Genomic DNA, 72,089 nt, shown 5'->3' on the forward strand with positions numbered 1-72,089 from the left:
CATACATATATATATATATATATATATATAGTTTTTCCTCATGTGTTGTTCTTTTATTTAAAAAACAAAAAGTTTTTTAATATTTTAAGCACATAAATGTAGGGTATTATCACAAGTGCTTTTATGTTTTGTGGTTCATTCACTTGATTTGTGAAATGAAAAGTCAAATTGATCTGAACAGGCAACAAACATGATAAAGAAATGAAATTTACTTCTAAGGTCATAATATAAATGTCTAAAATTCTGCAGTTGGGTGCAAGCAGAAATTGCTTTTAACCTTCATTTTATATGTTTGGCCATTTCCTTTGCTGATTTTTATTTTTCAGTTAAACTTTTGCCCTTCTTGTTGCCTGTAGCTTCAAGATCAATGAAATTTAGAAAGAATGCATGTAGATTTTGAGCACAACAAGTGGTATTTAACTTGTACTTTTTCTGTTTAATGGAATCAATTTTGCTACTTTTGGAGCTAGCCATGCTTTTACAAGGGGAAAATCCACCTTTGCCTGGGAAGGGAAAGTGTCCAATTTCATAACCATATTTCATATAGACTAATTATTAAGTTAATTAAATTATGATGTTGTCAAAGCAAGCCTGGATTTTTCACCATGTTGTCAGTGATAAAGGAAAGAACTCTGGGAAATGGTAAATTCTGTCACATTTTTCTATGATTACTCACTGTTTATTTTCATCCAAAACAGAACAAACTTCCTCCTTTCTCAAACTGGTGTAAATTAGTAAAAAATCTACTTAGTGGAGATAATTGACTTAGAATCACTGAATGCCATAGCTTTCTGGCTAAAATGTTGTCTTTTCATATTTCTAAATTAATAGTCCTAGAAAGCACAAGGAAATATGGCTAATAAATATAAAATTAAAATTAAGATTGTTTTCATTTGAAATGTTTCTACTTGGTGATTGACATTTTGACTTTTCAACAATTTCTTTTTTTTGTAAAATTATCCTATAAGTTCTAAAAAAATGTGTGTTCTACTGACCCAAAATGCCAGCACAGTAATGAGCTGTCTGGCTGCTCTTCACATATTCCCACTTGATTTTCCTTTAGCTGTTAAATTAACTAATAGTTTTCTTGTACTATGGGTTTCTAGCTTTGAGTGTGTGTTGATTAAAGATCAGCATACATAGTAGTTGATCACCTGCTTTGTAATTACATCTCTCGGGTTTCCAAGTTGAATGAACAGAGCCTGCTTCTAAATATTGCAAGGGCTTTTTATTCTTCCTCATTGGTATACAGCTCTCAAGGACTAATTGACATTCAGAGACAGATGTGGTTTGTTTCTAGCAACAAAGAGTGGAGGAGTGGTTTTGGCAAGAATCAAACTCTATGGACAGGCAAATAGGCAAATTAAGCTCAACAACATAGTAAATAAAGGGATTTACATCTACAAGAGCAGTGTTGTGGCATGTCTTACACTGCTTGCAGAGCTGTCTGATGAAAGCTACCAGTTTTGATGATAAAGTCTTTTTTTTCTACTAGCTGCATAATTTTGTGAATTTGCAAGTTCTCTTCTACACTGAATCTCCTTTTGTCCCCACTAATCAATGCATCAGCATGCTTTTCTTTACTATATTTAGTCATGACTACTTAAAAAACATAAACTTTTAAGACTTTTATATTTCTAAAATTTTAATTCTTATTTATGTGATTCCCAAGTGGATTCTGCATATATTAGAAACAGAAGAGACTGGAATATTTGTGAACAATGTTGTTTATCCCAGTCTAATTTGTGCACTGTATACCAGCTGGCACTCACTAGACAAAGTTTTAAAGTGAAGAACAGTCATAACTTGCAATGTTAATATACTATTCTTCATTCTGCTTAACATCAACAACACAGGATTTTCTTCCTCTCAGTGCAGGCTTTAACTCTGGGCATTTTATTGCTTAAAGAGAATTCCTAAGTTCATGTGATTCATCACCAATTATTTGTAAGAATGCAAATAATGCAACTAATATCTAAAGTTGTGAGGTTGCAGACAGTTCATCCAATAGTGAATAGACCTATCCATCTAACTTCTAATTCCATTGTTATTTCTGAAGAAAAATAAAGCAAAAACCACTCTAATCGCCACTGGAGGCACAAAATCCATATAGAAGGCCTAAATCAGACAGGACACTTTCCTTAATAAGCTGAAACTCAGCAGTCAACTCCAGGATCACTTTAAAACAGGAATCAGGAAAGTGTCAGACTCGCAGCATTGAGGGCTTCCAAAATGCCCATGACAATTTGCCAGATTTTGCTGATATTCTGCTAACTGAAATCTGATAACTGCTAACTGAAATCAGCACACCTGGCAGCCAGAGAGCATTCTATTTTTAAATTAGCAAAGACTGAAACTAAAAAATACATATTCAAAATTTTAAGGGGAAAAAAGGATATTTAGGGGTAAAATTCATAATAAAACTGAAGAGTTTCAATTCACTCAGAAGTATAACACTGATTTTGTCATGGTGGAGTGAAGGCCAGCTGCTCTGCAAAGGAGGGCAAGCTTGTCTGAATGCTGCTGTGGCCAACTCTGTTCTACAATTACAGGGACCTCAAGTTATAATTTAAAAAATGCTGGGATTTAATTTGATGCATTTTGTCCTAAATACGAAATCAACACATGAGTGATCATCTAATAGTAATCTTTTTCAGAAGGTAGATATAAATATTTCTATTCTTTCTACTGTAACCCTAAAAGATAAATATACCTGAAAGTTACTCAGTATATCCACATTATGATTTAAAAAATCTAAACAAGACAAGGCACGAAAGACATGAAGCCCACGTAGACATCTCTACAAGATATGCAGAGTGATTTTCTTCTTTAAATGTTGCCTCTCATCTATTGTATGAATTGCTTATGTTCAAAACTAAACATCCTTTCTTCTTCTAGCACTTATATATAACCTAACAACATGAAGGTGAACACCACACAAACTTTGAGCCACTTCCTGAAAATTGCATATAACGCTAAAAATTCCATAAAATGATTCCATAAAATTTCTTTATTTTTCAGTCTTTTTCTTATCACTTGTTATGTACCAAGTATATTACAATGAAACAAATACATCAAATACCATCAATTTCTGTTTAGCAACAACTAGTGAGGCACTGCATAGGCTTCAGGTGTATCTCCACCAACTCTGCAATTCAATTTTGTGATTTTACTGCTCTAGGTTACTTATGGAGAATCAAGAAGACAAATATAGTCTAAAAGTAACTGGAAATATGATTTCCCCCCCCCCCACACCATAATTAATCGTGTCTCCTATGCCGTTGAGGCATCTCCTTTATCAACTAATGGGAAAGAATGAAAATATGCCCTAATGACAGTGGCTGTTTCTTGAAAGTTTTAAAAATGTACTGTTCAAGTATTTTCAGAGTTATTCAGCTTGTAGTGTTCTCGTGTGGCTGTCAGACGAGAGCTTCAAATATATGACAGTATGACAAAAAACATCTCCATTAGGTGCAAAAATAAGACCAAAATGAATTGACTAGGAAAGTGTTGAATGAGTCTCTAGCTATCAGCTCATGATAATAGCTTCCAAGGTGTAAAATTAAAAAAAAAAAGCCAACACATAATTTTATTCTTCATATTATAAATCCACTGATTTAAAAATGTGTTAGATTATATTGTATGATACTGTGATCTTGTTTGGGGCACTTAAAATCTGAGGAACTCAATGATTTATATGGAATTCTACCAAATATGCATGGACCAGACACTGCCTCACTGATGTGAATGAACATTACTTTTTATATTACAAATAAAATCCTATAGGTACTAATAGTTTCTCTATTTACTGGCAAATTTGAGTGCATTACTAGATTTTATCAGAATATCAAAAGAAGAGCTATACTTAGAAAGTTCTGAAATTAAATTCTTTAATATCTGACATATGTAAGGCATACTTTCAAATGCCAGAGGTGAGAAAACATATTAAATCTTTTCCTTTCAAGAAGTGAGTCTTAGTCTAGTAAAGTCAGAAATATACATAAAGCCTAACTTCAAGACAATAACTGGATTTGCACAAAAAAACTAAAGAAAATAACCTGTGGAGAAAGATTAGCTACCTTATCTAGAATTAAAATTACCTGGGGAAAAAAAAATGAAACAATACTGCTCTGTAACTACTAAATGAAAAAAAAATCAAAGAATAATATATTTTTTATAATATCAAGATAATATCACACCAATTTTTAGTTTTATTCTGATTATTTAATAAACACTGAAAAATATTTCAATAAACTTCTTGAGTTATTTAGAGCACCAAAAAACTTGCTATATCTAGACTGAGTTACAATATAAGCAATATAAGTTATCTGAAATAATGCTTATTTTGGATGCAGAATGAAAATTTCCAGTATTATATATTACTAGAGAAAATCATTGTATCAGAATCCTTGAAAAATGTTTCACTGGTCAACATGCGTTATTACCAAGAATCTGCACTTCATTAATAGTTAAAATTTTCCAAGTTATGTGCCATCATATCCCTGAGTGCAGAGGGATTACTGTTAATGTGGACTTACTGAATTCAACTGTATTGTACAACTGAAATTAGTTTTATTACAATAAGGTAGGCTGATTTTCTATATTGTAGATGCTATTTCCATACTCTTTAAAGTTAATTAATTGTGTTCTTCTTTTCAGTTTACATTTCATCTGGATGTCATCTGAAATTTTTTTAATAATTTCTAGTATGTTTTATATACTATATATATTACATATTTAATTCTATATGCTCATTTATTGGATTGTACAACTTCATTTATAGCTCTGTATAGAATCTTAATTTAAAGCATACATTTAAATTATCGTGATTGGTGAGGAAATCTCAAAACACATTAGAAGTAACTTTGTGCATAAAAAGACTTTGGTTTTGAGAACTTCCATGGCCATGGCACATCAGCCATTTCTTGCCAGTTTGCTATGCCAGCCTAAGCCCCAACACAGGTGATACCAGAGGCAGCTCAATTTTTAGAACAGACAAGTAATGCACCGTCAGTCATTATTACTGATTCAAAAATGGTATATGATGACTATCAATAATGAGAATTCAGTTAAGATGATTTAATGATTCAGGATATTCTTTCCAGAATATTCTCTCTCATATACTGCCATATTCTGCTATTGTTTGAGAAGTGATCTATTCAAGAGAGAGAGCTCACTTTTGTGATATCATAGGAAAGGAACCAGAAAACTTTAATTAAAATTTAAAACCCTGTGGGTGTTGTGGGAAAATCTCATCCAACAATATGCCAACAGGCAGGACAGAGTGCAGTCTTCAGGTGGTCATTGGTGCTGGAGACAACAAAGGCTTAGTTCCTTCTCTCTAATTAACCAAATTTCCATTTTTAATTGATTACCTGGTAACTATTCAAACAAACAAGGAAACAAACAACAAGCAAATTTAAAAAAAAAAGTGTCTTACATACCCTGCTATAATTGACTGATAGTTTCATTTATCAGTTTAAACTGGGGGAACACACGTTCGTGTCTGGCTTTCCAGCAGTATTGAAAAGGTGGACGTTTTGGATGAGATTTGATGTTTATTATATGCTTTTCTGTGTGACTGGAAAGGGAGGAACTTGGCTGCTTCAAAAATCCGTTCCATTTAAGCTTATTTTACCTCTTCAAATATTTAAAGAATAACTCAATCCTCAGATGTAATGATGCTTTGATGATATAAGTAAAGTATCCATGCTGGATAAACACTAAGAATGTTCACTGTACTAATGAAATCATCAAGCTTCAGTAGTTTTCTGCTATATATAAGATGAAAACCTCCTCCTTGAGAAGTAACCTATGCAGAGTGTCCAATTATCTTTTGGCAAAGGGGTATTACCTTTCAAAATTTCATTTCACTGGCAATGCTACATAACCTGCTGCCTGACAGTTTTTGTGAGCTCTATTGTGGGAGCTATTCTGATCTAGATCAGGTCCTAAATTTTAACAAATAGAAATCTATCATTTTTCCACTGTATTAAATTGTCAATGTAAAGAATATTTTGGTAGCAAGTTATCACAGAGTTTCAAAGTACTTTCTCTGCAATTCCTGATTAAATTTGAAGTGACTCACAAGTAATGTTTCTCAGCTACATAGAAAAAAATAGCTACAGATTTTCTTATTGTATGAAATATAGTACACTTGTGGGTTTGCAGATGGCAAATGAACATTTCTAAATAAATTTAATATGTCATACCAAGCAAGTTTGAAAACTGACCAAATAAAGTTAGGGTACTGTATTGATATTTTCATCTACAAGACACTAAATACATGCTCTTGTACCACACTGCTGAGCATAAGAAATTTGAATTTAAATCAGTTGTAAGAGCTGAGCACTTTGAAAAAAACAGACTTAAAATACCTTTTCCATTAAGTAGGCACAAATATATTGCAGTGCAATTAAATATGTATGAATCTAACTTTAAACAAATTTACTTTTAAATTTTTGGCTGACATTTTCTAACACAAATACTTGATTTGCATATTTAACATTCTTTTGATTAAGGTAAAAACCAGGAGATAACATTTAAACTAAATTGTTTCTCAAATATTACTATTTCTAATGGACTGACACATTATACTAGCTGGCAGTTATTTTTTAAAGCTTAGTGCAAACATCAACAAACTAATGTCTTGCAATTGATGCACAGAAAGCAAATCCTTTGGGTCTTATATTCTTATGCAAATCATAGGATGAAACTGATGATTCACTAAAAGAAAGGACAAAAAAAATCTCAAAAAGATGGGGTATGTATATTTGGGTTTGTGAAAACCATTCCTCTGACTTACTATTGAATTCCTGACTGAAGATGGTAACATATAATATTTGGCTCAATGGTAGATGCTGATTAATTAAATTGTATTTACTGAGGACAACAAGTAATTTCTGAAAAACTTCACTTAAATGCATATACACTGTCTCCAGAGTATCCTGTTATGTACCTCCTCTACATAAGCTGATACATATAATTTTTCCTAGATATCTATTCTTTATGCCTATTTACATGAGGGTTAGTTTTTCATTAAAAACAGCCATATCCATCTTTTTGAAATCTGGTCAGATGTTCAAGGTAGCCCTCTTTTCCAGGCCTTGCCAGTCAAGAGGTGAAGTTCAGCTAAGGACATGAGCTCAGTTGGATATGACAGATCCATGAGGGTAGCAGAGGATACTGACAACACAAGGGCTAAGGGCATAGCATGAAGAGCAAGGCAGAAGTGACAGTGACAGGACAAAGTCACAGCACTTCATGGGGGCTGTGCAATTAAGCTGGAGAGGAAGTGCTGCCTAGGATTGCACTACTCATGACAAAGCAGAGACTGAGAAAAGTAATTTCCATTTTCTTTCTCACACTATAATTTTAACCCCACCTTGCAGATACTTGCTTGCAGTGATCCAAGACAAGCTTCAACGATCTCTGGTGCCCTGTGACACAGATAAAAAGGCAAGATTTCTAGCTGTCTGGCAGTTCTCTGTTGGATTCCTCTTATCTTTCTTATCAATGTCTTCCATCACAATGTCTTTCAGACTATGAGACATTGCATGGAAGCTCAGAGTCAATGGGATTCCCGGACGCCAGACCTACTCAGAATTTGTCAGGATTTACACCTTCCTAGCATAACCTCTGCTCTGCTGTTGATTGAAACATTTTCTCTGGAAGAGAAAGGTTAGATCCCTTGAAATATGGAGGTAATGAAAGTGGATTTTCGGGATGTTTTTACCGGGGTCCACAGAGAAGAAGCATATACAGGGAGCTCAGGAATAGAACAGTAAATTGAGAATTGTGATGTGAGGGCCTGATTCTCTGAAGTGAGGTAAGTAGGACCCACAGTGGGCTGGACTGAGAGAAGCTCTGCTGTAGGGTGACCGGGAACCAGTGATTTGGGAATACTGCAAACTCTGTATTGGAAACTTAGCTCACCTCTCTACTTAGAGAGGTTCAAATAAGATACCTTTCAGGGGAAGATTAGGATCTAAGTTAGGGAGAAGTTATTTTCCAGAACTCAGTCTGTACAATTTCATGGGGCCAAAGAAGCTACATCCATCAGTACTGAGAGAGCAGGAAGTTTCATATCAAGTGTGCTTCTGTCTTCATTGTAAGGTCAGGGAGATGTGGACAGAGTCCCTAATGTTCGGAAGACACAAATGTTCTAATGTCAAAAATCCAGGGGGCTACACACAATTCAGCCTCACTTTTGACTAAGAGAAAATCATGAAACGCTCTGGCAGCATGTTTCTGAGCACAAGGAAGACAATAAGGTATCTGGGAACAGTCAATATGGATTTGCCTAGGGTAAATGATGACTGACAATGTAGCTGCTTTCTATGATGTTATCTGGGACTGATGGCCCTAGTGGTGCTGAAAAGGGTTCCATGGCCAAGCATGGGCAGCAAGAGCTAGCAGTGCCCTCAAAGCCCCAACATATTCTTTCCTTCACACAGCTCTATCACCAAAGTGAAGTGCATTTTTGTTCCTGTAATTTATTTTCCTTTTGGCTTCATTGTAGCATTCCAATTTCTACTGCACACTCATTTCATATTTTATCTTGTTTCTAATACATGTGCCTAAACTTATAAAACTCTGTGTGTCAGCGTCTGTGAATAATGAATCAAAATCAAAAGTCACTCACCAATTAAATTTTAGTCCAAGAGGTAGTAGAAGCTATGAAGTTCCATTTTGCTTCACTGCTACTAAGGAAGAAGAAACATCTGTATCATCTAGATCTTTTCACTGAGAAGACTTGAACCTTTGAAGGACAGAGATCTTTATAAATATTAATTCTCATTTATGTTCACACCACTGCTAACTAAATATGATTGACCTTAAATGGAACAGGTCTTTACTTTTGGTTTGGATCATGTTTTAACTGCCCCTCTGTACATATTTATTCCAGTTAATAATCTGTTCTTCAGCTGAAGATGATGTGATGCTGACAAAAATGCAGTATTGTATTTTATGTGAAGGCAAAGAATACAACACAGAACTTAAACATTATTTAAAAAGTAATTGTATCCTTTTGGTCAAAAGAAAAAAATCAGTCTGGAAAAGGGTATGTGTTGCGTGCATGAAAATACATTTTGCCAGCTGGAACATTGAAAATGTTTACAGTATGTTCACGATGTGATTTATTGGAGTTTACAGCTCTGGGATGGGTACATTCTCTAAGGATACTAGATTGCCTGGAGCCTACACATTTCTCCATGTTCTTAAATCACTTTCAAACTACTTTTAAAGTGTATTAGCTATACTTGCTTAGCCTTCTTGTTCTATGACAGCCAGAACCATAAGTGCAATCTGTGGAATCTATGTGAACAGATGGATATTAAAAAAAAAAAAAGGAAAAAAAAAACTAAAAAGAAAGCAATCTTGCCTATGTGAATGCACCTCACATAAATGACCAATGACTTGTAGATATGATTTCCTTAAACAACATGGGTGGGGAGCAATTAAAAGGAGCAAATAAAACCACCATTTTACAGCGTTTACATCATTTGCAGCATTTAAATTCTATAGCATTTTGTGACAGTATTAAGGTCATGGCTACCCAAGAGGGTTTAAAAGGCATGCCCTTGAAAATAAAGTTATTATTTGGGTGAAATAGTGCACTAGTGCAAACAGACAATTCTGAAAATAAGCTTTTGAAAAGTTTTTCTGATAAATGAAATATTGTAGTACTCTAGTACACCTTCTTCCTAGATATATTTGTATATTGCAGCTAAGCTTTTCTTTAAAAGTTAGAAACTCTTTTCTGCCTACCCTTCGATGAAGTTTCTTCACTTAGAGACTAATTTTCATGGCACTTTTACGTATCACCTTTTTTCAACACTCTCTTAAACTAAGGATACTAGAAACACACTATGCCCCAAAATGCATTCCAAAGATGCATGTGGGGGGGTCATCAGTAGGTCAATAGATCCCTACTTAAAAAGCTAACTTCTCCATTTTTTTTTAATACCACATTATCACACAAAGTATTTACTATGTCATATTCAGGTTTGTTTGTTATGAGCTCTACATTCTCTATAGAATCATTGTCACTCCACACCCAGGCATTGTAATATTACTCTGTATTTTATTCCCAGGATGCATTACAATAAGGTTTCTTACAAAATGAAACCCATCAGAAACAGGCCATTTGCACAGACCCCAAGACTGTTCACAAGGTGACTGTTCAAATTAGATAGAAATTATCCTTGTCACAAGGGCCAAATGTCACACGAGATAAGGTAAGGAAAAAAATGCATGGTCCCTCAGATGATTCCAAATAGAATAAAAAAGTATCATATAATTGCGGTTTACTTGTTCTAGCATATACCAAGCTTGTTCTAGTCCATCCTGCTGTACCAGTTTCTAACAATTCACAGTTTACATGTAACATTTTACCCTGCAGATGGTCTACAGAGCCATAAACTCATTAAGCTGCATCAATGAGTTTTCCAAATCCTTCTAGGAAAACAAATCCTCCATATAAGAAGCGGTCATTCATTGAGTAGGGATGACTTGCATTCCATCTTTCTAGATTTATAATTGTAATATTGCTGTACAGAGTAAATGCTATCTAAGTGCATCACTTATCAAATAATCCAGACAGGTTTTTTCTGAGTGTGTTTTCTGCATTACGTCTCATTCCACTAACTTTTATGGCACATATAAATCTTCCCAGTGATGCTTTTCATGTTTATTTCCAGATCATGGATTAAAAATATTGAATCTCACTAGTTTGAATCCTATGGAAAATGTTTGAAATACAGTCATTTGATTATTGCATACTTCAGCTAACATTTGTAGAGATTTGAGAATTGCCCAGTTCTTAATTAATTTAGTAATGACCAATGAGTTCTCTAGTCATTAGCATTCAAAAAAGATATCCTACTTCCACTGTAAGGAAATGTCAAATTCTTCTTTTTGTTATAAGGGAAGCGTGACCCATTCTTACACAAATTTCTATAAACTTTACTATAATATTTATCATAGAAACATAGAAAGGTGTGTTTTGGAAGGGACCTTAAAGATCATCTGGTTCCAATCCCCCTGCTGTGAACAAGGACACCTTTTGCTAGACCAAGTTGTTTAAAACCTCATCCAACCTGGCCTCGAGCAGAGGGATGGGACATCTTCACCTTCTCTGGACAACCTGTTCCACAGTCTCACCACCCTCCCAGTAAAGAATTTTTCATAACATCTAATCTAAATCTACCCTTTTCTAGTTGGAAGCAATTGCCCCTGTCCTCTCACTACATACTCCTGCAAAATATCCATCTACAACTTTCTTGTAGGCCTCCTTCAGGTACTGGAAGTTTGCTAGAAGGTCCTCCTAGAGCCTTCCTTTCCACAGGCAAAACAGCCCCAAATGTCTCAACCCATCTTCACAGCAGAAGTTCTCCAGTTTCCTGATCATCCTTGTCACTCCCCTTCAGACTTGCTCCAGCAGGTCCATGCCCTTGTGCTGCGGGCCACAGAGTTGAATGCAGCACAGCAGGTGGGGTTTTGTGAGTGCAGAGTAGAGGGGCAGAATCATCTCCCTTGACCAGCTGGCCACAGATCCTTTGTTGCAACCCAGGACAGAGCTGGCTTTCTGGGCTGCAAGCCCACACTGATGGGTCATGTCCAGTTTTTCATTCACCACAAACTCCACGTCCACCTCGTCTGGGCTGTTCTCAATCTCTGGCCAGCCTGTATTTGTGCTTGGGATTGCCCTGACCCAAATGCAGGACGTTAGTTACAGCAATCCCAGATACTTTACATGTGTTCGCAATTTGTAGTAGTCTACACTTAGTAATGCATAACAATACTGAAACAACAAGTAGAAAAAACAATTTTAGTTCTCCACATTATTCATTATTATGTTATGTTTGCTCATTTTTAAATTTTTATACTCTACTTATTATTATTTATTCACTGCTTATTATTCTACCACTTTGCCATAAAATCGTAGTGTTTAGCTATGCAAGTAATCTATGTCTAGGCCATCATGGTATCTGAGTTCTTAAAGATCACCAGTGCCTTTGTTTCCTTCCCTCCTTCCCAGTTGTCTGAGGAGCTGAAGCTATATCACAGTAGCTTGAAAAACCATTATAAATAAGGATTTAGAGAATTAAGTCTTTCATTAATTCTCATTATTTATATTTTCTCTAGAACAATCGGCAACTGTGATCAAAGTACCTATGTACTAGGGCATTACATTTAAGTGTGGTGAGCCAACAAACCTTGGAAACTGAAAGATACAGCATATTTCTAACGGGTTTTTTTAAGTTTCATTTTTACTTCCTGTGTCCAGTTTTATTTCTTAGAACTGTGTCATAATTATGACATACATCTATACATATATTTTTATTTAAGGTAAAAAGATCATGCCAAAAATGTTGTGATAACAAATTCAGTATTTAACATCCATGCAGTGCTAAGAAATCTGAATATTCAATTCTTCGTTTTAGAAAAAAAATCTTACGAAAGAAACATGCATTTTATATGACTACAATATATTAATTCTTATTTTTTTAATTCTTAAGGCAAGTGATTGTAGCATGAATAACATTTCAGATTCTAGTAATTCCTATACATATTTACATATTCATCTGTCAGCTACAGTAAGTCAAATAGGCTGACATTTTTCTCAAGGAGAGATTTGATGTGAAATTCAACTTCTGACCCTACAGGATACCACAACTGACTAAATCTTCATATACTTCCTGCATTCTGTTTTGCGTTCTCCAGAAGCAATCACCTTTTCTCAGAAGGCAGTACAGCCATGGACTGGAATTATAGAGTAGGATAATAAAGTTACCTTAGGAAACACGGATAATAGAGTAAGAGTAACAGCTGTTTACACATTTGGTTTGAATTTTTATATTTCAGTGCCAGGTGGTACATTTAGGCATAAAAATCAGATGGAGCATAAGGATTTTTGACCACTTGATATGCGTTATCACTGAAACTCAAGGTACTTTCATTGAAGAGCACGAATCTGGATTGAATTTTAGGAAAGAAGTAGCTAATAATTGATACAGTTGAAGCACACATAGCCATTTTGCTAACTTGATTTTTCAAATGTACGTAGAATCATTGAATAATAAAATCATTAAGGCTGGAAAAGACCTTTAAGACCATCAAGTCCAACAATCAATCTTGTACCACCACCGTGTTCCCCACTAAACTCTGTCCCTATGTCCCATATCCAGCCCCAGGGATGGTGACCCAACCACTTCCCTGGGAAGCCTGCAGAAAGAATTTTTTTAAATCAATCTAAATCTCCACTTGTACAACTCAAGGCCATTTTTTCTTATCACTTGTTTCCCAGAAGTAGAAACTGACATTAACCTTATTAAAATCGTCTTTCAGGTAGTTCTGGAGAGGTGAACCTCCTTTTCTGCAGCTAAACAGCCCCTGATCCCTGAGCTGCCTCTTATCAGCCTTGCGCTCCAGACTCTTCACCAGGTTTGTTGCCCCTCTCTAGACACCCTCCACCACTCTCATGTCTTTCTCAGAGTGAGATTCCCCCAACTGGACACAGGATTTGAGGTGTGGCCTAATAACAGGTCCTTTAGTTACAGGAGAAAGAGTAAAGGTTTTAAACTAAAATAGGATTGATTTATACCATATAAAAGGAAACCTTTTTTTTTACAGCGAGGGTTGTGCAACATTTTAACAGGTTGTCCAGAGATGCTGTAGATGCCTCATCCCCGGAAATGCTCAAGGTAAGGTTGGGTGGGGCTTTAACTAACTTGATCAACTGGAAGACATTTTGTCAAATCATAGAGGTTGGAACTGGATCTTTGAAAGGTCGTTTGAAAGTTCCTTCAACACAAATTATACTGTGACTCTATATTCTATGATATATGTTGTTTTGATAGATAACACTTTGTTATTTAATAATTTTAGCTCTCTTTATAGCTATTTTATTTTTGAACTAAGAGAAGAAGAAAATCGTGTTATTTGAACAAAGAAATATGCCTATTAAATACTATTCCAGGATGGCTTTATAAAATTCTTACATTTTAATCTTTCTGACAGCCTCTTAAAAATAATCTGGTTATTGGTAGGGTATAATCATATCAGTCTTCCATCAATTTTCACTTACACTGCTGCAGAGCACCAGAATTAAATGGATTATATGTGATCATTAAGAACTGCTAAATTTAATGTCATATTGGGGGGTAAATTACCTTAGTCATATTCTAAACCCTGAGATCCTTAGAAATTGTGCAACTATCAAACTATTCAAAGTCTTCAAAGCATTGGTGATAGCTCAGTGTTTTCACCTGTAAATATTACTGGCTCATTTTAATTTGGTTTGTTTCTCAAAACTGCCTGTGAAAATATCCAGACTCTTGCTCTTTTAAATTATTTTAATGCCATTTTACTAATCCCACTTATCTTTTCTTCCTTCCTTTCTTTCTTTCTTTTTTCCCCCCACTTTTCCTAACTGCTTCTAGAGTATTTTGAACTTGATTCAATGAGAAAATTGAAAATACACGTCACAGGGGAAGATGTTGCAGTCCTTTTCTTCAGTATTTTCAGATAAAACATCCTAATCTCTGTTAGTAAAAATGGTATTCTCATTGAAAAAGATTTGTCATCTGATTTCAGCAAGAAATCCTATTTCTGTATGAAAGAAATGACATTTTCTATTCCTGTTTTACAACAAAAGTGGATCTTCGGCTAGGAAAAACATCTCCGCTTCTCTTGATTTTACACTTTTGTTAGAATAAAATGATCAACATTATTATGGTCATGCTTCATGATTTCACAAGCATAAATTATTCTGAACATAAGCTTTGTCTTTTTACAGACATTTTGTTACAGAAGTATAATTAATTAAAATCTTTTTGTGAGTTTTGTTGTAAGTTCCACTAGGTTTGTAAAATCATTTAACCTACATATGGAAATTCAATGAGTAGAAAGAGTGGAAAAATGTAAAATCAGAAATCTAAAAACAGGCTTACATTTAAATTCAAATAAGATATTGAGAGTAAATAACAGTAATTTTTGGAGAGAATCCTGCCTTAGCATTCTAAAAGCCTCTCTATGTCACCTGCATTTTCTTCATAGACTTGCATTCTTGCAAGAAGGGGGTTCAGAATCACAATTTAGCCCAATGAATTGGATGGTAACATCATATCTCAGTTCTTTGCTGATAGAAACCATTTTCCTTTTACATTTGGCTTTATAATTTTTCCCAATTTACTAATATAGAAGTATTTTATTAGTTTAAGTTGGAGAGAGCCTTATATTAATAGAATATATAATATTTGAAACACACTTGTTGATGCATTATTCTAATATCCTCATGCTAGAAAAATTGAACTGTGGATTTGTTCTTTACTAGTTGGGTCTTAATGTTAGAGGGCTTTCGGGCTGTTTTCCAATAATCTTATATGCATACACTAAAAAATGCCTTTGATGAAGTGTAATGAATTCTCTACTGGATATTAAATAAGTTCAGTGACATTAATTATTGATTTTGGAGCATATAATTCAATGTAATATACTTAGAGTTAGTCAGCTAATTGATATTAGCTGGAAATGCTGAAATAAATGATGAAATACTGTATAGACTTATAAAAAAAGGATGTGGATTTAATGCTTTTGAATGCTTTTGAAGGGAAGAATTATTTGCTAATTACAAGCTAAACAAGATGTAAAATAATGTTTCTGAAGTATTCCTTCACTGTACTATATATTTCATTACTTTTAATATAAATGTAACATGTATTTTGGTTAAAAACCAAATTGAGACTGTCTTGTCCCTTAATGATTTTTAATAGGGGCGGAAAAATGAAAAGGACATAGAGGTACTGAAAGAGTGCACAGTAATTGGACAAACTTAGGATGACTGTCTGGTAGAGGAAGCTTGTATATGCCTCTCACACAATTTTTGGTCAGAAGCCTAAAGTTTTTTAGTCTAACATCCCGAATGAGATCACAGTCAGTGCTATTTGTAGGATCTTATTCCAAAGCTGCAGAGAAAGAGAAGACACCATATTTTGGGGCAAGGGGGAAGAAAAAATATTCAGAAATGGAAGTACTGCTGATTAAATGGATTCTACATGTCACCACTCATAAACCACACTTAGTTTTTAGAACAAGTCAAGGGCAGGCTTGATGAGAAAAAATCTACAGACTCACAGTGATGTCATGTGACTTCAATTTGAGTTATATCACTTTATGAACCCTTGTAGTGATTTCTTTTAATAATTCCACTATTGATTATAATCCATAAAATGCACTGTGGTTACTTAGAGTGGCAATTTGTTTAATATATATATTTATTTTACAATTTATAGCCTTTATGCATTAGTCCCAGAGAGAATTTCTAGTTTGAACCAATCTGTTTCCCACCAGCACTCTTAACCCTTAAAACTGGACATGGGTGTCGCAAAATCCTTAACATGTCCCCAGAGGGACAGAGATCTGGAACAGGTCTTCAGCAAGTTCAGCACCAGTATGAAAGGTGTAGCTGTAGCCTAAAACTAGGCTCTTTTAGAACACCATTCTCTCTGGACAAGCCCTACTGCTGAAAATTTACCTCGTATTCTTACATATTCAACTGGGATAAAAGGGATTTCTCAACCTTGACAATGCTTTTCTTTGATTTTGCAAATTGTTAAATGTCTTCTCAGGTTGAAAACTTCCTGTAATAGCTAAAATATATACAAGGCAATAGAAATGTAGAAAGGAAAAATTTTTAGCAATGCATAAGACAGCAGTTCTCCAGAGGAGTTTAATAAACACATCTCCCCTGATTGCTAGGACACTTTTACAATACTGAATTAGAAAGAGCAGCAGCACTTTGAAAAAAGTACCCAGCTACTCTTTGTGAAATTTCCAGTGTACACAATGCCATTTGAAATCACTTTTTCTCCAACTTTTTGCCTACAGATTGGCTAGTAATCACCATTTCTTTCTGCAAAGTCTCTGAACTTCAGAAATCATCAACAATCTGTTAGCAAGGCAATTAGTGTAAGACCAAAATCAGTGGGTGACAAACAGCTGTTGCTTGTAGGTGGAATTATCCTACCGATTTCATTAGAGCAAAATCTTCTGCAAAGTTTTGGTGTGTCTCCACATGGGATTGCACTGTCATTTCAGGAAAGCTGACTTGGAACATTAGAGGCCAAGGCTGTGACCCATAGTAACATCCCCTCATGAGCAGACCATCAGTGAACTATTAATGATATAACTGTCTACACCAATGCTAAAAATGCACATTGGAGATGGAATTTTAGCTTTGTGCTTGATTTTTTGTCTTTTGCTGAAGGCTTGCTGAGGTTCAGAAATATTCATACTTTCAAATTTTCTGCATGATTTGAGCTTCTTTCTGTTCATAGACAAAAACTCTAAGGGTCTGACACTCATGCAGTTACTTCAAAATTGTTTAATGATGCTGAGTGGAACTACTGGCAATAAGGACAGCTAGTTTATTTACTCATAACAGAATTATTCTCATGCTTTGAAATTGGGTATATTGCACTTTTCTGTGATAGCTTACTGTTTACTTTAGCAAATGTCTGGTTTGTTTCTGCTATTTTGAAAATGCACTAAAATGTTTTCTGAAATTAGAAAACTCATTAGAACCTTGGCAGGTAAAAAAGCGAAGTGTTACTTCAGTTCTATGCTAATAGCATAACGCAAACTATTGCAATAGGTAAAAATTTGGTCAGTTTAAGACACTTGTATTTGGCAGATTTTGAAATGTTCTAATTATCTTGCCCATATGTTTAAATGTTTCTTGGCTTTAGGCCAGAACAAAATACATTGCAGCTGAAATACTGCTAAGTAGAATGGACTGAATATTCTTCATAGAAAACTTGAGCCAATGACAGTGAAAATTTAAATTCCATCTCTGCCAACTGATAGCCCATCAAAACTACTTAGGGATAGAATCTGTCTATGTCTGTGCAGAATTGCAGAATATACAGAAACAAACAAACAAACAAATAAAAAGGACTGAGTTTTCCTTACCTCTTAAGAAATCAGACTAGCTTTCTAAGACTAGAAAGCTAGCTGTTCCTGAGATGAGGCATACTTTTGTGTAACTAATTGTACATAAATTTCTCCATTTCTCCAGCTGTAGGTAAACCAAAAAAGGAAAACACAGGCAAACACCAATTTGATTCTTGTTATAAAGGAAATACACTGTATTTTAAGTATGCAGAAGCATAACGAGATATAAATTAACATATGAATATTCAGGAATATTTTAAAAGCAGAATGTTGTTTACCAAACACATAAAAAAATGAATTACTACTCAGTTATGAAATCTAATGTTCTATATTTCTAAGAAACTTTTTTGCCATTATTTCTTTCATATTTGTGCTTTGTTATTACAATGTAAATCAGTTTTATTGAAATGCAAAAAGGTTTTGTTAGGAAACAACATTAAGTTTAAGTCAAAAGCAATGTTGTTTCTTTTGTTTGAAATGGTACTAACTAGACCTCATGAGGATTGGGATTTTTTAGATTGTGTTACTTTTGCACTTTTTCCTCCAGCAATGCCCATTACTGCAAGAATGAGATTTTTAATTCAACAAACACTGTAAAAAATGAACAGTATAGTGCTACTTTGACCTTTTCAGTGTTCTTTTTTTAATGGCTGCTCATGTAGCCTGCTACCGTGGGTATTACAACCTCTGAGGATAAAAGAAAAGATGGCCAACAAATCAAAACATGTTACATCTAAAAAGATAGAGTGTACATGAAGGTTTTATGGCGCATTCATCTTCTAAATTTTCATTTTAAAGAAAATGGAAAACCGAACAAACTCTCACTAAAAAGGCTGTTCAGATTTTCTTGACTTCTTGCAAATAATTCCAAAATTAAGATATATGTTCTTGCTAGGAATGTATTCATTATAATGAAAATACTAACACCATGCATTTGAAGAAGAAATGGGTACAGAGAATATGCAAAAAAATTGCACATTGGAGATTACAAAACTTAAAATGGTAAAGTGAATCTCAAAAGCTTGAGGTTATGATTGAAATTCAAGCTTTTAAGAATGGCCTTTCTTTTGGCTTGAAACACAATTAAATTATATGGCATTTCTGACATTATTATGTTACTATAATGTAAGGAGGAATATTTAATTACTATGCATTGCATTTTTAAGGTCCTTGTTTTTTTGACTTTTTTAAAATTAATTGATTAGTAATAAAAAAAGTGTGATTTTTGAGACTGGGTGTTATTTCCTCTTAAAGCAGACATTCAAAGTAAATAACATTAACTATATTTTGAAAGTGCATGCTTTTAGTCATCAACTGAAAAAATACTTCATATTGTTGGCTTATATATAGATTTCAATATCTCTGGCATTAAACATGGGCCTGAAACCCTTGGTGAGACAAATCCTAATTTTTTATTTAAAGTTTAAAAAATTAAAGCACAGTTCATCAAGCCTAGCTGCATTTTCATTCATACACCTTGCTATAAGAAAAGCTAGGTTTGTTTTCCCCATATCTTTCCCTTGAGGTGTATTTTAGAAACTCACTGCTCTAATGGATATGACACATTCTTCTCATGTCCTGCTTATATGTTTTCTTGACCAAACTTTTTCAATAAATTCTTTTATCAGTACCATCTTTTGTCAAATTAAATATCAACACCTGAAAAGCCTAGTTCAGGTCAGCAGCCTTTGCTCTCTTTGCTTCTAACAATTGAACATACTCTGAAGAGTCTTTACATTGTACTTCAGGTGCAATTCAAAAACGCCTCTCAATAATGTTGTCTTACAGCATTAAATATAATGTTTTTTTGTCAATGTATATTCTTCTTAGTGTTCTTTTATCTAAACTTTTCTAGTGTAGATAAAAGAACTACTGCTAGCTCGTTTCAAAAAAGTCTGAAATTAAATTCACCATATTTCACACAAGTTTCTCTCAATATCTTTCCTGATTTTGTAACATCCTAGGCAGCTGGCACTTCTAATTGATCACACCATCCATGAATGAGTGAAGAAATCATCCTGAGTGGAGCACTCACAAATGTACCTGAGAAGAAAATCTAAACAAAATAATGTTATTGTCACTAATATAAAAGTATTTCCTATTTAATGAAGATTCCATGATTAGAGGCCTTTGATCATCATAATATTGCAAGGAGTCTGAACTTTAATTCTGTCAGCTATGATGCATCTTTGTCATGGGTAAAGACTCCAATAAGATACCAGGTGGTTGTAGGCTTTTACATATATCTAGCAAAATTTTAAATGTCAAGTGTAGAGGTTCATATTCTATGAAGTTTACCACTGGAAGTTGTAAACATTCTCTTTTTGAGCGCTTAGAAATTAACTGAAAGTTTTAGACTTTCAGAAAAAAAAATCTGAGCCTGTCTACTTCTCTTGATGTAGAGGTGTAATTTAGTCCTAATTTCCATTTTGAAACAACATTGGAGTCATGTAAACTTTACACATCGAAGGCTCTTAATGTCATTTGCAATATTTACTTTGTACTAAGACCATGTTTCCTCATGGGAATTTAAACTTCTGTTTGTTAAATGCATTGAGCTTCCTTTAGAACTACCACCAAAATAATCCAAGTATTTCTGGCAGCATTACTTGAGTCCTGTGATAATTTGGAAAGCAACATTTAAATTTAAGATATCAAGAAACCATAAAAAGATCAAAACTTCAGTTGAAATCAGGGGTAGCTTTGGAGAAATGTAATCTTCATGGAAAATATTTCAAGTGTTATACATATGAGATGCATATAGATGTATTATAGTATCTATCAAAGAGCTACAAATACGGTGCAGTTAGCAAAGAACATTCCTTTAGAAAGCCACCTCATTTGTAAGGGATAAAAAAAGAGTTTATTATGAAAGAATGCCATGAAGTATTTGAAATAAAAAAAAAATTTAAACTAAAATAAAATGGCATCTCATGAAGTATGGTACAGTACAACATAATGCAATACGGCTCTCAGATACTGGGATTCCAGTTTTCAGTTAAATATGAAGATTACTTTCAATTTTTACAATATTATGAAATTTCAAATAATTTTAGCATGCTTTAGTCTTCTGAAGAACAATAATTGCTTAGTAGTAGCCTCAAACAGACATAAAATTGTCTAATAATAAAAGATGGAAAAGATAAAATGAAAAAAGAGTAATAAAAAAATCAGCAGGAAAATAGCAATTACATTTGACTTTCACTTTAAAGTAAGCATACAGGAAAAAAAATTAGTATAGCAAAATACAACATTAAAAAGGTATTCTAAAACTATGTTATGCATGAGCTGTTTAGTCTACATGAAGACTGCACTGCTACACTTTTAATGGAATGTAAGGTCAGTTAACTTTTTTATTCATTAGCAAGTAGAATTTCAGCTTTCTTGTTTCTCTCCTTTGTCTTAATCTGAATGTAACAAGATCAACGCTCTCTTAAAAACTCAGTGCAGGTTGTGAAAAGAAAGGCAAAAAAGCCATCTGCCCAAGTCCCTGTTCTCCTTCTGAAATTCATTGGCAATTACTTATATCAGAGGTTCTTTGAGTCAGGCTTCAGACTAGGGTTTGATTTTTGAAATTTACCCCACTACAATACCTTATGTCAAAGTCACTCACAGATGGTGCCGTAATGCTTTTATATTCTCATAGTGTAAACTTTGAGGCAAAATTGGCCTTAAAGAAAAGCCATGGACTTACATTTGAAACTTCCTAGGACTAAAATTCAATGCCAGCTCCATTTAGTTCTTTAAATCACGTCCATAATTAGGGTCAAAGTCATGTCAACATGTATTTTCAGGGACCACCAGTTATTTCCCCCACTGTGAGCCAGTGGTTACAATATAGATTTCTGTATTTTATTGAGAATTACTCCATTAGAGGTGGTGATATATCTGCTGACTTTATGTTTAAATGGAAGAACTGAAGGCTATTACAATTATTAAAGTGCAGTGGAAGAAATAAAGGCAGTTTGACTGTAACAGAAGTTATTCATCTGTGTATTTCATCACCATTTACAAAATATATCCTTAGAATGTAAAGTGACTCCGGGGCGGGTTATAGGCAGTATGGGCAGCCTTCACAAATTACATTCTAAACTAACTAAATAGGAGGGACATTGTCCTTTTACATTGTCCTCTTATTCTCTGTATTTGTCTTTGTTCTTTACGTTTATTCTTTAGATACCTAGACTTAAAGTAATGGTTTAGATTACTCAGGACCACAGAACAGGGACAGCACATGGCCAGTGTTCTACTAAGCTAGAGAAATAAACCCCACCTATTAAGTTTGATTAAACATTGAAGGTTAATGCCTACTTTAAAAAAATTTACATAAGTATTTTAGCTAATAAGTAATTAAAAAAATATTTTTCAGACAAAATGATTTTTGGACTACTGAATGACGCCCAAACTTTCAGCATTTGAAATCATAGTTAATGTTGTGCCTACTAACTAAAATCTCAGTGAGTGTGTTATAGGTTGCAGTGTTGTTAGCTAACATATGTTAAAATGACAGCATGAGTTTGCCTGTGATCACTGTAATTGAGATTACTCTGAATGTTTTATTTCCTAGGCTTGATATTAGCCTGTTTTGTCTTGCAATTACAATTCAAGAATGAGAAGCTTAAGTATGACAATAAAAAAGGGATTTATTATATTTTATTATATTTTTATGCAGTTCTGAAAGGAAGTAGTGGAAACTTGATGTATTTCTTGATGTATGATATGTAAAGATGCTAATTAATTTAGAATAAGGAAATAATTGAATGCATGTTATTATCTTTTTTCTGGAATTGCGTGGCAAAAAAAATTATACACAACTTTTTATTCTGCAGCAGGTAAGTGGCTGTGTTTGGGGTTTTTTTTCCGGCATACTCAAGGGGAAAATACATAAGTAGAATTTCAGGATCTCTTTATGATTTCTTTAATATTATTTCTTCGATATTAACTTTCAATTACCTTGCCATATGTTCATGTATGCTTACAACAGTAAACAATAATAATCAAATAATAAAAATAATCTTTATGGTTTTCCACTGTTAGATACACTTGGTAACTACTTAATTTTTAACTTGATTGTGGTCTCATAATAAGTGGCATTAAGTTATGATGCCACATCCGAATAAGCCATGAAAGCATGGCATGTTTGATGACACCTGTCTCCTTTTCTGCATAAAAGGTACACTATCAAGTAGATTGCAATACTATTTTTAACACCTAATTTAGAAATTATGCTTTTTATCATTGGTAGACCATAAACCTTGTGATAAACCCAGATGAAGTAACTTTCAGTACAGCATTCCTTTTAATATGCAGAAGTGAGAGCTTGAAAATGATACATTAAATCAAATTTAGACCTTAACTTACTCAGAAACCTTTCCCTTCCTTCTCCATGCCACTTCCCAATGCTCTTCATTAGCACACTTGATTGTAAGGGACAGAAAATATTTTTTTTTTAATATTACTTTTTTTACTGACTGTTAAACAAAGATGGAAGTATAACAGAGAGACTATTAGTACTTACTGTCCTGGGTGAGTGACTCACTGTCATGGATGCTCTTTATCAACCTAGTAAAAAAAAATCTTGAGATTTTTGAATTCCATGTTTTTAAGTGTCTCTGTTACCCCGAAATGGCAGAAAGGTTGACATTGGAAGGGACCTCTGGAAACTATCAGGCCCAATCTCTAATAAGTCAAAACATTTCTGGCTGTAATACTTCAGCAATAATATACATATGAATCCAGGTTTAGGTTTAGCATCAAGTGTTGTGTTTTTCTACATGAATTAAGATTATTTTATCTGTAAATCTATGACATCACATATCTTAGACTTACTTCCACATAACAATAGTTTTAATTCTTCAAACTTCCTACTCCTTTGGAAAAAAGATCTTATGCTTTTTATTAATTTGAACTACTAATTTATTAATCCATAATTAAAATGAATAAATTATCAGTAGAAACTAATGAAAAATTATGCATTATCTCCAGGATTTTAAAAATAGCTCTGCGACTTTAAATATTCTATATCTCTGTGTAATACTATGGAATGGTTTTAAAGCCCTGTCTGGTTCTGTTAAACTGTGTGCATAATTTTTAAAAGAAATTACTCACATTAGTAAATATATTTCCAATAAAAGACTCTTCATGTCAAAGCTCAAAGGAGAAAGTATCTGATTCTCCAGAATAATCATAATCTAGGTATTTACTATATTAGTGTTTGGTGGATAACTCTGAAAGAACTTTTCTAAAATTCATTCCCCATTTCTTTTGTTGCAGAATGAAGATAGCTGCTAACAAAGTTGTGAGGAGAATTTACTTATTGTTGTTATGCTTTATTATTATTTCTTATTATTACTTTATTATTACATTACTTATTATTATTATTTCTATTATTATTTTCATCATTAGGGTGGTTTATCCCAAAATAGCATATAATCAATAGAAGAAATATCTCCTTTTATGTAACAGAAGGAGAAGTCAGTTACCTTTTTTGATATGATCTATAGTTCAACTAAGCGGCTGAGTGGATCATAAATTTTGATCATGTGCATTGTAAAAATTAACACAGACTTGAGTAAAAATAGCTGAGGCTCCCACCTTGTTTTAAAAGCTAAGGTTGAAAGGACTGAATACACTACCTTGATAAATTTGAAACTGGAAAAGAAGAATAAATATATTTATAAAGGCTGTATCATGTACTGGATTAGTACTTATTTGGATGAAGTTTCTAATTCAATACTCCTAGAAAAATTTTTTTTTCTTGATATGTCCAATTTGTATTTCCTTGAAAAAACCTCTTTGACCTCATAATAAAGGTATTTTTAAGATCTTAATATCCTGCCAAAACTGAAAGTGGATTTGAGATGATATGATGTTTTATTTGAAAACCTATTTTAAAAAAGGTGTCTCCAAAATTTACTTCCTTTAAAGATATGAAAATATCAACATTATTATTATTATTATTATTATTATTATTATTATTATTATTATTAGTCCCATCCAAAAATAGTATTACATGATAGGCCTCTTGGTTTAAATGGGATAAATATTAGTTTTGCAGACAATTCAAAACCTCACTTATATACGAAATAGCAAACTAGTTCGTTCTATCTCTTTTTGCTTTTGGCCACTGGAATGTGATATAAACAAACAGATCACTGATTTCCTGTTTTGTGCTAATTGGGTCTGCTGGTTGCATCCAGACTTTGCATGCCTTGGCATGAGCAATTGGAAGAGGAAAGAGGGCTAACAGTTAGGCAGCTGAAGGCTCTCAAATCTATGCCAAAAGTACCACTCACACTTCTTAACTTCCCAGCAGTGCTGTGGCATGACTGCAAAAATGAAAACTACCTCTCCACGAAAATGTGATGCCAGCATCTGCCTAGCAGAAGAGGACTAATATGGTAAAAATTTTCTGTGGTTTTTTGCACGGGTTGCCTAAATCATCAAACCGGTCTTGGTTTTAAATATTAGTGTATTTCATTTGCTCTTGAAATGGGAAATTGTTTATCAGTACTTCCCATTGGTAGGCAACAATACAATGCAAGTAAATTTGAAGCTACCATCAGGAAAGAATAAAGCTTTTCACATTGAGTGCCAACATTTATTTAGCCCCAATACAGGATACACTAAATGGCTTTGATGGAAGTTACACATCTTAAAGTAAGGCATAACTAATTGTTAGCTAAAGCATAACTATGACAAATATGAAGACAAATTATGTTATTACACAAGCAAATCTGACATGGGATTTTGAACTGGCAATATCATTTAAAGTATTTTTAGTTTGCATGCAAAGGTGTTCATTTGGTTTCCTTCAAACATTTTGAATAGGTGTAATAAATGAAAAAAAAATCTAGTTAAAATCCTTTAGAAAAAAGTTCTATTGATTTCTTTAAAATTGTTAATAAGAACATAGTAACTGCCACACCTATGCCAGATCATGAAATGTTAATTTAATATATCCTATATTTCTTGTAGGATTGCAAAGTGAGGAACATTATATGTTGATTTCTGATGCCAGTTTGAATTAGTTTATTGATCTGTGCTTCTGTTCATTTTAGAACTCTATTTCTGTTTGTTCCCTGGAGGGTCAAATGTTTCCATCCAGAACTGAAAAAGTATTAATGTTAAAGAGCATTGTGGTCTGTTTTACTGTTCCAGTATGTATTTGGCATGTGTTACCTATATCCTATATAAGAGGCAGTCACCTCTATGCAACAAAATATTAATGTGATTTTATAATAACAACAACATTTCTCAATTTAGAGTTGAGAGATATGTTTCAATGGTTCAAATACTGTTTTGAAATTCTTGTAGAGTTGCTTAATATAATTAAGCTTCAATGCCATATAGAATATGATAAGAAGTATCTCCTTGATTAATGTTTCTTGGGAACATTATTTCTAAAGATGGTCAAAATTTTAATGAATTAATTTGGCCATCATTATGGGTAATGTGCTGAAGACACATTAATCTAAGTGATATCTTATAGCCTATGCAGATCTAATTCATCTGAATGGGAATTTGGCAAATTAATCCCAGTTCCAATATGGAAAAGGAATTGATGCCAAGTTTTGAATCAAACAATGAATGCATTCTGACATATATTTTTCTGTTAAGTGTTTATGAATTTGGGGGATATATACTTCACAGATAAATGTAGGTATGTCCCACAAGTGTACAGTAGTAAGGAAATGTATGAGGCTATGAATTTAAATGTGTATTAAATTATTCTTTCACTAGGATTAAAAAAAATCTGCAGATTACAAAAGATAGTCATGTCTCTAATTATGTAACAGTTTCCAAATCATAAATAATGCTGTACGTGTCATACTCAAACCAGAAAGCAAAAATGGGATTTAGAAGTATCTCCTGAATTAATGGTCTAGCACAAAGTTCGGCTTTTGTCCTTTCCAGCAGATTGAGATATTTCACCCATTAGCTCGCTAACGGTATGTTAGATTTCCCAAGCTTACAATCATCAAGGACTTTCAGCTTGGAGGTTTCCTGTAATGTAGGCTTTGTGATGGACAGAAAAAGGACATCCTATCAGATACTTATACATTTTTCTGTATTTGCTTTTTCAATCATCTGTGACACGTGTTAGCAAGCAAACAATGTGCAACTCTCCAAACCATGGAGAACTAAAGTCAGGGATATGTAAGAAAATTAGTTGGAGCTTCACAGATTCCCTAGTGAAAATGCGTGCAGAACATTACTAATTATATACAATGGCAGCTTTTACCTAAAAAAACTGCACAAAATTATTAATAATTTTCAGTATAATCTAATTTTCCTTACTTTTATATATGAAGCAAAGTATAACATGTCTCTATTATAGGACATAAATGTATGGTAGGATTATGTTAATAATATTGGGTTTGTATATGTAAGTAAATATACTAATAATGGAGATCTCAGATCATGTATGACAGGAATAAGACTCTATTAGGACTTTTGGACATATTTTTGCATGTTTGAGAGCCTGGGCAATCTGTGACAGTCATTAGAGTGAGCTGATAATTCATTTTCCAGCTTCTTTCTCTTGTGCTCCATATGTGAAGAATGAAATGGGAAATTTAAGTTCATTATGCCGAAAGAGTGAAAATCTCCTACTTCAAATAATTTTAAACACCAATAACTTTGCTGACTCCATCAGAATAAATTGACAATTGTTTTTTATAGGAATCATGCTCCTGTATGGAGTATTGGCAGAAGGTTTGAAACCCATTTTCTGACAAGCTTGTTAGAGTGCCATGAATAAGAAGGATGATCAAAAAATAAGAAACTAGAGGAACACCGAACTTGCCAAATATCAGGAGCCTTCAGGCTTCTGTTGCATTTTCCAATCCTGTGTTTACTATCTACTGTAAAACCAGTGACAAGTACTGCTGCTCTAAAGCAGGGATTTAGCAATTTTTATGCCCAAACCCTGAGGGCACCTCCAGCCTTACTATGCCTGCCAAGTCCCTGGGGTCCTCTCATCCTGCCCAAAGCCTGGGACCCCCTTTCGGCCCCCTGGAGCTCCCACCTCATCCCACCCAAGGACCAGGACCCCAAGTCACCTTCTGGGGCCTTCAGTCTCTGTCTTGGTGATTCTTCAGCAATGTGTAACTCCAGCTCCTCCATGATCTCTAGATACTGCTTAGAAATTGTGATCCCTCTGAAAATCTGACATGTATCAGTTTCAGGAGAGGTGAACCTGTCTGGCTAGGCCAACAGTTTTTCAGCAGAACATGAGACCTGTATTACTGGATAACCAACTAAATGTTTACCAGCTCAATCAACAGATTCTTTGGTGTGATGGAAGACCCTATGTTAAATGATAGTGGTTAGAGTTCTTTTCTTTCAAGCTCACAAAAATTAAAATCTCTGTACAATTATATTATTTTCACTAACTACTTGGCATATGTGTAAGTCTCTTTAAAAATCTGTTTACCACTCTATTGAGCTTGCTTATAAGTTAGCAAAAAGATGATTTTACATATGTTCTGGTAGTTTAGCAATGCAAAAAAAAAATCCATATGTCACTTACAGAAATATAATACTCTTCCATTAAAGTGCATATAATTTCCAAAAGAGATTAATTTCCAAAATGGTTCTTTACACCAGAAGTTTTACAGCTGATAAAGGGTTTTCCTGGTCATTTGCCACCATAATTCTGGCTGAAGATCACAGAAGTAAGAATGTTTACAAATGGAATGGAATAATAATAAAATAATAGAGAAATGTTAATAAATATAAACTCAAGGAGAAAATGTTGCTTAATAATTAATTATGATCAAGAGTAACAGAGTACCTTTGTAGATAGTTACAGATAATACCTTTGTATTTTAATCTCAGCATAATAGCTTTCATCTTTTTGAAACCTACACTCAAACATCATTGACACTAAATATAGCGTTTACTTCTACTTTTAAATTGCACATCATTCAGTTAATAATCTGGGCAACAATATAGAGACAACCAAAGAGGCATACGTTAACTCATCAAAGAAATATTTTACTTGATTTCAAAAGCAAAGCGGGGAGAGGGGGGAATAGCTAATTCTGAAGAAATTATAGATGTAGAATGAAGAACAGTTATAGCCTGTTTTAATTTTGATATTCTCAAGCATTCCATTTCTGGTTCTTGTAATTACAATAACATTCTTCTAACAGAATAAACTGAGGCTAGAGAAACTTTCTAGACAGAGACAGGGTGAAGGACTGTGTCTCAGGAGCATGGAGACTGCAGCACAAACCAGCAGGCCACTCTTCAAATACAACTAAGGGAAACAGTTTTCCTGAGAAACTTGGAGAGGCCACAGTGGTGTTTGTCTTCATAATAACACCGCTGAAATTTGCTGGACATGGAAAATGAAACTTTAAGAACACAAGGAGGAAGGATATTTTTCACAAGCCCTATTATTTTGGATGGTCTTATTCCAATCTTTAAACTTTAAAAAGAGCATCATTCTGCATTTTGATCAAATTAGTACTTTTTTAAGGTGCAGACAAATTTGATGTGCTCTGGGTGTTTACTTCCAGGGAGGTCCATGATTATACACCTCAAAGCTCTGGCTGCCAGGACTCTATTACAGAATGAAGAGTTACTGTTACTGCATCCAAAATATGTATTTGCTATGAATAAATGAGACAGAGACAGTTTAAACTTTTAGCACTACAGCTTATGAAATACTTTTTAAAATTTTTGATTACAGTCTGTGCTATTGGAGAGAATCTCACATGAGTCTTTCTTTTCTTACATGAAAGTGTCTTCACATGATAAAACAAAATAAAAAAAATTATTTGAAAACCAAATTGTACATCATCCCATAGGTTTTTCATAAAACAGTTACTCTGCAAACATCTATAAAAAATTAGCACTTTTAAAAATTTTATTTAAGAGTCAAACAGACTTGTTAGAAAAATTCTTAAGCTTCTTATAAAGTGAGATTATGCATTTTATTTTCACAAAAAATAAGGAATAAAACTAGTTCAAGAAAAATCTGTGTAAGAAGACTATATAGGCAGTGCTACAATGTATGTATAATTCCATTATTGAGAACATATGAGAAAGTAAACAGATAAGTTACACGTAATACTCTTTATATATTAAAATAACTAATTTTCTACTTGGATGGGACTAAATTAATTGTTTTGGAATGCATCCTTATCAGTTGTTCATACTCTGGAGCACATACCAACACAAACCGCCAGAGAAATATTTTGTGTAATAAAACCTTCTCCAGCTGGATACTACTGTGATTGGAAGAGCATATATAAATCTGTGTAATAGACAGTAGAGATGGAGAAAAGGACATGAGCAGGAATCCAATTAAGACAGTTTACTACAACCAAAAATTGCAAGGCTTTTTTTAATAAAGTAGTTGCAAGAAGAATTCTAAAAAAAAGCTGCAGGTTGTAAACTGATATAATGTGAATTTTGGAACTTAGAGTGAACCATTCTTTTAGCTCATGCAAACTAAATTTCCAAAGATAAAAAAAAAAAAATGCATGCCATCATCATGAAACTCTTAAAAGATTGGGAAGTCTCCCAGAGCGAGTAGTGGGCATATTGTCAAGTCCTCTTATGTAATACCTGTTTTAGTGACATTAGAAAGCAGAATATAAATTAATACCCAACTTGTTTCCCTTCAAATCCCTCACCAATGAACCTTAATTAAAATATTTAGCAATTAAAAGGAAACAATAATCTAAAGAATCACATTATTTCCTTTTTTATGAAAGGAATGAAAGTAAAATTAAATTTAAGGTTAACTTTTTGAATTCCATTGATTAGTGCTCTTGTTCAGTTCAAAATAGGTTTGAACTGTAATTGTTAAATTTGTCAAAAAATGCTAGATGATGCACCACAACTTCTCAAGCAGAAACATGTATAAAAAGAAATTTTCCTGTGTATTTGAAGTCAAATTAAATTTTATTCTATCAGATTGTGACGTCAACTTTCCCTGAGCACTGATTACCTAAAAGTCTATATGATCATGTAGATTTAATGTAAGAATCAACATCCCCTGAAATTTTCACATCATAAATTGGATCTTTTGGTCCCTACACAAGTTAATTCATTATTTATCCGTTTATAAGTGATATTACCTTCCTAAAATCATGTAAGAATCCCAAATTTTTCTCTTCTACTATAGTAATGTTTTTGAAAATGTACATATGTCAAGAGATAAAATTTAGTCACATTTGATGTATTTTACTATGTATATGTTTCGACATTTCTATGCATTTCTATGCATTATCATTTTAGATAATAGTTTTGTCTTGCTCTTGTGTTTATCTGCTAATAATATCAAGGTTTCCTTTACACGCTACTGTTAAATATATTTTCCTCCAAGAGGCTAAACAACTGATGCTGTATAATCTGGCTAAATGTAAACTCATTCTTTCAGTTCAGCATTCCCTTTTTATAAATATCTCCAAGCCATGGAAGTATTTGCTGTCATGAAAACAACAGAAGTGAATGACTTCCGTATAGACTGCTTCTTCCAGTTCTCCTATCACCAAATGACCAAAGTGAAATTTATAGTCATAAGTTCAAGTGATTTACTGCTTAGGATAAAATGTCCATTTAGCAGCTTTCAAGCTCTTACTCCTCAGATGTGAGAAATAAATACTCAGGTGGTGTGCACTACCCAATAATCGAATTCTTACCCTGTGCTTGTAAACAGGCAGCAATTGCAGCCTGATTTGTTTGTCTATAATCAGATAAGAGGGTCCTGCTTCTCCTGTAAATATACAGTTCTCAGCAAAGATACAAAAATCTGAGACTGCAGATGGCAGGGAGAGAAAAGAAGTGAGTCTGTGTCACCTCATTTAAGAAAGCAGGAATATCCAAAGGTGAGTTACTTGTTTGCGGTTTTTAGTTGGTTGTTTTTGGTTTTTTTTTTGACTGTGGCTTTTTGATTGGTTGGTTGGTTGGTTGGTTTTTCATTTGTCAATGCAAGTATTTTGGTTTTGGTTGCTTGGTTAGTTTGGTCTTTGATTGGTTGGTTTTGGTGCTTTTTGTGGGGTTTTTTTGGTTGTTGTTGGTTTTTGGGGTTTTTTGGGGGGGTTGGGTTTTTTTTGTGTTTCTTTTTCTTGTTGAGTTTTGTTTTGGTAGGGTTTTTTTGGGGGGGTGTGATTTTGTGTTATTGTCGCTTTTGTTGTTACAGACCTAAGCCAGAGTGCAGCAACATAAGAGCTCCCTTAGATATTTTTGATGAGGTTAACTTAGGTAGGGGAAGCCATCTGCTGCAGAAACTGCTTCAAACTTCATTGGCACTAGCATACATTGCTTTTCAACCTGTGTAGGGTTGCACAGTCTGCAAGGTAAGTTTTCTCCACAGATCTTAAGGCAGAGGAGTGGGGTTTCAAAACAGATTTAATCTCCTACTATGATAGTTAGGACTGGAAAGGAACAATATCAGACACATATTTTTCTTCTACTGAAAACTCATAAAAATTTATCTTAATATCTTTACCTTCTTGACCAGGCTCTGTATTACTTGGTCATATGTAAAATGTGCTGATCCCAGAAGTAAAAACTTGCACTAGTCCAGAAAAACTTCTGTTTCTGATGAGAAGTTCCTTTAGTTTGCTTTTATTCTTGCTAATTTTCAGTCAATCTCATGCATGTTTCTGTTTACTATGGTCTTATTCTAATGATTTTCCTTAGCTTATACACTAATTTTTAAAAGGAAATAGATTTAGACTCATAAAATAGTTTGTCATATTACATGTTGCACTGAACACTGCTGTTTTAGTTGCTTTTTTACTCCTTGTATTTAGAAATCCACTTAAATAGGATGGTCTCGTGGAAAAAAAACCCAAAATTTTTAGGTTTCTAACAGTAGGTGATAGCTAATAAAGTTCACTGCTGATATCTTGAGTCTTTAAAGAAAACAGAGGGGACTTGGAGCAATGCTGGAATTGCAATATTCAGTATATATATATTTGTGTGTGTCTGTGTGTGTGTATAATCTCTGAGGCAGTTTGTTCAGTATATTTAAAGCTGTTTAGAAATAATACTATGAAATATGTCTTACAATATAAAGAAAATTATTCCAATTAAATTGGTTGCCATAAAGTTTAAAAATATATAAATAGGTCTGATGCTCTTTTTTGTGGCAAATCATTAAAGTTTAAAACAAATATTCTATTAAGCCTTTTGATTTATGTGTTTATAATTTTCACATTTATATTGTTTGACTATTTTAAATGATAAAATGAGTATTAGCATATTTCTACAGAGGAAGAAATTTGTTTCTATAAGTCTTTACTCTGCATGAAATATTATAGTGTTGAAGAGCTTAGGGATAAGGTTTGTGTTCAATAGAGAAAAGTTAGTCATGGCTTACAAAAATTTGGAAAGTATAGGCATACTACCTACTGTCAGACAACTTTTTCATTGTAAATGTTTAACCTGGTTGTACGTAACAAAATACTGAATGTGATTTCAGATGCCTTAGTATCATTTTCACCATGCAGAAATATAAACACTGCTCACATTGCTATACACACAGAGAAATCTAAGACAATGAGAGCCATTTTCATATACTCCAAATTCCACATGCAAGGGTCACTTATTACTACTCCAAGAGTTTCTAACAACCCTTAGTGTACTGACAGCAGAGCTCTAGTCTTCTGTCACTCTTGAAACAGTACTGAAAGTGCATTTTAAAATTGCTGACATCAGCTAGTAGATTGTATGAAATTAATTTAATGCTGCTCATTAATGGCACTTCCCACACCTGTCTCCAGAGACTATTTTTTTCATTTTATATGACAATGTTATATTGTGAAGATTGTGTAGATTCAATCCCTGTTCCAAACAAAACATGTGATCCCATAGGTTACACCTTTACTATCCATTGCTCAGAATGTAGGATATTATTAGTCTAAGAATAATAATAAGATTAAAAAAAAAAGCTTCAGAAATTTGTTTCACCAGAGACCAAGGAAAAAAGTTATAGGATTAGTTTTTTTTTCCTTCATTCTGGCTATAACAAATATTTTATCCTTATAATAGTGAGAAAATTGTATTAAAATCTTTAAATAATTTGGTTTACAGTTGACTAACTTAATGAACTGTCCAGAAGTTAATCCCAAATTACACCAACACCAAGAATTTGGTGTATGTTTTACCTGTTATTTGTATAATAATTCTAACTTGCATCTATGTGTGTGAGGCCTGAAGCCAAGAACATTAAACTATTAGTTAGATTGTCATATTTTCATCTACAGTCACTCTGTAGTTCAAATTATGTGGAAAAGGAAAAAAAGAATGAATGTAATACCAAACAGATTGTTCACTAAGACACTTCAATTGGATAAAGTCATTCTTTGGATAACATTTGAGTCAAAGAAAAAAATGATGTGCACTACACAGGACTTAGAAAACTCTAACATAGACATGAAAGGTGCCTTATCCATAATGTATCCATGCACTGTGAATTGCACTTTCATGAAACACACCTGTGACAAGAAAGAAAATACTACTATATTTATTTAACACATGAAAACGTTTTTGCAGCTTTGGTCAGAAGAGGATATATTCCCAAGAATTGAACAGATGAGAATTAGGTAGACCAAGTATAACATGTCAACAGTTGCTGTTTCCTCTGCTTTTCATTACAAGCTTGCAGTTTTCTGAACATTTGGATTTCTTTGTGGTATAGGTATTCATGTCTCCCTTTCCAAATTTTTTCAGTTGAAAAAAGACACAACCTTTTAGTTTAGAAAAACAGCATATGTTTGTGTGAAAAACAGAATTTAAAAAATTGCAGAAAAAATTACAGAGCAACTTTAAGATGTTTTCTCAATTAAAAAACCAGCTGTCAGTGTCTCAGAAGGCACACTGCATACCACTGAATGTTTTGTATAAACCCCAGTCATTTGGAGTCACCACCATTGGAAGGTGGTGTCACTGTATTGAAATGAATCTTCTATTTCCTTTCTCAACAAAAGATCTTGTGAATAAAATGAATCCAAGGATACATCTTGTAATGTGTAAGGTTTAGACAAAGTTATTGGTGACATTCTCATGAAATATGAAAATGTGGTTGATGAAAATATAAGATAAAATTTGACACTGAATCTGAACTTGAAGATTACATTAAGGGTCTGATACAGAACACTTCTAAGATGACATGATGATGTCAAGCATATTGGCCAATGATATAATTTCAAACAATTTTAGAAATACTGTGAGGAATAAAATTGAAATTCAGTGAAAACAAATGGGAAATATTATACTTTTATATAATAAAAGTATATATATATACATTTTATATTGACAAAAGAGATGTCAATATAAAATGGAAACTCCTGAAACAGCAACACTGCAAGGCAGACTTGGAGAAATAAACAGCAAAAATATGTCACACTTCAGAGTACAAAGGTCAGCTGGAGCATGGCATTCTAATATTTTTCATAAGAAAGCTTTGGATTACCTTCCTTTTTTTTTTTCCCTTTTTTTTTTTTTTTTTTTTTTTTTTTTCTCCAGAGGAGGAATGAATGATTTGAGAATACTGTGATGTTTTAAGGGCCTTGTTTAGACACAATATTAAGAGTGGAAATGGAAAAAAATAAAAAGAAAAAGAAATTGAAGGAGAGAAAGCTACCCACCCTTCTGGTGATGATGAAAACCTGCTTATAACAGCTAATTCAGAGAAAAGAGAAAGAATCTCTAATTCAGAAATAAAAGAATAGCTTTTTTCATGCATTTCTTCAGAGTTCAAAAGAGCCAAAAGTTCAAATACCCTCTGTTAACAGAGAAAAAATTTCTTATTTCTGCCCACTGTTAACCTTATTTTCCAGCATAATTGAAACATATTTACTCAAACCTTTAACACAGTATAACATCACACTTGTTTATCTTAGCCTATAATGCTAGTAATCCTTTTTCTAACCCTAAAATTAAATATCCTTTAAGATATCCTCCTGGGAATCCATAAATAACTTTATAAGTTGTGAATATCATTAATAAATATCAAAAATTTTAGTATTTCCTTTTGTGTTCTGTAATGGATTAAACTTGTTGAGAAAAACCAAAAATAATGTAAAATACTTGTATATGCCAGAAATATTCAGTGTTTAGACATATATATACTATTCATTCTTCAGGTACTGGATAAGACTAGGATGTGTAGATGATCAGGCTTCATGTTTCATGTCTTGCATAAGATTAACAAGACCTCATTCAGTTTACAGATGTTGCTCTACAGGCACCAAGTAGTTTCACAGCAAACTAAAAAGTCTCTTTAGGTAGAGCATCGTTATTTAATTTGACAAAGCAGGCACACAGTTATATTTAGATTTTCTGATAGGTAAATTGAGTTTAACTTAGGAAAATGGATTATGCTGTATTAATCAAGATACTGCTATCATTATTCTCTGAGAGGTTCTTTGTCCCAGTCAATTTTTTTATGCCACTCTGGTAGGTGAAAAGAGCAAAATTAATCTGCAAGACTCCCCTCAGTATGGAAAATTACTAACAGAATAGACCACTGCTTCTTCTATCTCCACAGTACTCTGCACAGGGAGATCATCAGGAACCAATTTCAAGTAAGTGTATTAAAACTAAGGCTCAGGCTATTGTCAGCAGCAGCTCAGCTGGGGAAATGCCAGTCAGGTGGGGAGACATGAGTCAGCTGATATAAATTAAAGCATGTCCCAGAGTCTGAAGTGCTACAGCATACAGCTAATGAGCTGTAAAAGGGGGAATGGAGATAAGGGAAGGTAGCCAGGAGCGTTAATAGCAAGCAATTTAGGTCTACCTTTAGAAAGCAGAATGGTATCAGCTTTTTATTTGATAGACTTCCACATGAACAGCTTATAATTGAAGAAAAGGACATGTTTCAAACTGATTGTATTCTGACTTCATTCTCATTCTCTGATTTATAATGTTGATCTTAAGGGCAGGAATTTAACCACTGGTCTTATGTTTTAAGTAAAGTAGCTTTGATTGACCATATTGTTTGATCTGGGGATCACAGTTGCTTCAATATGACTACTGGACAAACTAGCTATTCACTTTTGTATAGATGTGGTTTTCTTTGATAATGTCAATGGGAAATTTCTAAGCAACTTTTGCAATATATAAATTTTATACTGAAATATTTTGCAGAGTTTTTTGAAGTTCTATGACACAGAAGTACGAAAGCCTTGCAATAGATATTCTTGTACTACTAAAATGAAATAATTTATTGTAATATATTAATGTAGGTATTATTCTTATGGCTTTTATAACAATAACTAAACTTTTAATGTCACCAGAGTTAGGCATTGCTTATGAGTATGAGATTAGAATTATTCTTTGTACATGCAATGCATTATTAAGAAATTGATCCACATTTGTTTAGTAAACTTCTAAGAAAAGTAAGTATGTGAAAAACAGAGTGATATTAAAATACCAAGTAAATCTAACATAATTCTATACTCCCTTGTGTCAAGTATACAGAAATAGGGAACATGTGATCTCACAGGAATTCAAATGCATTAATTTCTAAATAAACACAACAGAAAATAGGTCACGATAGCTTTTCTTTTTCCTGAAAATTACACATTCTTTTCTATATGCAGTTAGAAGTACCATTCTTGTTTATTACAATTCCTTGCCATGTGCTGTATATTATACATAATTCTGGCTTATTAAATTCCTGAAGCATGCAATACAATGAGCTTAATAGATTTTATGCAAATCATTATATAAAAAATAACAGCAGATGGTCCTCAACACATCAGAACCTTTCTATAGCAGTTTCATATTTTGTTTAAATTAAATAAAATATAAAGTTGCCTTTGTGACACCTAACTTATTTTAATTTATTCTGCTGCACTGTGTTCCTTACAGATTTTCTTTCTTTTTATAACATTAAAGTAAAATATTTGTGCTTATGTTCCTTAGGTATTTAGATGTTTACCATTTGTGAGTTGTACCACGAACTTATACATATATTTGCTTATTCCTACTTTCCCACAAGAAGGAAATCTATTGCTATCAATAGAGCGCATAATTAATCTCAGAGAATTGCCTAAAGGAGAGAAGGTGAGCATTACACTGGGAATCTTAAACTAGTATCTTTTAAGCTCTTTTGCTCTACAACTCTGTGACGTCTTTGCCTTACACTTCACTCATTTTGCGTTCTCCCTGACACCCTATCTTCTCCATGTCTTCTCCCTATCTTCTCCATGTCAGAAGATAAATGATAGAGCAAATAAATCTAAAAAAGTTATGAAAACTAAACAAAACAAAGAGCTATCAGAAATAAAGAACTAAGATAAAATTAAGAGCTATATTATTTCCTTGTCTCCTAAGAGATTCAAACAGCATAGCTGATGATGGTCTCTCTCCTGCTGCCATTTAAAATATGTATCTTATGATCTTCCCCACCTACCCCACCCAATGTTCCAAAATCATGTCTGATTCATATCCTTGTATTTGAACTTATGCAGTAAATATTAGCCTTATAATAAAAAATGAACAGAATAGGGAAAAGAGCTAGCAAAAGCTATTGGGAAAAAAAAAAACCAAAAAAAACCCAAAACAATATTTTCAGTCATATTTTGAACAAAGATGCTTATTATAAATAAATATATGGATAGTATAAATTTTTGGGGTCTATTCATTTATTCTGTCATATACTGTAACATTTAAAAGAAGAAAAAAATCTTCCTTTCGCTATATTTGCCAGTTTTAGAAGTGCCTATTTTCATGAGACACTATAACCTTACTTGTTCTATCTTTTCAGTTCCTCTGAAAAGCATCTATACAATTTAAGGAAATAAAGCACTGGACTGTATACTCTACTGGAAGTGGTCCAACAGGCGCAAGAGTTATACCAAGCATGGTTAAAATTCAGTAACTTTCACCTCTTTCCCTCTTTCCTTCTTTCTCTCCTTTTTTAAAAAATTTAATTCCTTAAAAGCCCTATCTAAGTATGGGACCATTCCAAGATATATGATCATATAATAGGTGGGGAGAGGACAAAGCCTCCAGACGAAAGAAGACCCTGTTATTGGTCTTGCCACCTTGTTTCATTTTCTAGGACAACTGTGACACAACTAGTTGAGTGAGTTTTCATGCGTTATTTGGATTTTTTACTGAAATTATATTATGTATTCTGAAACAGAGGGGTTTTTTTTAATCCATGGAAGCATGATTCAAGAATACTTTTCCAGAAGATGGTTCTCAGCATTTCAGGTTTTTTGAATCCTGCTAGAAAGTGAGAAAACCCATCACCAACACAGTTAACCAGCACAAGCTACAGAATTCAATTTCCCTTGTTTTCAGGAAAAAATAATAATTCTCTTATTTACTTAATATAAGGGAATAATTTGTAACAAGTTCTGGGAAATTAGCTATACCAAGAAGCAATCATACTGTCAATTCTTATGAGACTGCATCCTGTTTGATCTGCCTGTGTCCCAGCAGAAACACTACAATCCTATTTCAAGGGTCACAGTTAATAGGAAAAGAGATTATTATGGTCAGCACAAAACTAAAAGTTTTGGTTACAATAGAATATCAGTGTCCAGAATGGAGAAAAACACATCTGCAAATGGTTTTGCTCTTCAGCAGCAGGTTAATTTTAGCCTTAAAATTAGAAAGAAGAGCCAAAACAACCCCAAACAAACTATGTGGTCTATCTGGATACTGAAAATCCTTATAATTTTTCTGCTCCTAAATTCCAGAAAGCTATCAAGTTTCCTCCCAGCCTAGGTGCCAGAAGCTGTCCTCTGAGGTGGCAGTAACAAAATTTTTCCATCTAGCTGTCCTTCTCATTAATTACAAATGCCAAATTTTCCAGCTTTCTCTTAAAATTGTCTGAGTTCAACTGATGGCACCTTATTGTAAAGCAAATCAAAATGTCCAAAGTGATATAAAATACTTCAGGAAAGTATCTAAAGCAATATTTATTATGCAGAAGTTCCATGGTTACTTTGATGATTGGAAGTAAGTCACACTTTTAATTAATTAGAATCCCCCAAACTTTACACACTGTGAAGAATAAGCAATGACATAGAATGATGCTTTTTCTTTTTCCTGTCAAAACCATGTAATTTTTCATGCCATCAGCTAAAACAACACAAATAGTACAGCTCTGAAGGTGGAGAGAAGTTTTGCTGATGCTCGTAAAAATAAAATGTGACATTCATAGAGACTAACAAGAGGAATAGTCTTATTCTTCTTAAATAAAGCTGAACCTACCTCCTCGAAATTACCCCACACAAAAGGTCAGAAATGTCAGACATGTTAATGGACTTAAGTAATAGTTGTACATAATTGTAGACACTTGATTCCCACATATTCTCTGTATTTTTCAGAAAAGGCCAAGTGCTTTCTAGAAGTTTGCAACTAAAATGAACAGAACCTCAAAAATGGGAAGAAAAAGCTGAAGAGTAATGATGATACCTGAAAAAAAGTATTGAAACTGCAGGCAAATAAAGTATCACCTATCATTTACTTATAAGTCTCTAAAGTGAAAGAGAAACAAATATTTAGTAAAAGAAAACATTCATTCCATTAACAATATGATTAACAACTTGAACAAGAGAAGAAATAGTAAGAAATGTTTCATTTTGAGGGGTCTATTAAGTTCAAGTTCGAAGAACAAAGAAGAAAACAAAGCAAAACCCTTACTGAGCTTAAACATTAATAGTTACATGTAAGATGAAAAAGTAAATATTTCTGGAACAGATGCACAACATACACCTGAAGAAGGTTAATTTTCTGCAGTACAGAAGGATTCATACTCAGAAGCTAGCATTCTTCACTACTGAAGATGAAACAAAGTATTTACCTTTCAGACATGTTGATAAACTCTTCTTGATTTCAGCACAACTAGAGAAAGATTAACTTGGAGTATTTCTGAAGATTTCACCTCCATTTTTTTAATTCTACAAGAATGATTTTATATTTTTTATTGAGGATCTGAAACACCTTCCTCAAACTTTAGTATTTAGCCAGGAGTCAAATTTTATTACATTTCATCACAGATTTCCTGGGTTTTTTATTTTCCTTTTGCTACTTATTAGCATCTATTCTTCTCATGTTTTGATATTTAAATATATTTCCTTAAGAAAGAACCTTGTGACCATGGGAAGCAGTGAATGAATTCCGTATTTTGCTTTATTTTTGTGTGCAGCTTTTTCTTTGCTGATTAAAAGGTCCTTATCTCTACTCATGAGTTTTCTCTTACTTTTCTGATTCTCTACCCCATTCCAACCAGGGTGAGAATGGGCAAGTAACTCTGTGGTGCTCAGTTGCCAGCTGGGGTTAAACCACAACATGACTTTATACAATGTGTTTTGAAAATTTTCAAGAAAACATATATTTCTTAAAGGAAAGTCTGTATTTCCTTTAATTTTTTTAAATCCTTTTGACAGCATTTCATGCAGCCTTATGTCATTCGACCAATAACACTCCTATTAATTAAAGGAAATTCTTTCTATTTTTTCCCTTGTAGACAAATGACCCTGAGAAAGAGTCTGGTGAATTTTGATTATATTTATGAGTATTAAATTTTCCTTCTGTTTCCCAAATTTTAAAATTTTTGTACAAATCCATAGAAGTTTGTTTTCCTTCTACTTATTACTACAATATGTGTATCCACTTAAATTTTCAAATAGGCAAAGAATGCAATAATCTGTCACTGTTTTGAAAATGATGAAACACACTTCCTCCAGCGCTTAGACTGTCCAAAGGTGTCACGAGAGCTCAGGATAAAAATTTGAGCCTAATTAGTTCTACATTCACTTGCCTCAATTTGGCCGAGTTACATTAAATGATTTCTTTATCAGCCTGCTCTTGGAATTAGTCATGTACTCTCTGTAATTGTTTTACATTCTTAGCATATATGTCTTCTGCCTTGATTTCATTTTAATGTGTTTTTAAATTATATGCAGCAGTTTGCACGTGCATGTGTTTGTTTAAGTAGATATGTACACAAGATACACATAGAGATGCACAATCCAAATATTTTGTTTTGAACAATATGCATAGTACTAATTCTGTTTTATAGTTCCAAAACTTTACTTTTGATTTACTTGAAAGTAATCAAATGTACCACAGAAATTGCCATGATAGAACAAATTCTTCATCACTTGGCATGGTCAATTGTATTCAGCTCCCTCTTGGTTCTTTTATTCACCAGCTGAAATTTTTGCAACATTTTAGTTTATTAACTCTTTAAGAACACTGACTTTGAACATTTAAAACTTACTGGTCAAAAAAGTCCCAAAAATGAAGCAAGAAAAATCAAACAACAAGAAATTAGTACTTCTTATGTGTCACAGTCAAAGGCGGCAATAAAGAACAGGGTAGATTTTTCTAAAGTCTCTTATAATAATTTCTTTTATCAAAGCATGGGATTCTAATGATGTGATATGGGTTACTGTAACTTATGGGTTCCGCCAGAGTGACAAATAAAAACAAAGTTTTGCAGCAGTTCTCCATTCTTCCTCATCTTTCTACAATGAATCTAAATCTGTTCTTTCATTCTGTATAAACATGTAGCTGGAGCTAGTCTCAGCAAAGAGGATAAAAGTGGCTCTACCCTGTCAATCTCCTAGCTTTTGTTTTCTCATCCATTAATGAACAGCAAAAGTTACTGCTTAAGTCCTGCTCTTCCCTTGAAGGCTTTAAAAGCACCATACTTTGTCATTCTGCAGTAGTGGCATGTGTCAGCTATCTGCATATATAAGATTTGGAGGCTTGCACAAAATAAATGAAGTTACTAAAAGAAGATCTCTAAAGAGTCTTAACTTGGCACTGTTAGGCATACGTGGACTGAAATAGTTCAAAGTTTTGTGATTTAGGCAACTGTTTACTGTTTCAGCTGACCATTAAGAATTCAGCAAACAACATATATAACTCTTCATCTGTCAAAGCCTTGCTTCAGAAAGGCCTTCTCAAGAATTAATTACTTGCGCAACAATTATTGCTAGTTATACAAAAGTGTAGTTGCAGAAACACATCACAGATACTTCCTCCCACATACTTTCTAGTAAATACTAACACACATTCATACTAGGAAAAAACATGGAAGAAATATCAAATAAAATTTCAGTCTATGTAATTAAAATTTGTCATGGTTATCCATAACTAAAGAAAAATAAACCCCAAATTACCGATTTCTACAAAAAAAATCAGACCACATTAAATAGTAATGACATTAAATTCATATCTAATGATGAAATTGTAGGTGTTTGTATGGTAAATAAAAAAAAAGAGATAATTGACACTAAAAAGAAAAGAATTATAAAACAAAAGAGTTGATTTACAATGCAGTTTTCAAAGGCCAAAACAAATTATCATACGCAAAGAATAGATTGAAATAAAAATTAAAGTAAAGCCAGGGAGAAGTGAAAACAAATAAAACACAATGGCAAAGGAAACCAAAATAACAAAGGAACTACTGAAAGAACTCAGTATATAAACAAGATGACATGCAAAAATGGAATGACAGACAATAGGTAGCAAAACTCATCTAATTATCAGACACATTATGAGGGAATATAAAATATGAAAAGATTTCCTCTTGACAGTTTTTAAATTAAAGCATCTCAATTGTTTGTTTGGTTGATTTTGTTTTGGCTTTGGTTTTGTTTCTGTTTTTGAATCAGGAGTCCCAGACAGTTAAAATCTTTGAAAAGGAACTGCTTTGACTTTAAATGAGCATACCAAAGACAGCAAAAGTTTCCAATTTCCTAAACTGTATTTAATTACAACACAAAGAGAAAAACTGCGACAAGTCATTCTTTGAAACAGACTTGCTCTGATAAAACATAAAAGAGTTTTGAAAGTGATTTCTGCTCTGCCCACCGGGTCATCACAGAAAAAGAACAATTCCCATGATTCCCCCTTTTTGCACTGATTAGTAGGTCTAAGAAAACTTTCAATTCTTAATTTTCCTATCACTTCTAAACTCTGGCTTTTGGTGTGGTGCTTGTTGGCTGCAACTTCTCCATTCATATCAGGAATGTCAGTTGAGATACTATAGGATCAGGGTATGCTGAAATAAATCCAGTTGAACTCAGAGTATGCCCTTTATCCCTTCTTCCAGAAGACTGCCTCTGCTTTGTAAAGCAGTTTCAAAGACAAGGTGACCAATCACATGTTTTTATACAGAAGATCAGTCACACAGAAAACACACAGTAAACTGCAAACAAGTCAGTAAGTCTCCTGTCATGCATTTCTACAAGCTATGGGAGTTACAGCACAGCAAAAATCATAATAACAGCTTTGGCTTGTCAGGGAAGTACCCACTGTGACTTAAGTAAACTCTGCTGGAGGAGAAGAAATGCATACAGATAAACACAAGATCTTTGCTGCCTAGAATTGACAATAAATAGAACTGTCTCACTACTTACTGAGAATGTTTCTGTATTTTGGGATGCAGTATTCTGTGGTAATGATATCGTAGTAGGCCTATAAATGCCACAATATGGACTCTATTAAAAATACTATTCATTAATTTAGTCTCCATGCAATTTCTTGTGAGGTGTGTGCTTTCTAAGTAAAAGTCCTTTGCCACAATTTTTTTTCTGGTCTACCAAAGGATTCATACTATCCTAATTATGCATGTAGTATTGTCACCTCATGATTTGCCCTCATCCTCATTTTCCTTCTTTGATTTCACAAAGTGCAATGGTCACTATCAGGAGTAAAAATTCTTTGAGGTTTTTTAAGAAAGAAGAGAAGCAATAAACCGTCAAACAACAAAACCAAAAAAGATGTTCCAATAGAAACAGGAACAGAAGAGTAGGCAAGACTCAACCTTAAAAGCTTATGGGAAGAAATTTTATTTCCTCCAGTTGATGACACTTTTCAGAACTTTTGAAATCTTATAAGATGTAAGTCTTACTCAGTGAAAATTGTTCAATTTCTGCATAAATAGTAGATGGCGGGGTTTTTTTTCAAAATTATAGTCAGAAGCGCAATTTTTTTTCTTTCTGTCATAATCAGGTTTATGGATTATTAAATCTGAATAGGTTTAATTCCTAATGCAAATCTTTTCTTTAGTCATTATAACCAAGTAGCCCTCTAGGACAAGGACAACTGGAGTTGATAACATCTGGTCATATGCTTTGTATGGAATTTGCAAGACCTCAAGATGAAGGTGTCTTCATCATCTTCCTGTGGTTTTGCTTTACTCGGTTCAGCTGAGACTATTTTTTCTAATTCACTGGACATCTAGCATTAATTTGTTTTGCTTTTGTTTTTCCTTGTGTGATAGAGTCATTGTTTTATACAGATATCTGTAACAAGCAGGTAGCCTATGAGAATTCCATGTTTGTGATTAGCAAATAATGATGAAGAGTATGAAATGTAGGCCTGTTACAAAGGCAAATGTTGAGAATAGACACACAATGAAGTGCCGAGGAGAATATACACAGGAAGAGAACAGGCATAGGATCAACAATGAAGACCCTGAAGCATTAAACAACTCTTTAATGGTCAGTTAAAAAAATGCAGACCTGGATCTAGGCAAAACTGGTGTTATGGGTAAAAAAATGAACCAAGACATTTTATATAATATACATAAAAGGGATTTGGATACAACATGGACCTGCATACCAAGGAAGAAAGAGAAAAGTGTAAAAGCCTGTAAGAAAAATATAAAAAATGATCCTAGTACATCCTACAATAAGGATGCAGAAAACCTCAACATGAACAACATATTTCTCCTGGAGAAGGATTCACAAATACTGACAACTCATCCAACAACTCCCAGCCACCCACCATCGCAATTGAAGCAAGACAATTCACCTTTCAGAACAATAGGGCAATTAGAGAATAACACCAGGAAAAAGAGACAAACTAAGGAGTATGCATATTATAATTTTAGCTGCACTATTTTTATTTCTTTTTCTCTGGCAATATTTTATTTTAAGCTAACAATTTCTTGGGTTTACTTATATGTGATGTCTGCTTCCTCTTTGCCTGTGAACAATATTTGCAATATTTTGAATGCAAAATGTTCAGCTATGCTTTGTGGTTGGGATTCCCCAAAGAAGAGTCCTATTTATATACTATCTGTAATGTTGCAGAAAGTCAGATATAAGTATAAAACCAAATATATAAGTCGCCAAGATTTGTTGCTGCTTCAAAATTGTTATGATTGGCTGGGACAGCCATATACCAGTTCAACAAGTAATGCTGTAAATTGTAGTGGACTTAGAGATTCACCAGACCTTTACTTGGCTGTCTGTTGTAAGGGGTTGTCAAGATATCATGAATATTAAAACTCATGACCTGAGATACTTTTGAAACAAGAATAGCTGTTCCAGGAAAGAGACAATCTAGAATTCTGAAATAATTTAGAGACATCTTGGAATGAAAAATGGGATTTAATTTTTTTTTCTGCAAAAAGATACCAACAAAAGTAAAAGAGATGGTTTAAAAATAAAGATGAGGTTGAAAATACATACTCTGAATTCACAGATCAGACATAAGCCTCAGGGTTTTCTCATCCTGTGGCACAGCAGTACAGAAGGCAAATGAGAAAAGAGACAGAAGCCCAGAAATCTGGGTTTAGGAGCCAACACTGGCAGGAACTGCAGCTGTCTCTGTCTTATGAGAAGTTCAGCATGAATAATGCATTTTCACTCTTCCCTCATCCCTCCAAAATCATATAATAATTTTCTGAATGCAACCTGTGGCACTCAAAAACTTCCAGCCAACCCTGTTATATTGATACCTGGAATGGTACTTAAGTATTGCCACATCTGCCTTATATTATTGTGGTGGCTTGGTGCTGACTGGACAGCAGGTGCCCAAAAAAGCCACTCTATCACTCCACAGTCTTAAATAGACAGGGGGGATGATATTATGTGGGTAGAGATAAGGACAGGGAGAGATCACTCACCAGTTACGATCATGGAAAAAACAGACTTATTGGGGAAATTAGTTTAATTTATTACCAGTCAAATCAGAGTAGGATTATGAGAAGTAAAACCAAGTCTTAAAACACCTGGCCTCCTACTCCTCCCTCCTTCCAGACTTAATTTTATTCTCAATTATCTTTACTCTCAATTCCACAGCGTGCAGACCTTCAGGAACAGACTCGCAATTCCAGAAAACCTGCTCCAGCACGTGCTCCTCCAGAGACTGCAGGTGGATCTCTGCTCCACCATGAACCTCCATGGGTTTCAGGGACACAGCTTCTTTACCATGGGCTGCACCATGAGCTGCACCATGGGCTGCACCATGGGCTGCACCAAGGGCTTCAGGGCTTCCAGCAAACTGTTTTCCAGCACCTAGAGCATGTCCTCTCTTCTTTTACTGACCTTGGTGTCTTGCAGGGCTGTTTCCCCTCAGTCTCTCACATATTCTCATTCTTCTCATCTCTGTTTTTTTCTGCATAATAATTTTTTCCTTAGTATATTGCCCCAGAGGTGCTACCACTGTTGCTGATTGGCTTATCCTTAGCCAGCAGCGGGTCTATCTTGAAGCCAGCTGGCATCAACTTCACTGGATAGAGGGGAAGCTTCCAGCAGATTATAACAGAAGCCGCCTCTGTAGCCCACTGCTAGGAAAACATGGTCATGTAAGCCCAATACAAAAATTCTCTTTCTTTTCAAAATTGAAAGTTTTCCCTTGGCTATTAAGGAACTTTTATTTCCGACAAATTATCTATTAAAAGATTTATCAAATATTCCTTTGCTGTCTTCATATTGATAATGCTGAGTTAGTAATTGCCAGATATATTTGAAGGTGTATAAAGGATACTACACAAAGACTTAGTATCAAAATTGTTTTAACACGTGTTCTCTAGCAAAATCTCCTTACTTATGATTGAGAGTATTTGTTAAAGCCTGCTCTAAGAAAAGATTGGGACTGGGTTTGAAGGATGATATGGGCTTTGATACACTACAGCATCAAGGGAAATAATAGTGAGGAAATAACCTGTTTTGTGGGCAGTGTGTTCTGCTAACAATAATCAAAAGTCTGTGTTAGAAGGGACCTAGAAGGGGCATCAAGCGCAACTCTCAGTCTTGTACAGGATAGCCCAAGAACACCCATGCCATGTGCCTCGCAGCATTGCCCAAATGCTTCTTGAACTTTGTCATATTTAATTCTTATTCTAGTTTTACATAACACAACTCTCTTAAGAATTAAATTCCTTTATGTGTAACACAGATGCATGTTTGAAATTTCCAAACTTCTTCTTTCCTTTATCATTTTTATACTTTTGCCTACCAGTATTGATTCTGCTTTGATGATGCATCCAGATCAAGATAATTACCTGCTTCTACTTGAAAATCCCAACAGAAAAAAAAAAGTACTACACATTCATAACTGCAGGTACAGAGTTTGTGGTGACTGGGAGTGGGGCTGTGGCAGAGCCTCATCCCTGATGGGCTACAGCTGTGAAAAGCAGGTGAGCAGCATTGAAAGCAATGAGATATGGAGTGCCCAGGTGCACTGTCCAATCATGAAAAGAAACAGAAGGCACACAGTGTAAAACATGTAAGATGAAGAATATAAAAGGTTGGGCTAAAGAACAAGAAGGGCAGGTGCTTGAAGCCTTCTGCAATGATGGGTGTTACTCTGTATGGGGATGATTAAAGCTTTCTGACATTGTATGATGGTACTCTGTGTACTGTGGCCGTCTCAGCTGCGGCATGGGCTGTGATGTGTGCTACAACACATAACCTATTAGTGAGGCTTCTATATTAAGGTACTTTCCTCAAATTGTATTGCAAAAATCTCAAAAATTGCATGATTCCTTACACTTTTTTTTTTGTCCCCAGTTTTGAAGTGTCATCCTTATTAGTTACTTGGATATATTTCTTCAGGTGGCTGATGTTTAATAAATATATTTTCTCTTTTTTTTAGTTGCTATAATCCCCCCCACTCTCCCAAACCAAATATCAATTTGCAATTAGAGTATTAGAGTGACAGCATCTATCACAGAGTCATCTGTTAGCTCTCCCTGAGCCTTTTCATCTACTCGCTTTCCCCTTTCCTTTCTTTCCATCCCCCTCTCTACAGCTGTGGTGGGACAGGGGGGGGGGCGTTGGCAAGGGGCACTTTTGGAAGTATCAGGTCACATAGAAGGAACATTGCCACTGTTCCCCATGGCATCAGTGGCTTCTCAGTCCCAATATCCCTTAAGGAGAGGGTGCAGTCTGGAGTCATGCTCTCACCTCTCTGGCATGTGAGTAGGTCACAGAGCAAATCAGTAGGTGGTTTCTAAAACTGAGGTCATGGACATATGATTACACAGAGCCATGTGAGAAAAGGAGCTCAGCAATTCCCCAGGTAGCTAACACCACAAGAAATAATATGCTCCTTCTCCTGTCACATTGGACCACAAGAAAAGGGGGTCAGGTGCCTTCCTTTGTTGTGCAGTGGGGACCTGCACCTCTCTTCTCCCAGACCCCAGGGGTCTTGAGCAGAGCAGGACCCCGTAGGAGGTAGGCCAGCTCTGATGCCCTGATTTACCTCAGATCTATATGGTAATCCCGCTTGTGACTTGTCTCATCTCTACTAGACACCCGGGGCAAGCACCAATCAAATGTAATCCCGACATGGCAAGCGGAACAGAACCAGCAGATCTCAACAGACAGATTAAAAAAATGAGTAAATTATGTACTGGCAGAGGTGGACATGTGGTTACCTGTAGAGGGAGTGGTGAGGAAACACACACACACATCTAACAGTGCTGTACAGCCTGCCCAGTTGTTTTCTGGTCGTAACATTTCAAGCCTGTTTTATCACTATACACACAATATGAAGAGATAAAAACATTACAGAGAAAGTGGATATTTGCATACAATACTAAACAGGTAATAGATGCCTCATGTTCTAGTCTTGCCTGCCATCATGACAAATGCTAACAGATGGAAAAATTAAAGTTTAGAGGAAAGGCTTAAGTGTTCCTTTGTAAAATTGCTGTCTAAGTTGAAATGCTCAAACATCCTCCAGCTGAAAAATTTAAAATATGGTTGCATAGTTTGATATTCTTCAATCAACAGCTACCTCACAGTAGACTGTATTTCCAAAAGGATCTGAGATCTGCCTTTCTAATTAAAATGGCTGCAATAGAGTACCAAATATATTTCGAAAGGGGATTGACTCTCTTGCCCACACACCAATACATTTACAATGAATAAATATATGTTAAAGTACCTATTCCTTTATCTATCTGCTCATCATGCTAAAGAGAGATGGGGTGTAGTGAATAAATGGTGCTGTGGATTTTTCCCTCTAAATTCGCCTAATTTCCAATTAAGTTAATCCAATGGAACAATATAACAGGCATTCTAACATGGAAATCAAATTCTAAATTGGTGTTTCTAGATAGAATAAAATATATTCCTCAATTTAGTTATATATTTGTGTTATTTTGCAGAACATATAGAATGATTCCTCACAGACATATTTGATAAATAAGGACTCAACACACAAAAACTTTAATCAAATTTTATATACTTCTTATGGCTTTTGCTATATAAGAAGTTGTAATAAAGACATATGTTGTCATACTGCTGAGGAAGAATATCTCAGTATCTTAATTCCAGGCTCACCTAACAAATGCTTGGGTTGTATCTAATGCCTTCAAACCTCTGCTATATAGAATCTGAAGTAGTTGTAAAATTTTCTACTTCACATGTTTCTTACTTGTGAAAACAATGTTCTGATGGCTTAAAAACAATTAAATATATAATATATATATATTTTACCCTTAGAGGGCATAAAGAATATGCTGTTTGGAGAAAAAAATAAATGGCCATGGTAGTTAATGGCTAAAGATTCATAATGCATGATTCATGCATTATGGGGCACTGGATCTTAAAGACTCAACCTGGGATGCCCTGGTCATTTTAACAAAACAAAACCTCCAATCTTTTCAGAGTTTATTATTGTGTTGTTGGTTTGCTTTTTTTTACAACAGACAGTGGGGATGTAATTTCTGATGTTCTGCTAACAGTTGTTTGTATCTTGGATTATTGTAAATAAACTGTCTTCATTTTATAGAATCTCTCACAGTGCCTTTTTCCAAATTGAAATCTCAGTGAGGCTTTGATTAAAATGAAAAAGAACTAAAATGAAATTTTATTAGGTGATACAGTGTACTTTTCTCCTCTTAAACCTCTTTATACTTTCTATGATGATTGTTTGAGTATTTCTTTCATACTTGGAGGTAAAGATAAATGCATTACACAGTGTTGTTGACAAGTAAAAAAAAAAGTTAAAATAGATTCTGTTTCACTAATTTATGTTATATCTATATTTAAACTGCAGCAATATATTTTTATGATATGTACTTTTTGTTTATATTGTATTTTAATTAATTTTATTTGAACCTTCTTTTTCATTGGTAGGGTAGGGAGGTTGTGGGAGTGGTTTTGCTGTTGTTTAGGTTTTTCCGGTTTTTTTTGTTAGGTTTTTTTTTAATAATACAAGCTATAGAGCAGATACACATTCTGTGATCAAGTATGTTCCATGTTTCTCTCTAAGAGTTACTATATTTGTTATGTACTTCTATACTAAAAGTTTTATTACTTTTATAAACTTATACAACTTATAAAAGTTTTAATACTTTTTATCTCACAGGGAAAACATTAAGTTTAACTCTGGATTTTGTGAAATTTGTACATGTGATGATGACCACTGCAGAAAAATCTCACAAAAATCAGTAAATGATAATGGTAGTGCCTCCTTAGCTGATTTAATCATTCATATGGTAATGTTAAGGAGCCTACAGTGTTGATTCAGAAGATTCTTGAGAATAATTATAAGAATTTGCTTATGAAAGTAGGATGTCTAAAAATTAGGTGGCTCAGGTTTTCTAAGGAAATTTTGTGTTTTGAGAGTGTGACATAACCAGCTGCAGAAGTCTACTGATGACATGCACGTTGCCCTCATCTTTTTGTCATTCACAATAGTACAGAACCACAGAATCACAGAAACATAGGATCATAGAATAAAAGATCCGTAAAATCACAGAATAACTTCCACTGGTGGAAGGGCTTTTGAAGGTAATTCTACCCCAATCCCCTTGAAGTGAGCACAGGCATCTTCCACTGGACCAGCTTGCTCAGAATCCTATCCATGCTGACCTTAGACACTCCCAGGGATGTGATATCTACCTCCATTTCGGAAACCTGTTCAACCAGTGTTTCATCATCCTCACTGTAAAAGATTTCTTCCTTAATTCTAGTCAGAATTCCCTCTCTTTTAGTTTAGAACCATTACAATTCCTGTCTCAACCAGACCTACTAAAAATTTGCCCCTATCTTTCTTATAAGCTCCCTGTAAGTGGGAAATTTACATTAATATCTCCCTGTACCCTTCTCTTCAGTCTGAACACCCCAGCTATCTCAGCATGGCCTCATAGGAGTGTTATTCCATCTCTGATCATTTTTGTGGCTTCTGGACCTCCTCTCCTGTGCTGAGAACCCCAGAGCTCGATGCAGCACTCCAAATAGAGTCTCATGAAAACAGAGGAGCAGAACCCCCTCACCCTGCTGGCCACCTTGCTCTTGATGCAGTCCAAGATACGACTGGTTTTCGGGGCTACAAGAACACATTGCAGGGTCAAGTCCAACCTCTCATTCACCAGCAACCCCAAAACCTGCTCTCAATCCATTCATCTCACAGCCTGTATTGATATTGAGCCTTGCCCCAATTCAGGCACAGCACATTGCACTTGGCTTTGCTAAACTTCATGAAGTTCCTATAGGCCCACATCTCAAGCTTGTCCAGGTCCCTCAGATTACATTTCATCCCTTAGCTGTGTCAACTGCACCACTTCAATTTGATGTCCAAAAATTGCTGAGAGTGATCTCAACCCCACTGTCTATGCCATTGATGAAGATATTAAACATTACTCATCCCACTTGTCTCTGATCTCTGTTGGGACATCCAGCCAGTTTCTCATCCAGCAGTTCATTTATCAAATCCATATGTCTCCAACTTAGAGAGAAGGATGTTGTGGGGGATCATATTGAAGACTTTACGAAACATTCTTCACGGGTTTTTCTTCCCAGTAACCTTGAGTTGGTTGACCTTCACAAGCTACAATTTATTACAACCTTATCCCAGAAAGTAAACTATTGAAATATTAAACAAACACACATGTGTTAAAAATTATGTAGACTCACATTCAGAAGAAAATCATGTGTTATTAAGTAGTTGTCTCTCAGGTTATGAAAAAATTGAAAGTATGATCTGTGACTGTGACAAAGAGAGTCAAGCTGACCACATGTAAAACCAAGCATACCTAATGTGCGTTCCTTCACATGTTTAAGTTCTATGACAGGTGTAATTTATATATAGACAAAACTGACTCTTCTTGATAGCTATCCACTTCATGTATTTTATTTTTTTAGTTTTATTGTGATGTACTTTACTTGTAATCACAAATATCCTGTTTAGCATTTTACTTAAAGCAATTTTTGCTGTCACATTAATCTTAATATTTTCTTCATGTTGATAAGCTATGTAAGAATAATTTAAGTTATATGGCTGTGAGTTTTTTTCAGCACCCAATGTTGTAGAAAAACAACAAAAGCATTTAAATGTGTATTGTACTTAACTTTATCATCAATACTATCCCTCAGGTCAGTTGCTCTTCTATTGTGATTTAATCAAATGGTAAGGAAGAACTGTAGAGTCCAGGGATTATTTTTGTTGAATGAATGTGTTCAGATACAGTTCTGGAATCAATGAACTGGAAAGATGTCAGCTCATGCTGGGAACACAACTTAGCTGTATGGTAATAAAAGCACTGAGAAGGTGTCAGGCAAACAAAGCCATAGCCTGCAGCAGCAAATGACAGTTCTCTGAATTAGTATCCCTGTCCTTGAGCTTAAATTTGTATATGCTTCAAATCTTTCTGATAAAATTCTTGCTATTGCACTGCAAAGTTATCAGATTAATGCCTCTCTGATTTTGCTGGATTAAATGATAAAAAGTGCTATAAAATAAAAAGGAGGGAGGAAAAAAGTTCACTCTATTTGGATTTTTTTCCCTTTGGAAACAAAAATGTTGCAGAAGTTATGGTATTCCATAGAAATGTCAGCACTGCAATCTGTCTGCAGAAGTCTGCATAATTGGGAGAACCTTCACTAAACACAATGTCGGAGCAGTACCAAGTAAAAGGTCATGTGTTATTATTCACTGTGTAGCTCAAGAGGGAAGAGCAATTAAGAAAGCCAGAGGGAAAGGCAAAAGCATCAGCACTGCTCCTAAAACTCCTAGCTAAATTTTAGAAGTGGCAGAGTGGGAGGATACCATATGTATTGGTCCCTATGGCTAGCATCTTTAATTTCTGGATAAGATGAATCAAGGTAAAATCAAGAGTCACAATCTAAGCTGTCAGCAAAAGAAACAATGAATTAACTAGAAAAGAAAATAGAATAAGATAATAATTTAGAAACAATCATTCAGCCTCCCCCTTCCAACATCCCATCAACACCTCATACAAACCCCAATATATTACTATTAGGAATAGGAGAAAGCTTTTTTTTTTTTTTAAATGGGAGTGCATCTGGTCAGATTCAACAGCACTAATGTTTTCTGAATTCCTGGATTGGAGTTATTTTCAGGTTTTAAATGCAATTTAAGAAGCTGGGGTATGCGTTAATGGGGTTTTTTTATCCCTATACTCACTTTTACTGCATTCAGAGCAGATAATTTTTCATCCTGGGTTAGAGCAATCCATTGCTAAAACCTTTCATGAATGGTGATGTGACTGCATAAACTCATTTTCTTCTTGATAATCTTTTTCAGCAAGGGGTACAATCATGGGAACACCTGAAAGGCATTATTTTTGTGATAAGACATGGAGCTACTAGATAAATATAACTCAGAAAACATACTCATTGGAAAGATTGGTTCAGTCTTCTGAGGTTCACTTAGCCTGGAGTTTCAATAATGTGCTGTAACTGTTTCAGAGGTGCTGGACTATTAAGTACAAAATCTTGTTGTGGGCAAAAAGGAAACATATTATAGATAAAGCCAATGATATATTGCTGATATAACAGAAATCTTGACAACACAATAAATGAATCATTTTTAGCCCAGATCTAAATATTACAGGAAAAAAATCTTACAGTTACAGTCTAATCCTACTGGTCTTAGTGCTAATACTACAGTTAGACATACAGGCATATTCTATTACATATCTCTTTCTCAGATGCTTTGTTCAACAATCCTTCTGGGTCCTTTTGGTCCTCAGGTTGACAGCTTCAGCTTTCTTGTGGTTCTGCAGCAACTTACAAGAATCTGAAATTCCATACCGGGAGGATTATGATATTGGTAATTTCTTTTTCCTCACCCTAGGATTCCATTTGGGTTACTATTTTGTGTTTTCTAATGTACTTTTGTAGGTTCCTGTTACATCTGAATTTACTGTACGCATTATATATCTTACACACTTGTTTTCTTACCCCAAGACTGGTTTGCCTCAGCTTTAGATATGCTTTTTTTTAACTGATATTTGTTGGGGTTTGTAGCCCTGAGATCTCCAATACCTTGTCATTAGGGAAAGGAAAAAAAAAAAAAAAAAAGGAAAAAAAAAACCCATAGAGCTATGCAAAGTGAAAATAAAGCTCCAAAGGAAGCATGACAAGTCTCAGCTTGTCAAACTCAGTGCAAAAGCTGTGTGCTGTTACTAACAATGTTAATATTATATGTATCAGTTCACTTTGCACTTCAAATATTCTGAGTGGTCTTTGGGGAGCATGTAACAATAACTTTGTCAACTCATCAAGTGTACCTTCTGGCTTAGGGCCAATTTTATAGCAAGACAATAGATTAGTAGATTTTAAAATAGAGTTGCATGGCTTTTAACCAGGCCATGCAAGGATGAAAAGTTCTTATACTCTTCTAGTTGTCTGTCAGATTGGTCAGGATCAGGCATATGTTAGGACCAGAAGCAGAACATGAAATCATCAGTTTTCCATTCTAATGAAAGAAATGAAAAGAATGACAAGCATAGTCCAGCAGGTTTAGGTTTTGAATGCAAATATATATATATATAAACTTACTGAGTTAGTCTAAAAGTTCTAAAAGTGTAATTTAAGCCTGTATATCTTTAATGAAAAAATTCTACAATACATGGATTATTTTTCATTAGCTTGAATATTAGTCCCTGTATTTGCGATTACAGCATATTTGCTTTAATTGTTCATTAATATATTTGTTATGCTGCCGCTAAATTATGCAAATAAAAATAATGAATTCCTACAAAACCATTATAGATCCTTACCTATAATTGAAACATGAAAACCTTTCCACTCTCTTTTCATTAATAATGTACATTGGTGGCAAGACAGTTGCAGGTTACAATGGGTTTAATCTTATTTGCTGGTCCATGTTTTTGTTTGCTTCTTTGGGGTTTTGGTGGGGTTTGTTTATTGGAGGTTTTTAATCTATATTTTAAATTTTAAATTGTAACATTTTTAATATGATCTTAATGTATTTAATTGAATAATAAACTCCAAAACAACTTTTTGGTAAGTATATTGCAACAACATTACATTTAGTTTTCTTTTTTCCTTTAACTTCAGAAAATCTTAATGAAGCACTGCTACAAAAATAATCCAAATTAATCTCAATGAACGACAAAGTTTATGTCCTTTCAGTGACTTATCAAGACATATATGAAATGCAAGAGTGACAGTTTTTATAGTTTTCATTAAACTGGATTGCATTTATTAAAATTCTTTACCACTCTTTGTAGCAAGTTATTTATGTTGTGGTGAGATCAACTACATACTTCAGTGATTCTTTGTGCTGCAGTACTTAATTGTTCATATCTTTCAATGCAATTAATTTACTCATTTGTTTGGGTTTTTCTGTGGTTTTTTTTTACCCTTTGGTAAGGTGGATACATACTCTTTGGTTATCTAATCTTTAATGTATAAAACACTTTCCAAAGAAATAAAATCCTATATTTAAGCAGTACAGTAGCAAAAATGGTAAACAGAAAGCTTAAATCATGACCAAAGCATGATGATATGTATCATGCATAATAAACTACAGTAGAATAACTAAATCAATTATTATATTTGCATTTTAATTGGCAGTGAATTTGTGATTATTTTTCAATAAAACAGGAGAGTAAATTCTACTACATGGAAATTCAATACATATATATCCTTCAATAAGACTATATCAAGTGACAGTCACTAAAGGTTTTTTTGTGTGTTATCAGGTTTTAGTTATTGAAACTTCTTTAGGAAAAGACAGACTGGTGATAAATCTGTTGAACAAACTTCTAAAACCCCAACAGAATTTCATTTAAAAAAACCCAAACAAATCACAGTTTCCCCCACAAAATGCAAAAAACACTATAAAATTGATAAAGGGCCTATCTGCATTTAACTTTCTGAAAGGCAAAATCTTTCAATAATTTGACATAATATTGGTACTAATGTTACATCATCTCCAGCTGGGAAATATTGTCCTCCAGAAAGTAATGTGATGATAATAGTTTAAGGTCTTTTTGTCTCTTACTTCAAAATATTGGTAATCCACATTCCAAGCATCTGTGACTTGAGAGTAATATTTAAAAGAAGTCAAAATTACATGTTCACAGACAAGAAATGCAAGAGAAAACTGAGTTACAATATAGATGTGGTTCAACGTAAGGAATGAGTATGTCAGGAGTGGTGTTATGACAGTGAGTAATGACAGGAGACAAGTGATCATATGGTCGGGTTGCACGGATGACTAGATATCATATATACTGATTTAATTATACTTCCATAATTTACTTGTATAAGAAGATACTTGGATGGCTACCAAAACCAAATTGAATATCTACATGTTGTGCCCTTCACTACCCACACCGAGACTGCAAAAATCTGCCAGAGTCTGTCTGCTTTTCAAGAAGTTCAATATAAGTTCGTGTGCAGCACTGATCATAAACAACAGACAACCTTATGTTCATGTAATGGCTAAATTAGGACCTTTGGGCTTTATAGTAATTTCACCTTTCTCTTGAATCTCAGAAGTGCTGATATTGAATTGGCCCTGGTTTGTAATGCTGTGGATTAACAGCACACTGTATGATTACAAAACCGCTACAAATTCTTGCCATACTTCATGTTATGTATCACACAAACACTGCCAATGAATAGAAAGCTACAACTTCAACTCCTTGCTTCTACTGAAATTGAATGTCCTGTGGGCCTGGTGTATTAAAACAATGCAAAAAAACAACTTAAAGGAGACCAGATTTATAAAAAACAAATTATCATTTGTTTCATCAGGTTTCTAATACCTAATGAAACATTCTGATAGCTTGGTTAATTTATGTAAGGTTACATTTTGTGTTCCAAGCCTACATGGAGACCAAAAATTTTAAGTACTGTATTTTTCTTCCTTTTAGTTCAATTAGGATTTTGATGAAGCTTACTCTTCAATTTTGTTTTCATAAAAAATGTGCCTTTAACAATTAAAAAAGAACCCTAACCAAAGAGAAATAGACCTTTAGCATTACTGTAAAACTGTAGGAAAGGGAATTTTGCAAACACCTTCCACTTGCAATGATTGCTATTTTATCACAAATACATTTACTCTATATGAGTATGAAAATTAGATAGAGAAACTTAATTCTTGCCATTCCCTGCAGAGAAAACCAAGAGCTGCAGATTGTCAGGATCATTAAGTTTATAATGAACTCTTCAAACACAAAAGAAGTGAGTCAGATTATTTTAATACATTAGTTAATGATGACTTCATATTAGCAATTGGTGAAAACCTTTCTTTCTAATTTATATAAAAAAAGACAACTTTATGTGTTATATTACATTCATACAGACTACTTCCCCTATATGGTGGTCTACTTAAGAAAAAATACAGATATAAATAATAAACTGCACTTTAGATATAAAATGTCAATTATATTATGAATCTGAATCATGTAGTACAGAAAGTGTTTGCCACCTGTGTACTCTGCTCAGCAATTTTACATTTTTACATAAAAATTCCAACATGTCAGTCATTGTCAAAATTGCTGACAACTTTTTCTGGTTTTATTAGAATTTATTCTTCTCCCCTCACCTCACTTTTACTTGATCCTCATACTATGCCAGTAATCCAAAATTCAGTAAAAGACGAAACTGATCTTTAGAAGGAAATTTGGGATTCCTTGTGTTTCTCACAGGTTTACAGAGCCAAAACCAGGAACTTTCTAGCACTAGGACACTTTCCAACAGAACATGAAGCATTTGGTATTATAGATCCGATGTCATAATAAAATCTTCCTCTGAATCCTGTTCAGTTATAATCACAATATAAGAAGTAAGCTAGACATCTGTTTCATATATGATATTAGTGCTATATAAGCCTCTTCACAGCAGTAAGCAATCTGCTTCAGCTAGGTCATTTAGTGAAAAAAAAATTAAAATGGCAACAGAACAGTAAAATATTGCTATAACATTTCTGTGACACAGGGAGTAGGGTTTTTTTATATACATGTGTCTGCACTTTATTTGAGATTCTTGTTTTGTTATGAAGGGATAATGATACTAGAGAACATTGTAAGTTTTTCTTGTCTGTTTTTCTTTCTTGATTTGACTTTTTGTTTGTTTGTTTGTTTGCTTTGATTAGTTTCCTTGTGGTATTTTTGGATTTTTTTTCTGAAATGTACATTGTACAGCTAAGTGGTAAAAATGAATCAAGGAACAAAGGAAGACTCTAAGAACTTTATGAGCACTTTTTTGGAGATGCCACATTACAGAATATTGAATATTGGATCTATCTATACAAATACTAATGAAAAACTCACATTCTGTCAGGACCTATAATTGATTTTGATATTGGAATATGTATATTCTTAACTGGAAACATTTTTTACTTATTTTGAAGTCATATATCATGAAATCAAAAGGAGAGAAAAATTCAGATTATGACTACAATCTTATTTTGGAAAATACTTTTTTTTAAATTGGAAATATTATATAAAAGCATATTAACCTTCCAATTGCAAAAATTCTGTCTCATTGAATAAGGATATCTAAGATGACTCAGTGTTATGCAATTTTTCTTTTTTTTTTTTTCTTTTCTGAGTCACATTAATAGTTCAGTATGTTTTGCTGTTTCTCATATAATGAATATTAATTGACAGCAATTTAATTAAATTACATTAAGAATTTTAAATTGACAGAGAATGCATGTTGTCAAGTCATTATTATGGCCCTGTATCTAAAATCTATAATTAATATAAATTATACCTGAACAACTGTGCATTTTCTGTGGCAAATTTTGGAATTGAGAAACTTTTGGGTGAGGGTGGTAACTTCTCAAAAGTTGCTTACAATTAGCAGAAGTAAAAGCACTGCTGTTAAAAATTACTTATGTTGACCTATAAGCAGCTTCAAAAGACAAAGCTCTGATTCCATACCAAGAGAAGCAATGCTATTATCTCTAGAGGAAACCACACACTGGAAGTTCACTGTGCTATTTCCTCTTGGTTTTGTATCTACAGACAATACTCTCAATTCTAAAAAAAACTTTATAGTCATAATTTTGTAGCATAAATAGTAAGTGACTTTGTCTGTATATAAAGCAGAAAAGCAAAGGATATTCAGAGCAGAGCTGAGAATTCTGTGAAATCCTCCTCCCTAAAAAGTGAAAATGTACATATTATTGCTTCATTTATGTTGGTAAAATATCTTATTATAGGAAACATGTAAGTATAATGAATCATCAACCTTTAAAATCATGATTCTTGAAGAATTGCTGGAGGCAAAGAAAGAAGTAAGAAAGAAGTCTTGCTAGTGGTACATCATTACTAGATAGTTTCTGATTAATGACTATCAGTTCTTGTAAAAAGATTCAAACAAAATAATCATTCCAAGTAGCAAAAGGAAAAAATACTCATGAATTCTTGAAATAAAGTACTCTGGAAAAGACTCAGAGGTTTTACTCATATAGCGGGTATTGCATTATATTATAATCCTTTCACTGATGTTGTTTTGGGAGCTATCTGTCAATTATAATAGTTAAAAGATTAAGTCATTGTGTGCTGTAGCCAAGAGGTTTAATACCCATTAATTTCAGATGGTTTTTCCACCTACTTACTGCACAGAATTCAGGTTATCCCAAGCAGTAGCTAGCAGAAGGTTAAGCTACAATTCACAGGCTATTTTATGTAAAACACATAAAATTAGATTTCTCTCCAGAGAGAAGCTAGTTTACTAAGTGATTTTTGATTATTTTTTCAGGATTACTGTTTTTTCTACACTTCAGCAATACAAAATGTGGCATCTCCTTGTCCTTCCATTTGTTACTCAAAAGTAACAATCATTCTTAAAAATGCAGTAAGATTAGTTTGACAGTACCATGGTATATGATCTTCTGAGAATGTATTTCCCTGATTATTCTTTTTTTATTTTTCTAAGGGCATATATAGACTAAATATATGCAAATGAAAAAAGCATTCAGAAGTTAATAAAATTAGAAAAGCTTCAGAAAGTTGATGAAGTTGATTCATGATGTTGCCCATGATGCAATAATATTAGATTTGAAATACTCAAGACTACTGTTTGAGAAAAGCAGATTGTATGAACATTTATTGATGAAAAAAATAAAAGCAAGCATATTTTCAATAGTCTTAGAAGAGATGAGAATATCAGAATAAAACCCATCTTGAGAGGTAAACATTTTTTGTCTTTAAAATGAAATTGCCAGTCAAGAATTATCTGGCAGCAGTGAGTTCAGATACTCTTACTGGAAAACATGGTTGCTGTGTAATGAAGACAGAAGATGAGGAAGAAACACTTCACTTATGAACACTTGATGTTTACTAAGCAGAATGAAATTAATAGGTAGGGCTGAGACACCAGATTCCATAAATACAATTACAAAGCCTCTTTCAGAATTGTCTTTGGACTCACCATGAAATGTCATAATTTACTTTCTAGCTCTCAGGAAAGAAGTTTGTCTGATGAAGACAGCCAGGACTGGACAGCTCTTTTTTTGATTTGTGACTAACCCAGAGTCCAGGAAGTAGGCATTTTTCTTGTTAATCTTCGGAGACTTTTGATTTAACAGACAAGCATAAGGCCTAGGAAACCTTCATTTGTCACTGAGTTACAGATTTATTTTTTTTTTTCAAACAGAAGTAAATGAGAAACTAGAATGGTGCTTCTTTTTATTCCTTTGTTTGGTTGAGTTTGGATTTGTTTGGTTTGGGTTTGGGTTTTTATCTCATGATTAGTTTAATAACTGAAAAAGAAAACTTTAGATGGCTTTTTGTCCAGAAAAAAAGCATTTTGAGTGGATGTTCACCACTGAGAGCAAGGATGTTATGTATGCATACACACATACATACATATTAATTAATTTTTAATTAGTTAACTACTAAGTGAGATGATTTTGAGGAATGGAGAATTGAATTGCTTCATTTTAAGAGAGAAATTAAAAGAAGTCTGCTTGAGAATCCCAACTACTAAGCACAGAAATATCAGCTGCTTCTTTTTCTCACAATTTTGTTTTGCTAGGAAATAGCCTTCTGCAGTTCTTTGAAAGAGCAGTTAGAGGAGAGGCTTCCAAATCCTTGATAGAGTTACTTGAGCCTCAGAGAAAATCTCCATCAGACAAGATGATACAGCTTTATACATGCAGTTTTTCTCTTACCTACTTTGAGTGGCTCACTGTTCAACACAAGGATTTCTAGAGCTGCCATTTTAAAGCACCTAACTCTCTCCCCAGACTCTGCACAACTTCAGGAACTTCACTCACAGGAGAGTTATACCATTCAGTACAACAAAGAAGTTTATAAACATTTTCTGTTTCTATTTATCTTAAATGTATGCATACAGGGGAAATGGCAAACTTAATAGGATTTAAAATAGAAGATGCCTATCTTCCCCTCTACGACTCTCTTTTTATATATCTGCACTTATAATTTCTGTGATTTTTCCATTATTGAAATCAGCTCAGATGCTGTAGTAAGTGTAGATACAGTCAAGTGTTGGGCTCATTTCTTGTTCCTTGCTCCTATTCTGATTGAATATTTTTTCTAATTATTTGATAAAGGCAATGTCATGCTACTTAATTCACAATCACTATTTCTATTGGCATATTGAGCTTTTTCTTTTAATTGAAGATAACTACATAAATACCAAGCCATTTTATTGACTTTTGGCTACTATTGAAATAAAGAAAGAATATATGATTTCTTGTATGTTTTCATACATATGTATATATACACACATCTACATACACACATACATATATGTAAATTTTTTTGTCCTCACATATCAGTGTTTGATGTGTCAAGTGATTACAATTAAAATAACATCAGGGATTACTGGCTTAGTTATATTCACATTAAAGTTAACAGAACAGCCTCCTGTAGGAGTTCAAACAAAGAGAATTAAGTTATCGTAAGAAAGAAAAATGGACCATTGTGTCTGTTTCCATCATTTATGTAATCTAAATGCTTACTTAAAATTGTAACTGGGAGTATTAATAAATCCAAGACTATATTGTCCCCTTAGGGCCATACTCAAGATATTAGATAATAAACAAAAAAGAATTAGGTAGGCAAGCTCCTCTGTCACAATCCACAAAAGATTGGTTACTACATACTTGCCTGGGTTTTTTTCTATTTTTTCTGAGAACCTTATTTTACTGAAATAGTCCATTGCAACTTTTTAACCATGAAAAGATATGTCTAACAGGTGAAAAATGGAGGGCAGTTAAGATGTAATTTCCTTTTTCCTCCTCTCCTTCTTCAATTACTTCTTATTTCTGGTGATTCATGTATCTGGGTTGTCCTCACTAAATATGTTATATTGAGCTATTTTTCTGTAAGTTGTATATCTTTGTGTGTGTGTGTGTGTGTGCGCGTGTGTGTGTGTGTGTAGCATTTAATAAGACTTTCCCAGAGTGAGTGATCTTGCTGCAATAACTTTTGGGGAGATTGCTGTGAGATGTAAGGCAACTAACCCCTAATCTCTTACGGTAGGTTAGGTATTATTTGATCATTCTTTTTGGGCATAATGTCACAACCATTTGTCTCAATTGCAGTGTCTGCTTGGGCACCACAGCTGCACGCTCCCATCACCACGTTGGCTGTGTCAGTTCAAGTCTTCGTGGTGAAGTGAATTAATGATCTGCTGAGAGTTCACTGCACAGCTGTGGCCACACAGAATCCAGAATGGTGCAAGAACAAAATCGTCTAGCAGTGTTGCTGGGGAAGGGGCTATGAAAATTAGGCTGTGTTCTTGGCTAGTTCTGTTAATTGTGCTTTTCCTTAGTTAGTTTGTAGTTCCTCTGGGGTCTTATCTTTGTTATTTTTGGCTGTTTGGGGACTACTAGTTGTAACTGCCTGCAAAGATTCCCAATGGTTTAATTTATTTTAAAGTAAATCACTTGGGGGAATACTTTGAGGAATTTGGAACTATGTTCATCTGCCTTCTTCAAACAGACAATTCAGGAAAAACATGATGAAGCAGAGTTAGTATCAGATTTTAAAGGGGACTGGGGAAAAATATGGATGTGGCGTCAATGAAAGTAAGAAATTAGTGTGTGATTTCTTCTTAGCTAATTTTTGGGGTTTATTTTTGAGTTCTGAATTCTGTTAACTCTGTATGGAAGGAAAAAAATAATTGAGTGCAGAGAAATGTGAAGGGGTTTAGGTACAATCCAGGAATACATAATTTCAGTTTAAAGTAAATCATAGTCTTGTAGCGTCAAATTTCTAATCCTCCATTCACCTAGTCATAGTTTTCTACTTATAAATAAGTATTAATCCAAGTGAAGAGATACCAAATGGAGAGCTAGGGTGGACCAGGTAGACTCATAAGTGTAAGATAGCTCTGTCTCTACAATGAAAAAAAAGTGGGTATAATTTCTTTTTTTCAAAACTGCTTAAGAATTATTTTAAAAATTCTGTCTCCTAATGTGGATAGGCAGTATCAGTATGATTTAGAGCTTTTAATTTTTATTATTAAATATAAGAATAATGTTGAATTTTAGAAATTACAACTCCAAGAAGAAAAGAAAAAAATCCTTGTTTGTTTGTTTGTTTTGTACTGTTCATTTATATTGAGCTGAAGGGCTGTGTTTCATCTTCCGAATCATCTGCCATTTGCCACTGTCAAAGGCTGAGGCTTATTATCAATAATTTGCAGCTAAGTCAGCATTCAGTTCAAAAGTAGAGGGAAAAAAACAAATCTGTTTATATTTGCCTTTAAAGTTTTAAGCTCAAGTTCTAAACAAATTTTGTTTGTCAGGTTTTTCATTTGTGCAACCAATGGATTTAACTGGCAAAAAAAACCTCAGACTGGAGTTTGGCTAGGGTACTGAAACAAGCATTTTGTAACTTCTCATAATTATCATTTCCACTACAATCTCTTTATATGTTTGGGTGTTCAGTGTTATTTTCTTGCACATTTCATATCTTTAATATGTTTCTCCAGGGTTTTAATCAAAGAAAGTGTTTTGATTAATTTTTTCTAGATGAATCTAGTGTGTCTTTAGTGGATGCTTGCATGAGAGCTTTTGATACTTCACCCTCATAATTGATCTGGTGTTTGCAAGCCATAGAAAGTGCCTCAAAGGAAAATATTATAGAGGAACAGTCTTGAACACTGTCTTAATTTGTCTGTTTATTATGAGGTTTAGAACATCTGTTTTCCTTTCAGCTGCTCTTTTCAAATATTTTGAAGTTTCACAACAGCCCTGTTGATCAGAGTGCGCTGGGGCCAACAAGTGGGAAATAAGCACAAAGCAGGAGAGAGACAGAATATAAATGGGAAACACGGCGACATGAAAGGTGATTGTAGAAGAAAAATGAGAGGAAAATAAGAGTGTAGAGATCCATTTTTCCAATATCTCTGTTTTAATGGCCCTCAATAAACTTTTTACATAATAAGAATGTAAAATGGTGGGAAAAATACCAAGTGTTTATTATATGTCTGGTACAGTTTGATCTGCCTCACAGACAGATCATCCAGATGTCATGAAAAATAAAAGAAGTCTGGCAGAAATGGAATGTTATATTACTCTGCTTTGTGATGTCTTGAAGTTTTCTGATACTTCTCTTCTTCCAATGATTTTTCATTCTAAAAATTTGTGTATGTTCAAGTACAGAAGTTCCTGTGTGTATTGCAACAGTTACCCCCCAAAATAATTTTGCCTTTTTACTGATTATAAGTAGAAAAGAAAGATCATAGTAAGCAAAGCTTCATAATGTCCTTCCAATATTAAAAATAAAGAGTATTTAATTTGTATTTTTGAGAGAGTGATAATTTGAAGTACCTACTCAATGCTACCAAATTAGTAATATTTAAGTAAAATTTTAAAACAAAGGCAAATATGTTTGAGTGCACAATTAAATGTAAAAGTTAAGTCTGTATATTTAGATTTTGCTTGTGTTGTATGCTGGTTTTCGGGCAATATTTTCATTTTCCAACTTTCTAGCTAAACAAGCCATAGGTGCCTCTGCTAAGTGATGCTGTAAGGGATCAGTAGCTAGGAAACAGGTACACCTGCAGATTTGTACAACAGTTTCCCTAGAAAGGTATATATGGTTCATCTGTGGTTCAACTTAAAAGGTCAAGCAAGAGATAACAGAAGTGAGTTATTGATAAATCTGAGCAATTGGTGGATAAAATGGTATGGGAAATCTGGGAAAGACATCAATATCTGTGTTTGCCTGGATCACAGACTATTTTAGATGCCGTTTTTTAAAGTTATAAAATTTAAAGGTGTCTTTTTAAGTACGAAATATAATTTCTTCCTGATTCAGGGAAAAGATAAATCAGGCAGTCTTAGCAGGTCAAACATGATCTGAAATTCTTAGTAAAAAAGATGACAATTATATGAGATGAATTTATTTCCTAAAATACAAAATAACCATTTCTTTCCTTTAACGAAGACTGTATATTTAAATATTACCTGTACTGTGATATTATTTTTCCTCTGTTTTGTCATTGTTCATGTGCTAAATCTGCTAACAGACTTCTGTAACAAAAACTCCATCAAAACTTGAATTACCTCAGAGGAAAAAAGTGAAATTGAGTTTTTCCCTTTCAAATTTGCTCATGATGGTGTAGTGAGATCTACACCATTTTCTGATGGAAATAGCAAACTGTGTTGATCCAATTTCATTTTCATTGCCACACACAACTGCTGCCGTCTCAAAATGTTTACTACTAATTTTTTTTTTTTTTGCATGCAATCCAAGCTGGAGAGAAAAAACAGGGATATTTTCATGTAAACTTGCACTGAAAATATTTACTTAAGGGATAGAATTAGTGTCCCTTTTGACAGACACTCTATTGTTGAAACTATAACTCTGAAGAAACATTTGATAAGTAATGCAAAGTGGTAGCATGTCTACAATTTTCTTCGCAGTCTTGTAAACGTAGTACCGTCTCCTAACATAGGAAAAGATTAAATGGGAAGAGCAAAATCATCTATACAATAAAGATTTTGAAATTATCAGGCAATTGATTAAAAAAAAAGAAAATTTTGTATTTTTATTAGGCACTAGAATGGACTTTATACTAGTACACCTTATGTAGTTCACTGAGAGCACATACTAGTCTAGTAATGTTTTAGAAGTGACAGTATTTTCTCACTAGTTTATAAATTGTCCTTTTTCACAAAAGCAAAACCTTAATTCCTCCTTAAAAAGAACTTTTGAGACAAGTCACAGTGCTAATGGATGTTTAAAGCACAAACACATTACTGTACTATCATGTTTGATGATATTTTATTATCACCTTTTATTATGTAGTTTTATTCCCAAGAATAGAAGCACTTGAGGGAAGGTGCTCTGGTGGCAAACAGTGTAGCATATTGATGCCCTCTTGGAAGATAATTTCGAAATGTGGACTTAGAGGTAGGGGGAAAAGTAAATATTTTTCATAGTAAAAATATATGTTAATAGTTACCTATTAATATAGACAATAAAAATAAGAAAACAGACAATAAATTTCCTCAGAAAGACAGTAGGTTTGGTAAAAACCAGACAATGTGTTTGGCTACACTCAATCTGTACTCATGATCTGGTACAGTGGTACCCTACACTATAGAAAGGTCTTCAAGGTGACCAGGCTTCTTGAGGAAGAGTCTGGCTGACCCTGAAAGGAGGATTAGCACAAGCAAGGTATATGTCTCTCACCCTCTGTTAAACAAGACAGACTATAAAACTATGAGAAAAGAAAGCATATATCCTCCATCAAAAATAGAAATCTTGAATAGCAATCATGAATTCTTTCAATTAATAGCCCATTTGGAAAATTCAGTGTTAGTATATTTAGAAAGACAAACAAAACTCCAACAGCTTCCATGTATAATGTCAACTGACGTCATATGCAGTTTACATATGATGACAAAAGAAAGTATTCAAATTTCTCTGATACTTCCACCAGCATGAAGCAGGCATGTGAAAACACATTTTCCAGATGTAGAGTTCCTGTGAGTGCTTTATCATTAATTCCAGGCAAAATCAACCAGATCAGTTTAAATAGTTTGCACAGATATTTGGAGAACTTGGATGAACTGCCTTGTCATCAGGGTAGAAGGGGTGCTAGCTTCTGTGTCATGCTGGTAGTGTACAATGAAGAAAGACAATGAAAGAAAACCAAGATGGTATCTTCAGATATCACTAAATTGAAGGCCTAATATATACCAAATCTAGCAGTATATGAAATCAAGTTTCTGCAACACTCTGGCCCACAGCTAGGCCTTGCCATTTGTCTGATTTTATTAAAAACCTCTTAGCTTACAGTAAGAAATTAGTTGCTGACAATAACATATACATCAGCCACGAAAACAAACCAGAAAAAATGAGTTCTATTGGTTAGGATGTTCTACTTTATTACTCTTTTAACAATAATTCATTTAATGTCTCTGTCTCCATTTCCCACATAGAAAATAAGGATTGCATCAACATTCTCTGAACTTCTGAAGTGTCTGTGTGAAAAAGGCCCTTAAATCATAGGTCACAGATTAATTTAGTTTGGAAAAGACCTTTAAGATCTCTGAGTCCAACTGTTACTCCAGCTCTGCCACATCCATAAGTAATTTCTACATATCCATTAAATACTTCCAGGAATGGTGACTGCCCCGCTTCTCTGGACAACCAATTCTAATGCCTTCCAGTGAAAACATTTTTCTGAGTATCTGACCTAAATCTCCTCTAGTGCAAAGTGAGGTCATTTCCTCTTGTCCTATGGCTCATTACTTGGGAGAATAGATCAACTCCCACATCGCTACAACCTCTTTTCAGGCAGTTATAGAGAGTGATAAAATCTCACCTGACATTCCTTTTCTCCAGGCCTCTGCTCCCTCAGGTGCTCCTCATGGGATTTGTGCTCCAGACCCTTCACCAACTCCATTGCCTTTTTCTGGACAGGCTGCAGCACCTCAATGTCCTTCTTGCTATGAGGGGCCCAGAGCTGGACACAGGATTTGAGGCACAGCCTCACCAGTGCAGAGAACAAGGGGAAAACCACTACCATGGTCCTGCTGGCCACACTATTGCTGATGCACGAGAGGATGCCCTTGGCCTTTTTGGCCGCTTGGGCACACTGACTCATGTTCAGCCAGCTGTTAACAAGCACCTCCAGGTCCCTTTCCACCAGGCAGCTTTCCAGCTACTCTTTCTCAAGCCTTTAGCATTGCATGGGGTTGCTGTTACACAAGTGCAGAACTATTATGCCTAGGCAAAGCAAGGTATGTGTTTCTCTTAGGATCAAAGGCAGAGTAGAACTCTGAAGCTAATTTTTTGGATCTTTGTTTTGTTTTCATAGTGTGTTATTGAACTTCTCACACTACCATGTACAGGCACCCCAGGGGACATGTAAGGAAATATGAAATGTTTGATAATGATCTGTATATCTTTGGAAAGACTGTGTGCCCATTACAATTCTGATGACTCCCTTGAAAATGTTATCTACATTGTTTCTCTTTGGAGAAGTGCATAAGCAACTGCCTATATTATCAGTCTGTGAGAAATCATATCTCTCTTCGCTGCCTTATCCAGGCTGACATTCTTATCCTTCAAAACGTAAAGGGTACAGTGTGATAACAGGATGTGAGGTGATGAAATGTACTCTGCTTCTGGGAAGGGCTTTCTGCCAGCATGGCTAAGGCATGATGTAATTCATCAAGCAATAATTTGAGTGTGGCTATCACTTTATTCTTAAGTCATAAATTGAGCCGAATAAATGGCTGTCTCCTGTGAAAGTTCTTTCCATTGTTCTGAATTGAGTAGAACATTGTGAAATGCTTTGATTTAATCAAAAATTTCTTTTCCTAGGTAGCAGCTCCAAAGAATGCAAATTTTCTTGGAAAGATCAATGTTTGTTTTATCTACTTGTTCTGTACTTGTTCTGTACTTAAAATTTATTATTTAGATCATAGTTATAATCTTCTTTTTTTGATGATGAAATATAGTGGATTGAGTCATTTGGACAAACTACTGAGATACCAAAGGAGAGACTTTAAAAACATGCTAAACATGCTAATTAGGGTGGGGATTTTTTTGTTTGTTTTATGATTTTGTTTTTGGTGGGGGTTTTTTGGTGGTTTTTTTTTGGTTGGTTGTTTGTTTATTTTTTGTGTTTTGGGTAGGAAACAAAATGCTACTCTCTTTTGCAGCTTGTAAAATACCCAGGAGATGCAGAAACCTGAAGTTGTTGTAGAGGTCACAAGCCAAGTTTAAAGTTGGAATTTTATTTGGCTAGTCCTGCTTAGATAATTTCAACTCAGTACAAAGGAGACCTGGAATGCCAAAGTATTATTAAAATGCATTAATTTCTATATTTGAGCATCTAATGCTGGAAAGTACTAATGATATTTTTCAATTTCATTTATTTTTTGTTGGTTTAAATCCCTATTCAATTCTTCGTTCTATTATCTTCTGTCCTAACAAAACTTACATACATATAAATATGACCATTAGCTCTTCTGATTAATTAGTCTGTACAAGTACCTAATTACTAACAAATTAAAAGAAAGATACAAGGCCATGGAAACAACAAGCAAAACCACAAAACAACCTCTGTATTTATCAGCATAGTGATATTCTCACTGGCCTTTCTTCAACCCTTTAAGTATGGGTGGGCTTTGGATAAAGAAACATTTTCCTGTCACATTTTGCATTACATGCTTTTGTAAAGTACTGAAGTGACTAGTTGGGTCTTCTAGTCTGACACAGATGGTAATGACATTCTTTCCTGTGCTTTAGAACTACAATAAGGTATACCTCTGTCATGGGGTGACTGTATGGCCTGATACCCCCAGCTGTCTGTTCTGCTTTACTGCCAGATACTGAGTTCTGTGCCTTTAAGATTGGTTCTGAGAGTGAAGGGGGAAAGACGCAGCGCTCTGTTTGTCTGTAGAAGCTTCATTTGACCCTCCTGGAATTCCATTCTCATGGACTGTGCTGTCTGCAGTATGGACAGTGGGAGAGAGCTCTCCTTTGCTTTTAGTTAATTTTTTCTAATTAGCTGAGGCCAGAAGTTTCTTTTTTGGAACTGTTCAGCTATTGTTCAGTCTGGGAACATCAGGACTATGGCCTGGGCCACCCGCCAAGCTGCTCTGTGGCTGGGACACTGGACCAGTGTCCCACTGATCCCACTGGACTGGGATCTCTCAGCTCCAGAGAGACTGAGAGGGAGCTGAACCAAGACACACCCACGAAAAGGACTCTTGCTCTCTGAGCTACAGAAGGACTTTCTGAATTTGCCACCTTTTCAGAACAACAAGAGATTTCATTGTTTACTATTCATTGTTTCATGTTTGTGAGTACTTTGGTTGTTAAATAAACAGTTTTTTCTGCTATTCTCCAAGGACATTATCTCCTGAACTGGTTGGAGGAGGGGCTGCTGAATTCTGCCCTTTAGGAAAACATCCCTTTCGGAAGTTCCCTGCCAAATTTGTTCCAAACCAGGGAAATTTGGCGCCCAATGTGAGGCACATGAAAGTGGAAAAAACCTGTACCAATTGTGTTTTGTTCTTACTTACTCCGTTTTGGGATTAAGTGCTCAGTACCCACCATGTTGTCTGAGTTTATAATGTCTCTCTGGGTGGAGTCCTTGATGTTTCTCTGGCCCCTAGGTCTATTTGAGGTGTTAATACCTTTCTGGTTCCTAGGCTTATTTTCCTATCCACAGATAGCTCCAGTATTGTCCCTAACACATAGC

The sequence above is a fragment of the Camarhynchus parvulus genome, chromosome 2 (genome assembly GCF_901933205.1).
Source record: "Camarhynchus parvulus chromosome 2, STF_HiC, whole genome shotgun sequence".
NCBI lineage: Eukaryota > Metazoa > Chordata > Aves > Passeriformes > Thraupidae > Camarhynchus > Camarhynchus parvulus.